This window comes from Rhinopithecus roxellana, chromosome 13, assembly GCF_007565055.1.
Source record: "Rhinopithecus roxellana isolate Shanxi Qingling chromosome 13, ASM756505v1, whole genome shotgun sequence".
NCBI lineage: Eukaryota > Metazoa > Chordata > Mammalia > Primates > Cercopithecidae > Rhinopithecus > Rhinopithecus roxellana.
This window is the reverse complement of record NC_044561.1, coordinates 92,498,306-92,570,394: the sequence shown is the minus strand read 5'-3', so window position 1 is coordinate 92,570,394 and position 72,089 is coordinate 92,498,306.

Sequence of the window (72,089 nt, the reverse complement as noted above, 5' to 3'; positions counted from 1 at the left end):
ATTCCTCAAGGATCTAGAACTAGAAATACCATTTGACCCAGCAATTCCATTACTGGGTATATATCCAAAGGATTATGAATCATTCTACTATAAAGACACATGTACACATATGTTTATTGCAGCACTGTTCACAATAGCAAAGACTTGGAACAAACCCAAATGCCCATCAATGATAGACTAGATAAAGAAAATGTGGCACATATACACCATGGAATACTACACAGCCATAAAAAAGGATGAGTCCGTGTCTTTTGCAGGGACATGGATGACGCTGGAAATCATCTTTCTCAGCAAACTAACACAGGAACAGAAAACCAAGCATGGCATGTTCTCATTCATAAGTGGGAGTTGAACAATAAGAAACATGGACACGGGGAGGGGAACATCACACACCGGGGCCTTCCAAGGGGTGGGGGTCAAGGTGAGGTATAGAATTAGGAGAAATACCTAATGTAGATGATGAATTGATGGGTGCAGCAAACCATCATGGCGCATGTATACCTATTTAGCAAACATCCACATTCTGCCCATGTATCCCAGAACTTAAAGTATACACACACACACACATAAAAAAGAACCAAAACTAAGTAGATGCTCAGCTTGTGGCTTCTCTAAGTGATTTTATTTCTTCTCTCTTTTCACCTGTGTTGTGGAGGCAGAGGCAGGCATGGAGGTTGGGAGCTGGGTTAGTGCTGGCTAATGGGATGCTGGCAGAAGGAGCATCTTCTCCAGGGAGAAAGACAAGGCACACTGCAGCCAGGAATATTGGCAAATGGATGGATTAGGCAGAGACCCTCCTCAGGGGACTCTGAGGCAGGCATTGTTAATAGAGCTTTTATTTCTGCAAATGATTATAATTGTCACATGGGAAATTTACAGTTAAGAGTTTGGACTACCAGTCTCAAGCATCTGACTTTCCACCTGTTACTCCAACTGCCCTCTAGAGCCACCTACTCACTTTCTCTATCCTCTGGGTCTCCTGTCTCAGTGTCTGGTTCTTCTTAGTACTGCAAGCATTTCCTCTGAGTGTTGTAAAACTTTGCTCCTTAATTCAGCTAAAACCCGGCTTCTTGTCACATGACCAGGAAAATTTAGGCATTCAGACACATTGAAGGGTGAGTAGAGCAGGGCTTTATTGGGCGAAAAGGAAAAAAAGAAAAATAAAACTCAGCAAAGTCAGATGGAGTTCCTGCTAACCCACCCCCACCTCCCAAATTGATTCCGGGGTCAACACAGGAGCTGAAGAGCGCAAGCTCCGCTCCTTCGTAAGGTGCAAATTCTCCGTGGCTCCACCCAATTCCCCCGGTGCGCATGTCGGGCTCCAGTCCGCTGTTGGCATGCCCAGGCAAGCCCTGGGCAGATTCTCTCATCTGCACAAAAGCGTCTCATATAAACACTTGTGGAGCTAGCGGGAAATTCTCCGGAGACCCCTATTTAACTGTCTAGGCATTTGGCTGTCTCATGAGTACCGCCTAGGCCTTCAGCCATGTCTAAGTGTATCACAGAAGTCGAGTATACACTCCTAAGGGTATATATTGTATTTTTGAAGTGTTATACACACGTCTGTAACTCTTTTGTAGTGTATGTATGTGTATGTATAAATTTGTCTTTGTGTATTTATTTCTACTCCTGCACGAGAAGTGGGATTATTACAAAGCTCAGTATGGGTACCTCAGGGGAACACTCATCCCAAACCCTCTCTGTCATACATCCTTCAGCAACAGGATCTTGTGGGGTCTGCTGCCTTGAGCCATGCCTAGAAACTAGACCTTAACAGTGGAATTGGTGTATAGTGTCTTAGAACTAAAGGAGACCTTTCAGAAAGAAGTGTCAAGGAATAGCCCTATCTTGGCATGAGGCTACCCAAACTTTGATCCCAAATCTGGAAGATGTACTTGGGAGAGTTCAGTGTGGTAGAGGACCCTGGTATCTAATTCCCTGGCTGCTACCATCCACAGTCAGTGAGTGGCAAGAGAAGGCTATCCTGTGTCTATCAACAGATTCCGAAATTAGTTCCTTTTCACCTCTTGGCTCTCTCTTTGCTACAAAATCCACACATTAAATAAGGCCAGTCTTTGTAAGTGTTGTGATAAACTTTCCTGACATTGACAAACAATGCACATAATTTAGGCCTTGACAATGAAATATTTGATTTGTTAATCTTTAGGATGTAGTGTGTCTTTTTCTTCTCCGAAGATAACTTTTCCTTTTTTCCCTCTTTTGGTCTGGATAAATTTCCACTCCCGGATTCAAGGGTTTTTTTCTGGCCGCCCGAGAAGTCAATTTTCTCTGTAGTCTAAATCTTCAATCTCTTCATTAACCACAATTTCCTTCTTTTGTGACTTTGCCCAGATCTCCTCTCTTCCAGCTTTTTTTCCACTTCTCCTCAGTCAGCATGGGCCAGGATTCTTTCTCAGTACTCAATAAGACTATCCATTCCTTTTGGAGATAGTATCAGTTTATGCCAAAATCTAGTCAAATCCATGAGTGCCTTTGCATACAATGGTGATTGGTTTACCCCAAAAGAACCAGGTAGCTAATCTCTAGAATTCCAAATTCTAGTTCTCTGGATTTAGAAATAAACTCAATATTATGAAATCAAATATATTGGAAGGTGAACAGAGAGGAGAAGGAAAACCAGATACATAATTTTATGTAACTGAAGAAATACCTAAATGTCTTCCACCATTGCAGTGCACCTCCTTGGAGGTAACATAAGTGAAATCTTCCATAACATCTGTTTGGAACTTTGCATCTTTTGCATGTTGCTCTACCTTTCTTGATTCTAGCGAGGATGGTAAGTGGAAGTACGAAAAACCGTGAGAGAGGCTGTGCTTGTGATATTGCCAGCCTGACTGGAAACAGGAAATACCAGAAATCTTATAATAAATGTGGAGACTTCCAGCCTAATTTCACAGTCTCAGAAGTTTGAATAGAGGTTAGACTAGGCTGCAAATCTTGGGCGTACATTTCAACAAAGCTTCCGGTCACATGGTGACCCACTCTGTGTCAGAGGAGTTGCCTGTGAAATTCAGTCTTGGTTAACTAAATTCTGAGATAGCAAAATCCCAATGCTCTTCAACTTTTTGAGGAGACCACAAATAGATGGTGAGATTTGGCAAAGTTGGACAATAAGATGGAGACAGTATCACCTTGATAATTCTTCAAAGCCAATTAGAAAACCTTTTGCTGTGGCTTAGATAAAGCTCTATTAGAAAAGGGGGAAGAATTTGGACAATTACTACTCACAGTAGCAGTATTGGCATTATCTGAGAGTTTCATGGAAATGCAGGGTCTTAGGTCCCATGTCACACCTGCTGAATCAGAGTCTGTGTTTTCATAAAATATTCTAGTGATTTGTATGCACAGTGAAGTATAAAAAATGCTAACCTGGAAGACTCCTCATGGTTATTTGAAAGTTCAGTAATTTCTACTTGGCATGTGAATGAATAGTTTCTGTAGGTAATTAAACAGCTATGCAATACTAGCTATCTAGTGTAGATAGTATAGTTTCTACCCTGCCTTCTATACCTTCCATAATCTGAAGAATACCATAACCCTTTCCTTCAATTAATTCTCCCGAATTATCTTACAGTGTAAGGGTTTGAATGTGTGTTTATGTGTGTATATATATATTTCTCCTGCTACTGTGTAGCAAATTATAATAAATCTAGCAGCTTAAAACAAAATACATTTATTATCTCACAGTTTCCGGACTAGAAGTCTGGATATGAGTTAGCTAGGGCCACTGGTCAGGGTCTCATCAGGCTGAAATGAAGATGTCAGCGGGGGCTTCTCTCTCGTGTGAAACCTAAGGTCCTTTTCCAAGCTCATTGGTTGCTGGCAAAATTTATTTCCTTGTGGCTGAATGACTGAAGTCTGCTTTCTTGCTAGCTGTTGACTGTAGCTTACTCTCAGCTCCTAGATGCTGCACTTAGGTGTGTGCTACATGGCCCCTTCCTCTCACACCATGGCTCTTCACTTCTGCGAGGCCCTGCAAAAGCATCTGGTGCTTGTCTCTTCTGTGAGTTCACCTGATTAGGCTCAGCCCATCCAAGCTAATCTCCCTTTTGATTGACTCAAAGTCGACTGATAGAAACCTTAATTCTATCTTCAAAGTCCCTTTTGTTATATAATGTAACATAATTATGGGAGAGATGTCCCATGATATCCCCAGGTTTTTGGCGACACTGAAGGGGAAGGAATTATACAGGGCATGTGCAGCAGGAAGTATTAGAGGCAATGATAGAATGCTGTCTGCCATTATAAATACACATACACACATGCTCAGACTCACACATGTATAGATTACATATAATGTATGTATATGTAAATGACAGAATTATAGATTAAAAACTCTTTGAAATAAACTAGTGTTCCCCAAACTATAGTGCTTCACTTAACATCTTCATTATTTTTACAAAACCTTGAAAAAAGACATATCATTGTTCACATATATTTTCTTTAAGTTGATTACTTTTTAAACTTCAAAATATGCTAAGAAGAAAACTTTAGTGGCATTAACATAAATTGACAACCATTATCATTCATTATGAAACAGGTGGTAACACAAAATATAAATTCAAGAGAAATGAAGCATTATCAAATTAAATCTATCCACCATCGCCTGAACTTGAAGTCTGTGCCCAATGATTGCTTTTCTTTGTCAAAATGGGAATGTAGCAAGTGTTTAAAGAGGGATTAAGATGTCCTAAGTCTAAATCAAGTCTTTCTTCTGAAATTCATTGTTGAGATAAGTGAAAACAGAATCACTTTCTCACTTTGTGATTCAATGTTCTTGATGCTGGGTAATTGCCACCTAACTAAGGTGAATCCTACACCTTGGTATTTCCTTGGTTTCTTGAAGATCTTTATTAAGAATAATATCTTTTGCCCCTAGTGGAATAGTGTGTAAAACTTGTGTATTATTTTATCTATTAGGCCTTTGTTGCCTCCTATATAAAATATTCTTGCTAGTATGTCAAATATTCTGACAGTACCAGAAACAACTTCTGAGAGTTCTTCTAGCTCCAGAATCTATAATCATATCCAATTAGTGATATTAGATTAATGCATGGGATTATTTATTAGATTGGCTGGCTAGCTACCTAGAAAGGAGTAGATTTCACCAAAGGATGAGGATGTAGAAAGATGAAAAGTGGAACTGTAAACTGTGTCCATCTGAAATACGGGCTGTGGCTCAAGGAAGACAAGCCTGTGTAGGGCCATGTGGGGTCTGTGGCCAGTCATGGAAGCAATAAGTGGATTGGCCATGGACTAAAAAGAGATAACCATCGAAAAGTTTAGGAGGCATCAGAGAAGAACCATTTACTTCACTTCCACATTAGGCAGAACCTGACATTTCAGAGCACACTGGGTATCTTCTACCTGCCCCTTTGGGCCCATTGCTACTATTATCTGCCTTGCTCTGATCTGGTAAATCTCCTCTGACTTCCGGTTGGTCAAGGGGAGGTGGGATGAGGAGATGGAGGTACTGGAGGAAATGGTGGGGCACTTATTCTCTCGCTTCCTCTCTGCCCCTAATCATGGATTGGCTGATCCTGCTGTGGAATGCCATAGCTCTTTTTGGCCAGCCCTCCCCTATAGCTACCATTCAGCATTCCAGTAACTGCCCCCAACTCTTCCCCTTCATGGTTCAGGGTTTAAAAACAGGCTCCCTCTCTTGCCATTTTCTGCTGGTTTTCGGAACCCTTCCCAACCAGTATAAATAGTCCCTTCCCTAAACTCAGTTTGTGTGTGCCATCATTTCCCTGCAGGATCCACTATGCAGTCCTCAGCAGATTTAAATCATGGATGCTTTAGAATACTGCAAGTCTGTAAGTAAAGGAGATGCTCTTCTGCAATGGCTCACTTTTCTACCTTTGATTGCGAAGTGAGATGTGCAACACACTCTAGGAGCACCCCTCATCCAGCAACTTAATCTGAGTCCTTGCTTCATTCTGCAGATCTGAACTGTATATGAGAAGGTAATTGGAAGTAATCATTTATTATTGGTTTTTAACTTAAAAACTGTCTTCTAAAAGTGTAAGAAAGATTTACTCTGCTAAAATATAGTTAAGGCTAATTTATAGTTTTAATCTCAAAATGGCAGAAATGCTTTCGAACTCGGAATAGAGTGCAATGACTCCTTCCCTTTGTATTATACAGACTTGACTTTAAAGGAGACACTTAGGTCCATTGTAACTTCTCAGTTTTGTCGATCAAAAGGATCAAAGTCATGGGGATAAGCCTGAGACAGGACACTGAGTGTTTCATAAAAGAAAGAGAAATGAGGCTGGATGCCAATTATCCTAGAATTCAATGGTTTCAATTTCAAACAGGGTAGGAATCAAAAGTTCTTTCAAAAAATTGAACAATTATTATATTCTGACAAAAGATTAGGTAGGATGAACCTGAATTTGAAGATAAAAAGACATAGGTATTTCTTTAAGGGGAATAACACTAAGCTTGTCCTGTATTATTCTGGCAAGTCTTTGCAATGAAGGAAGAGCTCACGCTGTTTTTTGGTGACTCAACTTTCTTCAACTAGATTAGGCTTAGAGACTGTCAAGAGTGATATTTCAACCAGAAAATCCAATGACAGTTATTCTTTATGTATGTGACTGGGTGAAATAGTGTTACCAAATGATCATAAGCTCTTTTGTATATAAATATGAAACAGTTTAGGCTTGTAACTATAGCTTCTCTTTGAAGGATTTGTCTTCTTAATAAGAACAATAACCATTTTTCATTATTGAGGATAAAAGTTGAATAAATATGGCTAAGAACCCCTGCTGTGGGAAATGGCTGCAGGTGATTCATAGACAACTCAATAAATAACATATTGTGCAATAGTTTCCCCTTTCAATGATCTCTCGGGCCTTAAGATTATATTAAGGAGTCAGTTTTAGTTTGTTGATACCACATTTCCTTGATTCTAGGATGCATATAATTTTACATGATACCGTCACTGGAATTGGAGTGAGTCTTACAATTTGACATATCCCAAAATGTTGCCAGTCATATGTCAGTAAGATGCGATTGGATTGTCATTGTGTGCCTGAACTTCATTTTGGTTACTCTTCATAGTGTTGTTACTTTTATGTCTAAATAGGTCTAGAAGAGTCCTTTTAATAAGCACTACCTATAGTTTCTACGTGAGAACACAGAATTATGTCATAGTTTAATGGACAGCAGTTTCTTTTCTTCTTTGTGTAACATCATATAATAGTGCGTCTTACCTTCCGTGGCATCGTAGAGTCTATGAAATGCGCACTTTGAGGCCTGGTGACCGACGGAATGGTCTTGCCAAGCTGAGGAGCAGGCTGAACTGAAGTCATTCATTGGCAATCAGGGTAGAGCCAAGGAGACTTCTTCAGGACAGGGAGAGCAACTGCATCAAACCATAAGTTAGAGGACCATGTGACTTTGGTCAAACCGATCAACTTCTCTAAGCCTCAGTGACACTTTACTAAATGGAAATAACAATGATATCTACCTTGGTAAGTTGTAAAAATTAGATAAAAATATGTTTATAAACATGTTTTTAAGCAATTATGCCTAGAAACACTTTATAAAATGATTGTTCATAAGAATATATGAGAATTTGTCCTACGGAAGGAGGACGGTTAGATTATTACATATCCACAAAATGGATGTTAACACAGTGCATAAACACAAAATTTGAAAGGACATTTATGATACAGGGAGATGTACAAGAAGAAATATTAATCTTCGAAAGGAGGTCACGAAAACAAATATATTAAAAAACAAGACAATTTATTTTTTTAAATTTTTTGCTCATCACTATATGAGGAAAAACAAGTAATTTTAATGTGTTTTGTAAGTTGTATGTGTAAAATATCACTACTAAAATACAAACAATAATAAGTTCATTTTCTATTACAATATATAAAGCAAGTTCCCCTTCATTTTCCCATTTCATTTCCTCACTGAAACTCTTAAGTGCCAGGTGTGCTACCAGGAAATGACATCAAACTTAGAGAGTGGCTGAATGCTCACAATAGCTGCTGTCAGCTGTGTCTTCATCCATGGCAATGTGTGAGTTAATGTCCAGGTCTGCGGTGAAGGGAGTGGGGTACCTGCAGGACCAGGTGTCAGAATACTTTGTGTCTCTTTCCGGCCCTGGCCCTGTGGTGCTCTGTCACCTGCCACCTTGGGTTTAGACAAGCCAGTCTGAGTCTGAGGCTAATCTGGCTGGAAAAGGAAGTGAAAACATCATAGGCTTTTTGAAAGTGAATCTGACACTATTCAACTTATGAATCTAGAAACTTTGTCCCCCAGTTAAAAATCTTGACTTGTGGCCGGGCGCGGTGGCTCAAGCCTGTAATCCCAGCACTTTGGGAGGCCGAGACGGGCGGATCACGAGGTCAGGAGATCGAGACTATCCTGGCTAACATGGTGAAACCCCGTCTCTACTAAAAATACAAAAAACTAGCCGGGCGAGGTGGCGGGCGCCTGTAGTCCCAGCTACTCGGGAGGCTGAGGCAGGAGAATGGCGTGAACCCGGGAGGCGGAGCTTGCAGTGAGCTGAGATCTGGCCACCGCACTCCAGCCTGGGTGACAGAGCAAGACTCCGTCTCAAAAAAAAAAAAAAAAAAAAAAAAAAAAAAAAAAAAATCTTGACTTGTTCTTTAACTGCTCCTTCTGCTTCATCTTTCACATTCATCTACTGGGCTCTCATAATGGTGTTTTTTTCCCATTGCTTTTGTCTGTATTTTCTTCTCCACTGCTACGGTCTGTGGACAAATCATCAACTCATTCACAGAAATTGACGATTCATCTTGCTCTCTTCAGACTGCAGAAGAGATTCACCACTTTTGAACTCCATTCTCACCAATTTGTTTGCTTCTCCCATGTGATTTTTTTTTCTATTACTCTAACTAGCATTTTTGAGGCTTCCATCATATTGATCCATTGCCTGACTCATCCCAATCACATGAGAACCCCACCACCACCATTGCCTCCTTGGCAGTCCCAGTTGTTACCCTATGCATTTCCTTCCTCTGGCCCCTCTCATTTAGGATGTCTTCTCTATCTCCCACAAATTCTTCAAATTCATATCGTACTCATTCTTTAAGATGTACAACAAACATTAAAATCTCCAACCTCTCCCAGTGCCTGTAACACTGAACGAACAGTTGGCTCTCCGTTAGCTCCTGCCTTTTAATCGATAATATTATTTCCGCTAATTTAGTTTTACCAGAAACAAGTCATTTTTCTCCTCTGGACCCAATATCCCTTATTTGTTATAAATGGATGATAACACTTCATGTTTCAGCTTTCACACAGTGGTGTGTTGAGAATCAAATGCTAAAATGCGAGAGAAATCCCTTAGCACAGTTAAAGCACCCAATGTCATCTCACTTGGTGTTGGCTCAGAGAAGCACAACATCATATGTAGAAGACTTTGCCAGGGTCTCGAGCAGATCCCCTTGTGTCATTATTAATGGTTCTGTGTGCTCATTCCCAGGTTCTTTGTGCTTTGATTTTTGCATCTTGTTCTTTTTAGAGTCTTGCTCCCACAGATGACTAGAAGTTTATGTCTCCTCATTGCAGGCCTTATCTGATAACTGATGGGTAAAGGAGTATGAAAGCTCAGCTCCTGTTCCCAAAGAAGGACACACTCTGAGGTGTGATTTATGTCCCTGAACTCACCAAGGATTTGGGTGAGGCTGGGATAGCACCTGACATAATATCCTTGCTTGGTGTGTCTTATCCCCTGCCTGTTTCTCCCACTTGCTTGTCAGTTTTTTTTTTTTGGACTTTCTTCTTTTTTAAATTTTTATTTCTCAATTTATTCATTTGTTTATTTTTTAATATAATTTCAACTTTTGTTTTAGACCTAGGGTGCATAGGTACAGGTTTGTTACATGGGCATATTGCATGATCCTGAGATTTGGGGTATGAATGTTTCCGACACCCAGGCAGTGAGCATAGTACTCAACAGGTACTTATTCAGCCCTTACCTTCCTTCCACCCTCCCCCTTCAATCTATTGTCCTTAGTGTTATTGTTCCCATTGTTAGGTCCATGTGTACCAAATGCTTGGGGAACTTTCTTAATAGATCACTTATGCCTTCTCTTCAAATCTTTCCTGGAGAACTCAACCTGAGACATTAGTCTTCAAAGCTTGTTCAGAGATATGATTTCCACAGAACAAGACTTTCATTGACTCATTTCTCCCATATAAGTATATCTATATACTCTCAATGAGGATGGTATAAGGTGTAAGACACATCCTTCAAAATTTAAGCCATTGAGCCCCAAGCCAGATACCACATACTCTCACTGAGAAAACACGGATAGACTTACATGAGAGTGCTGTCCTAAGCACTGAGATGCAAAGGGATGGTGTAAGTTCCCCACTTTGTGCACATAAAAACACATGATTAAAAAGTAACAGAACCAGGATTTGAATTGAGTATCTTGTTCTAAATCCATTGTTCTTTTCTCTGCTTTCTGTCTGTGGATGTAAAATGCTCTTATATGCCTTCCTGCAGAGTTTTGAAGGTATATGTCATTTGTTGATTACAAGAATCTTCCAGTTATATCAAAGTAAAATAATATGAGCTTTCATATCTCATAAGCAAAGCTACATAAAAAAAGTCTTGTATACATTTAGTTTGTTTTTCAGCCCATTTGGTTTCCTGGGAAAAACATGGTACATGGTGAGTTTGATCAGTCAATATTGCACGTGATTCCTGAGTTGATTTTGCAATTAGACAAAAGTTTAAGAAGAGCCAGGTTTAGTCTCATAGCAGCCAGAGGTCCCATTCTTCTGATAACTGAGGTCTTAGATAATGGCAAAAAGCCATCTATGGGCTTTTTGATAAACCCTTCACATCAAAGCTGATACCTCAGAAAGGGTCAGGCCAAAGGTATAAGACATATCCTTCAAAATTTAAACCACTGATGCCCAAGCCAGAAATTACATCTGCTGATATTTTGAAGTCCAAGGGAAGGGTGGAGCTGCAGATAGAGAATTAAGAAATTTATTACTTCTTCAAGATGGCAGGCAGATAGATTGGCAACTTGTGGGGGACTCTGAGTGCCTTGTCGACAACAGAATCCAGGTTTTTAGTTTCTTGATACCATAGTCAGAAAGTGGTTTAATGTCTGGGAAGTATAGGAAGAGCATGGAGGAAGCATTAAGACCTCCACATTGATCTTAAAACACTCATGCTCAATGTAATTTATATTTGTACTGACCAGTTTAGCACTCTTCTGGGATGGATCACTTAATTAGAAAGAATAAAAAAAAGCTGTTGTTTGATGTATGTGTCTTAATTATTTCCAAGTGGCAGAATTGATTCCCCCCGTTATGAATTTGCCTCCATTTGTGAGACTAATGAAGCCCCATTAAAGGGAATGGAAGGTCAGAGGTCGCCCTTTCTTTACATTTAATGTCCTCAAGCTGGTAGATTATTTATGAGGGTTATTATGCTTTGGATAATGTTCCCAGTTTTTCAGAAGAGTTACGTTGCTATGTAACCATGAGATACCACAGAACTCCTCAATGCACTTGCACTCCAGATGTCAAGTAGAAAGTAGACTGGGAATATGATTAATCGCCATGGGTATTGGCAGTGATCAATATGACTTCCATAATCTCAGATATAGGGAATTGGCCACTGTGGGCCAGCTTGTTCTTACCCAAAGTTGTAGATAGTGCTTTGTATTCTAAAGAGAAAGACAATGCTTTTTCATCAAGAGAGTTCATAGACTGCATTCTAAGATGATTTTTCTTTTGGATTTCAATCAAAATTTCAAGCAAAAAATATATATTCCCCTGGAAAATGAGAATATAGGGCATAACTGTGAGAAGGGTGATAAGTTTGTGTTCCTAAAATAGACTTCTTGGATTCAAATACCAACTTATTTACTTATAATTTGGGTAGGACAGTCACTTAACATCTCCATGTTTCAGTTTCCTCCTCTGTAAACTGAGCATAAGAAAAAATGTTGAGAAATAAATGAGCAATTTCATGCAGAACTGCTTTGAATAATTTCTGGCATACATTAAGCACTTAATAAGTGTTATTATCATGAAGATTTATAATTTCTCATGGGTTAGTTTCTTCATTTCCAACCCATTTCTGCCCCAGAGCTTAACTTTTCGGCTCATCCAGTGGGTTGGCTCTTTAGTGGATTTTCTGTTTATTTGACTCTGGTTTGTCCCAGATTTCCTTCAAGTCCACACTCTGCTGGCTTCTCTCTCTGTGCCCATTGCCTCTTCTGGGGTTGATTTCTCACAAGCCAGTTCTCATCAGGACAGGAAATGGAAAGTCAATGTGCATGTTTTTGTGTAAGGGCCCATGGTAGGGTAGTGGTCAGATCACAGATTCTGGAGCCAGATGAATCAGGTACAGGTTTTAAAATGTATAATGGGGGCTTCCTAGATATATAACAAGTGTCAAATTATTTCCCCAGTCTGAGCCTCAAATCCTCACATATAAAATGGATATAATTCATAAAGTGGTTGTGAGAATTAAATGTAACAAAGTGCTTGGCATACTTCCTGGCTAAGGGATGTCTTTAATACATGTTAGCTCTTCTATTTACATGTACACACACACAAAACACACGGTCACCAGCCAATATCAAGGTCCCCACAATATGAAGAGATTGTTACTTTTTAGGAACTTACTGATAGATCATTTAAAATTTAGAAATCTGCCATCTAGTTTCTGATCAACACTGTTTCGAGTTGTCATTATCAGCTTTTAAATGAGGAATCTCAGGAATTTCACTGAATTATGCAAATGCAAAGTGATAAATTTTACCACTGCCAAAGTGCTAGGGGTTCAGACAGCTCTATTCTTCTTTTCAGAAAACCCATGGGTGTACTCTCATTTGTTTAGGTGGTCAGTGAAATGGTATTCCTCATGGCCAGTGAAGGGCCTGACACACTCTTCTGACAGATGGCAAGCGCTGGGCCCTCATGAATTTGTTATTGCCATAATTGAAATCACATTTGAGCCTTGTTCTTCACCACTGGAGAGAAATGGGGGGTTTTACTTGCAAAATGTGGAGCTGGGGAAATCCTTCTGAAGGTGAAGGATGTGTTGAGGACAAGACTAGAACCCCCTGTCATGTGGTTAATGCCCCAGTTCAGGGATGACCCTTGATCAGGCTGGGTTGGATTCCTCACAGCTGCAAGAGATGGGGTGGAAGAGAAACAAGGAAGCCCAGTTGCCCCAGCTTTGATTCTTTACAAAATCTGAACCTGTGTGGAGGGCTACCATTGACCTGTATTCTATATCACAGGACCCAAGGCACGTTTTCCCCATCTCTTGAGTTCCTGGTGGCCCAGGCTTTGAAGGGCACAACAGCACATACTTTGTTAATCACTGGGTAGTTCCTGTGGTGGACTGTGGGGGATTGTGATGGAGTCACTTTGGATGGTCACTGGCTTTTTACCTAAAGTGTCCTGAGATGGGCAGAATGATTTGTGGTGACCATGGTTCAACCCCACATGACAAATTTCCACCCAGATGGCATTATTTTTAAATAATAATAGCTTCAATTTATCATGTGCTTAATCTGTAGCACGGCCAGCATTTTAAATTTATTATCACACTTTATCTTCACAGAAATCTGGAGAGGCAGCTGCTACCATCATTTTAATTTTACAGGTGAGAAATTAAAGCCCAGAGAGAGGATGTTTCACATAATCTGCATAGCTCGAAAAGAGGAGAGCCATCCCTCCAGTGACTTATACCTAGAGTGACCATATAGTTCATTGCCTGAGCTGCGACATTTTTCAGAGTGAAAAGGGACATTATTAATTACGACACCAGGGCCATCCACACAAACTGGGACACAAGCTCTTACCAACCACCAAACATTGTTAACCCTCTAACAGAGCTTTTTCTTTTTCTTCCTTCCTTCCTTCCTTTCTTCTTCTTTTTGAAACAAATCAATCCAGGGAAGTGATTAAAAGTGGGTCTTCCAGGCATCTTTTGATGGGTTGGTAGATGAACATTCTGGGACAGAGAAGTCTTTGAACATTCCTTAAAGGCATGCATATTTGCTGATTCCCTGCCCCACTTTGTCTCAGTCTCCAACCCAGGGTTCAATTAAATGCCCCTTCCCTTCCCTTCCCTTCCCTTCCCTTCCCTTCCCTTCCCTTCCCTTCCCTTCCCTTCCCTTCCCTTCCCTCCCTCCCTCTCTTTCTCTCTTTGCCTCTTTCTTTCTCTCTCTCTTTTTTCCTTTCTTCCTTTCTTCCTTTCTTTCTTCTCTTCCTCTCCTCCTTCTCTTCATTCTCCTCCTTCCTCTGCTTTTAATGTGCCCTGTATTCACCAGTGTTATACTTTTATTTTGACTCTCAAGGAACCTTCTCAAAATCAACATTGTGCTTCAACATACTAGGGAAGATGAGAGGCTTCAACATACTAGGCAAGATGAGAGGCTTCACTTTGTACTGAATGCCAGTTAGATATTTTTGTCACCAATAATGTTGGGATAACATAAGTCAGATAAATCTCTAAAGTCTTCACAAGCAGGACTACTGTGAATTTAATTCTCAGGGAAGGAGACATGGGGAGAATCATCTGAATTTAGAATTACTTAGTAGAAAGTTTTGGGATATGAAGGCAAAGAAAATTGGAACATAAAATATTCTGATCATCTTCTTCACAAGACATATTCCAGAACACAGGAAGATAGGATCAATCCAGTTGTGCCAAATATTGATAAGCTGTGGCTCTTAGTTAAATATTCATGAGAAGGATGTTGGCTTTTGTCCAGGGGCACAATAGGTGCTTTGTTTGGGGTAGGTGATGCCATTCACACTTTCTCAGAATAAACACAGATGACTCCAAATTGGATCATCTGGGACTTGGATATTAATAGTCTTTGCAAATTTTTGCTTGGTTGGGCAGTGCTCTTAAGGGAAAATTTAATTGGCCTTTTTTAAAGGGCTTGTTTCTGCAAGGGGGACCATCAGAGGGACCTTTGGAGTGTGGGGGCAACTGTCTCATAGCTTGCCAGAACATTTGCCTCTGAGCAAAACAAATGAGGGGTTCCTGGCTGACTCTATGTTGGTAGAATGGTCTATCTTGAATAATGTTTTAATTAGTAGGTTGTAACCAGGACTGGCCTTAGGGAAGCCCAAATCTTTTGCTGCCTTCATTTGTAAAGGCCAGAGCTCGTAACCTGATTGCCAAAGTAAGAATGAAGCTCATGATTATGTGTCATGAAGCAAGTAACTGTGGAAAATTGGAGCTTCATCTCTCTGGGTGACCCTGTGAGGCAGGGTAGAACATGTATCTCAGAGTTATTCTGCCCGTGAGGCAAGAACTGTGGTGTTAACTCCTGACGTTCATTGGGGAGGAGGTGTTCCTTTTGGTATTGGACATCCATTTTTTTGTGTATTTCCAGCTTACAATGTAAATGGGCGGAGTGGGCTCCAGCAGCCAGAGACAGAGTCTCCAGGCAAAGAATCTCAGGAGCTGACTGGCTCTATTACCAGTCATGGAAATGGTAAGTGTAGATGGGATCTGAATAGAGCAAGGATAACATCTGTGACACAGTCCTTTGCAATGGGGTCGATGGCAGGTGAAGTGGACAGGAGGAAGAGGGTGGGATGAATGAGGGAGAGTTTGTAAGAACTCAGGTCTAGCCTATACCCAAGACCTCACAAAGTCTCTGAAAGTTATTCCCTTGGAGTTGTGTCCCACAGTCTCTAACCTAGAGTTGTTCAATATAAATTAGGATCAGTAATGTAAAGTAACTTAAAGCCCTAAAGTTGAGTTTCTTGGTAGTCAGTGAAATCTCTGAATGCAATTGTTGGTGTGTGAATTCCTATGTTTATTTTTATAGTCCTTTTTATTCATTGAAGTACAAAGACAAGAAGAGTTAAGAACTACAGTTTTAGAACTTACAGATCAAATTCAAGTGCATTTGTTTTGTTTTAGCTTTTTGAATATTTGAAACTCCTCATTTCAATCATTTTTTGTCATTTTAATGAATTATTTGTGTTCTCCATTTTCTTCCAATTTCTACATAGCGATTTAAACTGAATAAATTTTAAGTATTCTGGATCTGACATACAGAAACAATGCACAGATTTTCAAAATGTTGGGTTTTGTTTGTTTCTCTTTATATCAGTGGGATTTTCTCATCTAAATATCTGGAAATACATTGGCTTCTGTTATCATCTTATACATTTATAATATCTATAACCATATAGTTCTTAAATGGCATATAGTTATTGGGTGTAAATGATCAATTAACGCATGTTGCCTTTTTGGGTTAATTGTTAGGGATATGTGTGTATGAATCCCACTCCCCCAACTTTGTTTTTCTACTGAGTTTTAATGAGGCCAGGTGCAGTGGCTCACTCCTGTAATCCCCGCACTTTGGGAGGCCGAGGCAGGCAGATCACGAGGTCAAGAGATCAAGACCATCTGGCCAACATGGTGAAACCCCATCTCTACTAAAAATACAAGAATTAGCTGGGTGTGATGTCACGAGCTTGTAGCCCGAGCTGCTCGGGAGGCTGAGGCAGGAGAATCGCTTGAACCCCGGAGGCGGAGGTTGCAGTGAGCAGAGATCACGCCACTGCACTCCCGCCTGGGTGACAGAGCGAGACTCCATCTCAAAAGATAAATCAATGATATCAATATAATTTTTATTTCCGTATATTTACATAATCTCTCCCTCGTCTCCCACACATACACACACACACACATGCTTTGAACACGAGTTTTTCATAGAAATTAAGAACATACAATCAGCTTTTTGCTCATCATATTTCACATTTGGCATTTTAGAGAGTAAAGTGCATCTTCAGATCTCTGGATCTGAGTTGCTAATAGGAGGGTTGTGATGGGGAAGGTAAAGGGGACTTTGGTAGCATCTCACATAGTAACAATGGCAGCTAGTCTTAAAATAGCCGAAGAAGTTAGAAGGTAGAAGATTCTGCATCCAAAAGTTCCAGAGAGTAGTAGGGCTTTACCCCAAACCCAAACCTCTTTTAAGACAGATGTGAGATTTTTGTTCCATTGGACAGAGTAGCCAAGTTGGCATTGGTTTCATTGATAAGGTAAGTCAAGTTTATCTTTTCAAGAAGAGACAAATTCTCATGCACGGAAGAGTTAAATACTAAAATTTTTCTCACAAATTCATGCTGCATCATTTTATTTCTTTGTGAAGTATTCACTGAGCACCTAATATGCTCCAAGTACCTAACATTCTAGGTGCCAGCTCTCAATAGCTATTCCTACCCTCTTAATTTACCTAAAGGCAAAGGCCTTGAAGCTCTGTTTCCTGCACTTCTCTGTTCTTTGCCTACAGGTGGGCAGGCATGTATACACTTGTTAATCATTTGCCTGGGCCTTGAACTCTTGGGAGAAGCATTCTAAGCATGGAAAGAATTCTACCAAGAATTGCCTATTGATCAACTACCCTTTAGAATTTTTGAAAGGCCAGCTTTATTTGCCCATGTAATCCTCCAAGGAACACAGATATTCTAATCTAAAGCATGAAAAACAGTAATTCATTGTTGTACTGAAGCAAGGTATAAACCATGGGAAATGATGGTGTCAAAGAATTAGGACTCCTAGGGATTTGGAGTCAAGCCCTGCCTCAATCATTTCCTAGCTACGGAGCAAGTTCCATAATCAGAGTTGGACCACTGGGGTCTCTGCACTGTACCCTGTGCTCTAATAGGCCATGCCTGTTAGATCTGTATTTCTCCCTATTCATCTTGCTCCTCATGGGGCAAGAAGTCCACAAAGCTAGGGAACATACCCACCTAAAACCCACATTCTCCTTTTTAGAATATGTTTGGAGTAGCCTTGACCAGGATCCACTGCTAAAACTGCCCTTAGTCCTTCTTAGGGCCCGCAGGGGACTCTTCTCTCAGTTTGTCCTCCTGAGGGTGAATTGCACTACTGGCATATGCACTTTTTAGCCTGAGGAGTGGCGAAGGGGCAGCTGTTTACTGGGTGGTAATGTGTAGAGGAATCTTGGGTAGGTATCCTGCATTAGACAATAGATACAAAGCAATTTGACAGTTCGTGTTCAGCAAACATTTGCTGTAAGTTTGATCACTGGTAAAATATAAGTCAACATCCATAATGTCTAAATTGTTTATTTCTACATCTGATAAAAAGAGAGGAAAAGGTTAGCATGAGATTGAGCCATGGAGGCTGGGGACATTTATTGTGTTCTAAGAGACAGACCTCCTGCATAGACATAGAAGGGACATGGTTACTCAGGTTTTCCAATTTAGTTTATTTAAAATTTTTCCATCCCCAGTGTGTAGAAGAGAGGCATACCTTTAGACAAAGACAGAACATAAATTGTGTGAAGGAGAAGAAAAAAATATCAAATGCACTCTGAAAGCATACAGGGAAAGATGATAAGAAAATATTTGATATAGTATGCCCTTCAGAGATAGCTTATCAAAGTCTGGGTCAGCTTCATTGGTTTCACAGAATAGTCTTGTTATGGGGACATTTTCCAGGGGCAACCAGTCCTGTGACAGTTGTTTGTGGAGTTTCAAGTTCAAGAGAGATTACTGTCTCCAAAGCATCATTTTAAAAGACGTTTTTAAATGGCAGGGGGTAGGTAATTTAATCTCTACATTGTTGTAAAAATGGGCACATGGGCTTCAGGTTGCTATAGCAATCAGGCAGCTCAAGCAACAGGAACCAGGTGAAGTTTTGCTGCATACGTGATGTGAGTGACAGAGGATGAGGTGGAGAAGGAAGAGGAAATCTCATCAAGTGTATAGTCAGTAGCAAATGCTTTCAAAGTGAAAATGCTCAGTGGTAGGTGACTTCAAAAGCTACAAGGTGGAGTCTGGACCAATAAAAGCATCCACTTTAAGGCATTGGCTGCTGAAAATTTTTAAAATCAGTAATGAAGTGTTGTCTTATGTTGGGTTCCCTAGATGCAGAGTTTGAGACAACAATTTAGTGCACATGATTTATTGAAGTCCTCCAAGGAGAAAGAGAGTGAGGGAAGTAGGATGGGTCAGGAAAGATGTTGAGCAGATGCATAGGCTTAGCTGGAATTGAGTTTCAGCTTCATCTTATGGGGAGCTCTACAGTTGATCTTACCTTGAGGTCAGAAAACGGTTTGTATTTATTTATTAAGTTCACTGTCAGTTAATTATTGGATATCTCTTCATAGTCCCCATCAGGAGCAGGAAAGTGTAACCTTTCAGGCAAAGTGGCCCTGGTTTGGCCAAAGGCAATTATCCAAATAAGGGGGCAACTGTAAAATACCCACAACAGCTGGGGAATGGGCAGAGTAGCCTGTTAAACAAAACTGGAGTGGGGAGCCCAGAACGCCCATTACAAGCATTGTGATATGTGATTATATGTGTGTGCAGGTATGTGTATATGCATATATTTAACTTCTAGCCTTAGGATTATGCTTACATAATCATGTTTCTGTGAATCACAAATATGGGTTTCAAATATGATTACATCTATTACATGTGGATATATTTAGTCTACTTGTGAGTATTAATAAGACTTATGGCATAGCTGAAGTCTTTCCAGAGTGCTGAATGCCTACTCTGTATAAAACTATGTACTCTGGGACAACATTCAACCCCAATTGTGTAAACCCTAGTACCTAATCCATGGGATTTGGCTTTACCTTCATGCTAGGGAGTGAGTTGAGAACGAGGATTGTCTTTAGGGTAGAGAAGTGGGAGGTTTGCATCGAACATTCGAAGATCCACTGCAGAAGAGTCCTCCACTGACTTTATTAGATTTATAAGGAAAAAGAGGGAAAATTCTTCCTCTGGCTTTTCTTTTGGTGAAATGGGCTAAGGATGCAGGCAGCTTGAATCCACTTCCCCTCCCCTTGATGTGAGTTTCAGGAGTTTAGCTCCCAAGGGTATATAATGTTGAGACAAAGTCAACATGGGAGCTATCCCATATTTCTGGTTTGCCATGATTTCAGTTTCCATTGCTCAAGTAATGAGGTTGTTCCCTGATTTCAGCAAACTATCTATATTCTTGCAGCTTGTCAACTACTGCTACATTTTATATCAGCCCAAAGCAAATTAGCCACAGCATTTCCAATTAACATGACCAGCATTGTGCTGCATATAAACAAAACCAGTAAAATATACACCTTGCGTCTTAGAGTAGAAATGAGGATAGCTTGCCTCCCCAGCTGTGTCGTATGCACACCTAACACAAGGAGTGAATTGTGGAGATTTTTAAAGGAGATAATGACAGTTGTATCCAGCAGGTTGCATTCTACTTAAGATCCAATAGTAAATACAGGAAAAAAAAAATAGGCACCAGTTTTCTATTCCTTAGAATTTTCAGAGAACTTTTTTATTGGTCACCTGGGCAAAAAAATAAGGTAAAATAAACATGTGAGCAATATTGTAGAAAACTATTATAAGCTATTTCAGTGGTATTAAACAGTTCTCTATCACATGTATGCCTAAAAAACAGGTCAACAGGAGACATGGAGGCCACAGAACTAGAAAAAGCAGTGTAACTTTTACAATGCAGTTACATTAACGTCCTAACTGACTTCCTTCATTGTGGGGTTCATAACTGACTGAAGTTTTTAAAACCTTTTTACTACTTAAAAAAGAGCTTAAGCTTTTGATTTTTCTATGTGTTCTATTATTTCTATTCTTGTTCAGAGTATGGGTTTGGAGGGGTGTTTTTGAAAATTGGTTCAATTTCTAAGGATCAAAGATCTAAGTAAGGTATGACTTTCTGTCCCTGCCTCCATCCCAGAATGGCCGCTTTACCATCATGCAATCGGAAGTTGTAACTGCTTTGCTGACAGCACTGCAGAACCCATACCACTCAAGTATCCTAGAACAGAGAAGTAGGGAAGATGTCTGGGCAGGGTTAATAGTCTTTCAGAACTGTCTCTGACTTGAATAAGCTGAGTGACTTTCTCTGGCTAAAGAACAATAGAAAGTATGATTCAAGCAGAGACTTGAAATGTGTTTCAGCATTGGGGCTGGGTCTTTCTTACTGCTCTTTGCACCTTGAGACCACCAAGTGAAGGAGCCTGAGCTTGTCTGCTAGAGGATGAGACACTTGGCCCAATCGCCAAACATGTGAGTGAAGTTATCTCAAATAAACCAATCACCAGTTGACCACAGGCACAGGCACCTGAGAGCCCAGCACATCATTCAGGCTTTCCCAGACCTGATCTGCCCAGACGACCCACAGAATAATAAGCAAAATAAATGGTTGTTGTTTCAAGCCAGTAAGATTTGGGTTGGTCTAAAGAAAACTGATGTAGCTTTGAAAACACAGTGGCCCATATTATTTTTAAAGTCATCTTACATTCACAAAATTTTAATTATCCTTGCGTTACTGTGAAAGGTAGATTAATTTTAGTCCAACTTTTTAGTCCAACAAGTGGGTGGCTTTAGAATTCCTCATTTGCAGGTAGTTTATTCTTAGGACTAAGCAGGCCTAGCACCCCATTAGAGGCGAAAACTCTTAAGAAGTACTGGGATATCCTCTATTTACCCTTTTGTGCTCAACCAAATTTCTACTCCTCCATTCCCTCTACCCCAAGGGCATCTTAGCAGAGAAAGAAACTTCCTGACCAGTACTTTTCATACTCCACCTGTAGAATAGGGGCCACATGAAGGATTTGTGTCAGACTCTGTTTGCTCATCAATGCCTGTCATAGAACTTACACTGGGCTGGGCTCAGCTGCTTAGTGATGTGACCTTACCAATAATGAGGGTCATTGCAAAGCAAGGACCTGACAAGTGGAGCTGGGCTGTAGCCTGAGATTTGGTCCTGGTACAAAGGAAACAAATTACTTAATGAATGACTGCAAGTCCTTGATCCACCAAATGTGGGCCTTTACCTGCCTAACACGAGTGTCGACTTGTTAGCTAACACATTCCACCTGGAATAGTCAGCAGGGAAACCCCAAGCTGGCCTGGCTCTGACTACAAGCATTCCTGGCACATCAACTGCCGAATAATGGAGTGAAACTTGCAAACAGAGGGGATATTTTGATTCTTAAGCCACTAGTTCCGGATGTTTACTTCTGAGATTTCTTTGCAGATGCAAAGGAGTTGCAGAGTATAAAGAATATGAAGAAGAGAGTCAAGAAACCTGACTTCTTGCCAGAGCTCTGCCAACCATTTAATGTGTGAATGTGGCCAAGGCACCATCCTTTTGGGAGCCTCCATTTTGTCACTTGTAAAATGAGGAAGGTGAATATATCTTCTCTTGGGCCCTTTGAGGTCTATGTGTATGTCTTATTCAAGTGCATAAATACTCTAAGAGAGAAAGGATCTTTGCATCTTAGAGAAGCATATAAACTCTAATATGCATGAAGAATCAACTGGGAATCTTACAATGAACATTCTATTCAGGAAGTCTGGATGGGGTCTGAGAATCTGAATTCTGTTAAGCTCCCTGATGATGCTGATGCTGCCAGCCTATGGACCTCACTTTGAGTAGCAAGACCCTACCGGATGCTCTTCTTATGTTAACCTCTCTCAGTTCTGTGTAGAGCAGGAATGTTTATTGTCAGGCGAACAGGAGCAGAAGACTTGAAAAGCACAAATCATTTGAATTTGTTGTTTTTGAGTGCTCATAGCATGAGGAACCAAGAGATAATTTCTCTTGTGGTTTTGTAAATGTTTAAGGCTAAATTTGTTTCTGGAGTCCCTTCTGGTCTTGTTGAGTGCTTCCTGTGGAGACTTTCCATTTCTGCTGCTGTGATTTGGAGTGAACTTCTAGAGATGAAGGCTTTAAAAATGTCTTTGATGTGTCTTATATAGAACCACATATTTCACAGATGAAATTTATTGCAGGATGACCAAAATAATGATCAAATGGAGAACAGCTAGAAACTTGTGTAGCAGTTGTGAAACATCCCGGATAATTAGAAAACTTTAAAATAAATCATCAGTGTTTGGTGATAAAAAGATAAATATTTTAAAAAAGACTATCGTTGTTATGAAAGTATACCTCAAACTTTAATTATGATGGCCTAGGTTGGGATTTTAGATAGTAAGCCAGTCTGTTGTCTTTTTTTTTTTCTTCTTCTAGTTGGGGAAGGCAGGTGGTGGTGGTAAAATGATCTGGGAAGCTACTCAAGCATTCTGCTTTAAAATCATCCCTGGACAGTTTTTGATCTCTGGTATAACACCAGGGGTTAGAGGGATAAAGGAAGACAATTCTTTTACATCTTTCTTGACGAAAAAGCAAATGTAGGAAGGTGTAATTTGGTTTTATTTACCAAGGGAAATGCCAACAATTTTTACTGTTTTCTAAACACCTAGGAGTGGTAATTTCCCCCACCCTCCTTGGCAGTGTCTACATAGGAGCTGCAAATTTAACTGTTTTCAGGGGCTAGGCCAGTAAAATAACTGAGTGAAAAGGCTGGAACAAGACTAACAAATGGTGGAGACTATTCTCAGATGGAAAATTTGTATTCCACCCTAACAGCATAGCCTTTATGCATTTCCCATTTCTTTCTAATGATGTAGAAAATCTCTTATTTTTTTTTTAAATGTTTAAACTTAGTTTATGAAGAACAATGCACAGGCCCAACGAAACACGCCTGTAGATTAGATTTGTTTCAGAGAAGGATGACCATGATTAGAAGATTCCTGGTTTTAGTTACAGATCTAGTTTTTGGTCTAGAGATTCAGTACCTTGACCCACAATATGAAAATCCTGACATTGTTGACTCAGATCATGATGAAATGTTTTGCAATTTGAAGAACTGTGATCACTATATTTATGTTCATCACATCTCATATGACAAGAGATCTTCCAGAGTCTGAAAGAGATGCTCTGTTTAAAATATATTGATGAAAATTAAATATTGAAAAAATGGTACTCAAACATTTCAGGAAAAATTATGTGTCCTCAGAAATAATTTTTTAAATCATAAATATATTTTCTGACCTTCTTATCTATGAACACTTAAATAGTTCCAAAAAGTTCAAAGAAAAAAAGGTAACTGAATATGAGATGTACATAAGTTGAACCAAATTGCTTTTTGTGTAGCACTATATAAGACACTTAAACATATTTTGTTATTAGCTATTTTCTCCTTAGCATCTTCAAGGTTGTGAGTATAGTTTTCCTATTCTAGAGATGAATTAAGTTTGATCGGCTTCTCTTTGAAATATTGAACTTTTTCTGGCTTCTATGCCTGGCGCCTGTGGCCTTTTAGGCTGCTTCTCTTTCCTAAACAAGAACATCCCCTAAGAAAGTTCCTAAAATTTGTTCCTTTGTATACACTTCCTTCTTCACAAAACTCATTCTTTTTCCCATAGTTTTGACTAGAACCATAGGAGTCCAATTCTCAGAATGTGTGCTTTATCCTTAATCTTACAGCAATGCCTTGCCCTTTTCCCCATTCCCACAGCCTTATCCCTAGTGGAGAACGCCTATCACCTTGCCTTTTGGTTGTTTTCCACTGTGGCATATCTCACTGAACACCACGAACTCTTCATAGTTTCAATTATCAGGCATTACTCTTAGCCATCAGCCAATGTCAATGAATATGTCAAATGATTTCTTTGTTGTTTATCCCTCCTTCTGTTAAAGTCTTTAATTATTTCCCAAGGACAAATAGTATTTATTTTAATGGTTTAAAATACATCTGGATGTTTTGGCAGTTCCAGGAGGTGAGCTCCAAATGAATGTGTGTTTATAACTTCAGGTCAGTCTTTTCCACGACTTGAAAAATAATTAAGAATATTGTGAAAATAAAGGTAATTAAACACTTAATTTTGTATGTTGATGACAGGATGTAAATAGCTCTGCTGGTCACACATTTCCGTAGGTTATTAGGTACCTTACATATGCTAATTCCATGTACTTTTCCATGTCCAGGAATCTATTGTCTCCATCACTGCCTTATAATAGTGGAAATATGCCTATAGTTTGTTTTACCTTCAGACTCTTCCCCACTTGAATCCAATCTTCAACAGGTGTATTAGCTATAGTGTAATTGGCGCATTGCATATCAACTCAAAAATACTTTCATTGATTCCTTATTTCCTATGGTTAAAGAAATCTAGAAGCTGAGGTTCTTCATAAATTCATCTGAATGACTTTGGAAATGTTATCTTCCATAAGATAAGACAAATGTTATCTCCAACTTCTCTAAACACATGGTGAATCTAGTTAACCTGATCCATTTTTTGTCTAGAGAGCTTACATGGGCATTCTCATTACTTCTCCTCTCCCAGGGTGTTGTTCTCACCCAGGAGCTTCATGCTCTACTTCTTTCCCTTATATATAAATGTGTGTGATTGTGGATGGTTAAGATATCTGATCTGTTTGCAAATTGCAGACATGATGTCTCATTCCTAAATATTTCACTGAATAAAAGGACTTTCTCTTACATAACCATAGTATTATGCAATAATGAAAATAATAATCTTAAGACTGATGAACTTTAAAAGTTACACTGCAGATTTTATTGCAATTTCCCCAATTGTCCCACTCATTTCCCTTATAACAAAAGAGTAAGAAATCTTGTCCAGGATCCAACCCAGGTCACTTGATGCATTTAGTTGCCATATTGCTTATGTCTTGTTTAATCTGGAAAGATTCCTCAGTTTTTCTTGCCTTGCACATCTTGACATTTTTAGAGAGTACATGCCAGGCATTTTGTAGAATGTCATTCAATTTGGATTAGTCTGTGCTACTTCGTGATTATATTCAAGTTATACATCTTTTTTTTTGGCAAGCATATCACAGAAGTGATGTTAAATTCATCTCAGGGTGTCATATCAGGAGACATTTTATTTCCATTTGACCCATTAGTGGTGATATTATCTTTGGTCATTTGCTTAAGTAGTGATTTCTGGGCTTCTCCATTGTAAAGGTACTATTTTCCTCTTTGTAGTTAAATATCTCATAGGAGATATGTTGAGAGTAGATAAATATCTCCCCTCACTTGTTTTTGAAATAATTTTAGACTTAACAGAAAAGTTGCGAAAGTCATACCAAGTTTCAATATACCTTGTATCTAGCTTCCCCTACGTTAGCAGTTCATAAAAACAAAGTGCGATGATCAAAATGAGAAAATTAACATTGGTATAATACTTTTAACAAAACTACAAACCTTACTGCAATTTCATCACTTTTCTCCCTAATACTTTTTTCTATTCCAGGATCCCACATTGCTTTTTTTATGGTTGTGTCTTCTTAGTCTCCTCCAACCTATGACTGTTCTCCCTGTCATTTCTTGTCTTTCATGATGATGTAACCTTTAATGAGTGCGGGTTATTTGTTGTGTAGACTTTCTCTCAATTAGGGTTTGTATTCTGTGTTCTCTTGATTAGATTGAGGTTATGCATTTGCGGCAGGAATGCCACAGAAGTGGCATTGTGTTCTCAGTGTGTGATACTGGGAAAATATCATGTTCATGTAGCTTATTGCTGGTGATGTTAACCTTGCTCATTTTGCTGAGTAGTGTCTGCTGGGTTTCTCCATTATGAAGTCCCTATTTTCTCCTTTTGGAACTGATCAATATCCTAGGGGAGATACTTTGAGACTATGCAAATATATTATTTCTCCTGAAACTTTCACCATCGATTATAGCTTTTATTGATGAATTTTACCTGCAACAATTATTACTGTGGTATTTGCTTAATGGTGATTTTGCCTGATAATACTGTTTCTCAAAAAATTTTCACTAATTATTTTTAGCATCCATTGATGATTCTTGATTATAACAGTTATTACTATGGTGATGGTCAAATGGTGATTGACTAGATCTCCAATCTTGTCTCTTAATAATGAACATGAATTTCTCAGGAGCGTAAACTAGAGTTGGTAAATTCCTATTGCCAGCTATGAACCCATAGATTCTATTTTATGTAGTCCTAATTCTAGACTCTAATTACTAGATGAAACCAGGGTTGCTTTGGGAGAAACTACGAACTCAGAGGAATTGTTAAGACAATTCTATGGGGCTATACCATATCTTTATAATTTAGGAGGTGGTTTTAACTTTAATTGGCTGCTAGATATAATAGTAGCAATCACTGACATTTGTTTAGCACCCTATAATTTTGCAAAGACTTCCTTAAAACACTTTGAAATATATTAATTGTGTGCACAGGCTAGGTTTGGTTTACTGCCACTTACAAATATCTTTGTATAGACCTCTTTTTTGCTCTGTTTTCTAAATCTTTTTTTTTTTTTTTTTTTTTTTTGGTGGGAGGATTGTTGGAGTAAGTAACACTAGCTGGCTATAACAAACACTACCAATACCCTAGTCTCAGTAGCTTAAAACAATGAAAGTTTTTTTTTTGTTGTTGTTCATGGAAAGTATAATGTAAATGTTCCCTACCAGGGGAGATCTTTGGCATGGTCATTCAAAGACCCAGGCTTATTATATTGTGGCTCCCCTGCTCCTAGGACCTTGCCAGACTCTCCACATTTGGATGGCAGAAGAGTAAAGAAGGAATTTGAAGAACTGCTTGGGAGATTCTTATGGCCAGGCTGGAAATGGCAAATAGTGACTGTGCTTCTGTTCCATTGGCTAGACTCAGTCACATGGCTATACTTACTGCAAGGGAGGCTGGGAAATATGGTTTATCTGTATGCCCAGGAGGTAGAGGAAATGGTTTTGTTGAAATATAGTAGTTTCTGTCAGTTTTGATTTTAAGAGCTTATCATATGGCACATGAAGCCAAATGCTTGGCTCAGAGGAGACTAATTAATGTGCTGTGTTGACTGCATCAGGTGTAGGGGGGACATTTGTGAGGCTGAGCCTCAGCCTAATTTTTAGAAAGAAGGCTTCCTGACTAACTCTAGTTAGCTTTGCAATAACCTTTCTAATTTGCCAATAGCCCTTCTCCCTTTGATCAAACTATCTCTAAGAATTTTCCACTCTAATGAATGACTAAATCAAACTATTCCTTTACCTAAGCAGAGTACCCACATCTTCAAGAAAGAGTCATTAGACACCTTTCAATCCCGAGCTCATATAAAATAATCTGTAATAGCCGAGGAAATTAGCAGCATATCTAAGATGGACTTGCAGAACCAATATAAAGAATATATAGAGGGCTTTTGGAAGCGAAGCCTCTCTCTTGCCCCATTTCTACCAGGACAAAATGCCAAAGTCAAAGCACTTTGTATCCCACCATGTGATGGGTACAAAATGAAGTTTTAAAGCGATAATTTTTAAAGGCTTATTGCAAAGAGGCATGAATTATTCCTCTTTAGCCAGAAGAGGAGTACACTCTGAATGTGTGTCTTCTTCAAGTCTACCCCCACCATCCACATAACGAAGATACACTGATCACCTGTATCACGTATTGAAAGATTCCCAAACCCTTGGCAGTTTGTGCAATGAACATTTTCACTGGTCATTAGAGATCCTCATTAAAGAAACCTATTGAAGAGAGGGTGGAAGCATCCTGCCAGTCTGAAAGGGGTTATTAAAAAAATCCTGGTTACTCTTGATGCTTCATTTTGACGGCGTGAGTTTCTTAACTGGATATTGGATAAGATTGTACCATGATAGCAGCTTAAGAAATTAATAAATCTGGCTCAGGATAGAGAGATTTTTAATCAGACAAGAGTCATTCCAAATTCTGTATTGCTGGTAGAATTAGCTGTCTGTGAATCAGAAGAATGTTAAGGTAATATGACAGGGGAAATACTTTCAGTGAACATGATTCTCTATGATTGATCCTGGCTGCAAAATTTTCTGCCAACAGAAATTGATGTCTGTGTTGGAGCTATTACCCTCACTTTGCTGCACTGCCACTCCCATGCTGTGGCCAGGCAGAGAAATACTTGAACACCATGTTCGTGGACATCAATTTATCTTTCAAGACATCACAACATTATTGTGTTATTGAAAAGAAGAAAGTGGAGTCTACTCCCTTCTTGCCTAATCTACCTCCAGTCCTGTAACTGGTGTGAAACCTGAGTTTTACAGTTGGAGGGAAACTGCCACACGACCTCCCCACTTCCACGGAGTCATGCCATCAAACTGCCCTTTCTCATTATTATTATTTATTGTTCCTTGAATTCAGCAAGCAAAAGTGGCTCATACAATAACTCTGGCAGTGCCAAAACAAACAGACACAGTACTGCCCTAAGTTGCTGGGGTTTACAGACGCAAATGATATTGTACAAAAGAGAAATGTAGAACAAATGCAGAATGGAGGAGGTGTATTTCCCGTGTCCCCTTTCTTTTGCTATTTACTCCACACTCTTTGACTCAATGAAGAAAACATGCATGAAATATGTACCTTCATGTCTGGATAATTTAAAAGCATTGAGAAGATTTAGACGTTTCAGTAATTCTCACAAACATGCTTAAAGAATTCTACAGATTTAGAATTTTAGTTCTTGCCAGAAAACTAATTCAACTTAATTTTGTGGATGGTTCTTGAAAAAAACACTATTAAATACTATTGTTAAATACTATTAATTACTATTTTTAAATACTATTAAGTATGGGAAAGAAATGCAGAAGGAATGAGCAGGGCATTTGAGGAGAACTGAAATCACTTAATATTTCACCGGAACATTCCTTTTTAACATGTTATTAAACGTTTTAACTTGAAATCGTTTATTTTATTATGTGTAAACCTTGGGTTGGAAGCATCCCCTGGAATTAGTTGAAAAGGTAAAGACAATTTATGCATAGAAGGAGTTAGGTCTTGCTAGAGACTCAAATGATTATCACATTAGTAAATAAATGAATAAATTAATTACTACTTGATTTCTTTGCCATTAAATCTCTTTTCCCATCTTTCTTTCTGTGTTCCTCCCTTCAAAAATAGTTGTCAACTACTATAGCTTCTTCTCCCACCTATTTAAAAAATATTTTGTTAACCTTTGCCCATTTGGTGGACTGGACATTTACTGTTGCTTTCTGTCCAGAATCTCTTCTCTCTTCTCTTAAAAATATTGTTTCTTGAAGACTTTTCTTCCTTCACAATCAGGTCATGTGATTTGATTACAGGTGACCTGCTCCCATGTTTCAGGGTGGCTATGTCGTGGCCCAGGCTCACTAGATGAACATGTGACCCACACCTGTCCAATTACAGTGAATTTCAGTACTTTTGCTGGCAGTGTAGGAAGTATGGAAGAAAGTCAAGGATGAAGGTGATAGAAGAGGTCTTATCTGTCCACTGGCATTGCTAAAAGAAGAAATGGGTCTGGGGCTGTGGTGTATCATCTTGTCACCTTGAGTTGTGGTGCTGAGGTCGTTTTTGAAAGGAGTTCACCAAGAAAGTCCATGATTCCGAGATGTTCTGAAGACATCATCTGAGTTTCTGGAGGTACTGGTGTCTGAAACAAGATATTGGCTATTGAGACAATAAAAGTCCCCCCACTGCCTGCCACTTTTTTTTAATGCCTGTTGAATTGGGCCTGCTGTTTATTTGCCAGAAGGGTTTAGACAAATGCATCTCCCTCAAACGCACACCCACATCTGTATTTTAGAGAAGAGCATAAATTAGAAATATAGCAGTGTTTTCTAGTATATCTTTCTTTGTTTTTACTGTCAACTACTAATTTTCTTGGTGTCTTCCTTGGTATTTTCATATAAAGTAAATGCTGCATAAATTACCCAATTAATCATTATTTTTTTCTGCGAATAGAACACGCCTGTTATACTTTAGGTTATTAATTTATAATTGTTAGAGCCAGGGGTTAAATTATGCATCAGTGAAGTCCCTCCCTCATTACCATGCTTTGGCTGAATCCTGTCTCCAGAGAGAGGAAATGTTTCTGTCACTCTCCCTCTTCCTGAGGAAGCATGTCTCCAGCCTTGCAAAGTCATCAAGACTGAAAAAATCACCACCAGGCTGTGATAACAGAACAGATCCCTCCCATGCTGCAAATTATGCTGTCTCCCTGCTGAAGCCACTCACCTCTATACTGTCCTCATCACTGAGTGATTGGCTTTTCCTGAAACAAACACACACAGCATGTGCTATACATGTAGACAATCAGGAAAACCTCAGAAAAAAAGGAAAGAGAAAAGGGAGGTGTGTTTTATGTTCTACTAGTAATAACATGATAGCTTTTATTACTTCTAACATTATTTCTTCTTGGTTTGACTCACTTTTGGGAGGTGATGTAGTGTGCAGGCCCTGTGTTTTTATCTTGAATCCTGGCCCTTCTGTTTACCAAGGATACTATCTTGGGTAAATAATTAACTTTTTATGCTGTATTTCCCTATTTGCTGAAAAAGTATTAATACATACCTCATGGTGATGTCAGAATTAAATGAGATAATATACCTACAGCACTTAAGGCAGTGTCTTGAACACGGCAAGTACTCGATTAAAGTCAGCTGATGTTTAGTGACTGGACAGTTTCTCTCTTTCCTCCTCCCACCAACCACTCTTCCTTCTCCCAACCCAGGCTAGATTTATTCCTTTCTTTGCTAACTCTAACAGGTAGCTCCCTCCAAAGTATAATTTGAGATGCCTCAGAAAGATGTCTCTTGTACTAAAATATTTATCCTTTTGTCCTTGTTGAAATTTTCTTTTTAACTACATTCTGGAATTAATGGCGAAGACCCCTAGTAAAATGCAAAAGTATCAGTCATTATGTACTTTGAATTTAGCAATTGATTCCTAGACATCGGATTCTGGGGATATGAGGCACAGGAAGAATCTGTCAAAGAAGACAGGCTGAAACTAAGTGGTGTGTTTTGTCTTTGATTTCAGAGTTTTAGGAGAGATGAGAATGAGATGCTAAGAGAAGGAGGTAACCTACCTGGCCAACCACATTGCCAGATGCAACTGTTGAATAGTAGGTGATGAATGTTAGAATGAGAGCTCCATCACATCTTTGTGGAATGCTGTGGTGGGCAGTCCAAGGTTGACGCCCAAGTTGGCTGAAATAAAGCTCCTCTAGGTATCAGTTAGGAGTCATTCAGGAGAACAGAAACTGATCTAATCTGAAACCAGAAATATTTAAAACAGAGAGTTGAACACATAGTTGCTGGAACATCTGCAACGCCAAATAGAAGCTGCAAAAGAAACGCGAAGATTTGCAAAAGCAGGATGCCATTATCTTTCCTGAGGTTAGATGCACAAAGAAGGAGGTAGTGTCTCTGAAGCTGGGAGCTAAGCCCATCTAGCAAAAGCAGGAGCCTTACCAGCCTCTCTGACAGGAACCAGAGCCATGGAGAAGGCACAGTTGCTACCTGAGACATTGCCTATGACAGAGAAGGATGGGGGATATGCCCTGGACTCTCTTTTCTTTCTGCTTTTTAACCTCCTGCCAGCATCTCTCACTGGGTGAACCTGGGTGGAAGTCAGCTGGTACAGGAGCCTGGAAAATAGAGGCTGCAGACCCCACCTCCATGGTGTGCAGAGCAGATTAGGAGATGGGGCCAAGAAGGTCATGAGAACAATGAAGTGATGGTCACAGTGCGGAGAGGAAGAAGGAAAACTATTACGGTCAACTAAGTAGGTGACACTGAAGAATCTGAGCTATCAAAGGTCCTCTTTATGTTTGGCATGCGTGTTGAGGATTTTAGCCTGGTTTTTAGTCTGGACCTAGATGTAGACTATTATTACACCTCAGTTCCTCGGTTTTTCGCAAGGGTAGTCATGGAGTCCTGCATTAGAAACAGTTGTGCTGGTAGTTCAGCATGCTAATTCCTGGGCATCACATCAGGTCTCCTGAATGCATTTTCCTTATTATGGGGTCCAGTGGTTTGCTTATTTCTATGTTACCGAGATTTGTGTTTATAATTTTTTTTTCTATTTAAAACTGGGACAATCACTCTCTGAGCAAGCTTTGCTTCTTTTCTCTCTTTAAATGATGGAAGATCCTGTTCTTATGAAGTTCTAGTCTATTGGCCTGTTTAATATCCGCCCAAAGGTTCTGCCCAGGACTTAGACTACTGATGAGAAATGTCTCTTTTCCAAAGATTGATGGTTTAACTCAGGAGAAGGGCAACACATTCTCAAGCATTTTAACAGATCTCCCATCCCAGGAACAGAGTTGCACAATTCAAAAAGTTAGAAATAGAAACCAGAGGAATTCCTTGGTGCAAGAGGTCAGTGAGATAGACTTCCCAGCTGGACTGCATAGCATGCTGCTCATGGCCTTGGGAAGCCATTTCGGGCATTTGAAGCCAATTGCTTTGCATTTCCTTCAATGCTGTTGTAAACGATTTTATTTTTGTAGCTATAACTGGTGGTGTAATGAGCATAGGCCTGAGTCATAGATGCTTGGATTTAGTATTCCTTTGGCGCATAAGGTAAGGTCTATATCCTCTCTGACGCTGTTTCTCATCTTTCAAATGAGCAGAGTTGCTTTGCTTCCCTTGTAGAGTAGTTGGAGAAATCACCTATATTAATTGAATAAGAATTTATTTATTGAGTTCACCTATGTACTAGGTCTCATATTAGAAATATAAAGATGGCATTCTTGTCTTTGACATGATTGCAACTTCTTAAAGAGAATCTATATGTGAAAGCGGCCTACACTTTGCCATGCTCTGTTGAGTTGAAAATTATTACTTAAAATACTATAATAAAGTCAGATGGGCTTTTCCTAATGGCTACACTTGCAGTTGAGGTGGGTAACTATTAGTTTTCTACTTAGGGGATCTGAGGGATGATGCAGAATTTCAACATGTTTAACCCGAGGACCTCCAGAAGGCAGTAAACTACGCTAAGCTTGCTATTGGCAGGCAAAAGTCCTCACTAAGGAGAGGAAAAAGAAAGAGCAAGTAAGAGGAAGAGGATTAAAAGATGCGAAAATGAAAAAGACTGGAATGAAATGTAATGAGAAGTAGTGTATAGCTACCAATGTCCGCTGAAGTTACTGTTGAAGGCACCTCCTGCCAAATAATCTCATCCCTGTAAAGGCCTTTATGAAGTGTTTACAACCAGAAATTATAAAAATGTGAGCAAGAATCTGTTTTTAAAACACCTCCCAAACTTGCCTTTATTTTTCTGGAATTTGTTTCTTCTTACTTATAAATTATTGCTTACATGTATTATTTTTGTTTTGTTGTGTTTTTCTTCTGATGGAATGGTAAGCTCTCTTTTATTTTTTCGACTTGGGATGACGTGTTGTACTATTCGTTAAACACTTCTAATATTTTACCTGATGCTTTATTTATTTTGTCATAGTTATTTTCAAGTTTTAACAGCATCAGAATTACCTGGGCAGCTTGTTAAAACACATATGACTGAGCCCCACCTCCAGAGCTTCCGATTCTGTTTCTAGTCTGTGGGACGTGGTCCAATAACCTCCTATTTGAACAAATGCTGATACTGCTGGTTCAGGAGGAACCACTTCTTTAACATTTCAATAATATTGTTGAATATTTCCTCCCTTGGGCCTCTATTTTCCTGTGTTGGGTTGTCTCTCTTCTTACAGAGTGTAGTTATTACAGAACATTTTAATAGAATCTAATATGGTAAATCCGTGGAATTTTGTGCATTTCTTATGCAGGAAGTTTATATTCCAAAATATTTGTGGGACCCTTTCAATGAATGGTTCTGTTCTCATGTAGGCCATGGCCTAGGTAAACAGAGAGGAAATGCTTCCATGTTCCCAACCTCCGAGTTCTAAAATAGAAACATGAGAGTGTGGCTTGGACAGGTACACTAAATTTATCACATCAGTATTGTAAAGAATCTCTGGTGCTCAAGAGTAATCCCAACAGTGTGAATATGATTTCTGTTTTGGCTTATATGAGAAGCCCTGGCAAGAGAAGGAGAAGTGGATCATTGGTTGCTGGTTTTGCACTGAGTTATGCCACTCTTCAGCTGTGTGACTTTTTGGCAAAACCTAGGATTTTGTTACCTCAATTGTGAAATGGGAAAAATGACCATTTCTGAGACACATGGAGTTGTTGGGAGGTTCAAGGCTGCTAAATATGTAAATTATGATGGATTCATTGGTTGCTTCTCATTAGGTCCAGGTTTGTCTTCTTTTCCTGCTGTGTTGCTCTGGACTGAGATGTTGCTGTCTCCACTTTGGAGGTAGTGACAGATGCTGTGCAACGTAGAATGGAAAATCTCCTTCCCTGGGGATCTTTACAAGGTAAGGTATTATCATATCATAGGGACATCTCCCTTTATCCTTTGAAGCTGTATTAAGGCTGTTGGTTTCATGAGTTTGGTTGACATGCATGACGGGTGAACTGTCAAAATCTCCATCAAGGGCAGAAGTCTCTTGATTTTGGTACAGAAGCAGATATAGGTAAAAGAAGTATAATTACATTTTTTCTATTTCTTTGTAGGATCTTTGTCAGTAGCTTACTAGATGAACTTGAAGTTACCAAAGGAGAATTATAGCAGATTATACTGAATCAGATACATTCTGGTAGTAGTACACAATTTTAAAAATATAAAATTTGTATTAAAATGTAACTCAGAGAAAAGACACACACAGCCTAAGTATATAGCTTGATGAATTTTCAAAACTCAACGCACTCATGCAACCAACACTCAGACCAAGAAACAATATCATCACCGGGACCCCACCCCCCAGTATGCTGTCCTTCAGTCACTACTACCCCTTTCCCCCGCAGGTAACCACTGTTCTGACTTCTGGTACCATAAACTAATTTTGCCTATGCTTTTAATCTGACATAAATTAAATGGCATAGAATGTTATCTTCGGTGTCTGGCTTCAGGCATTTAGCATGTTTGTAAAGTACATTCATGTCATTTTGTGTGGGTTGCAATCCATTCATTGTAATAGCTTGATAGTAATTCATTGTATCAATAAACCACATTTATTTACCCATTAGAGTGTCATGGCCATTTTTGTTATACTTAGTTTTGGTTATTAGAAATAGTGCTGCTGTGAGCATTTCTGCACAAGTCTGTGGTGAATATATCCATACATTTTGTTGGAGTGTAACTGCTGAATTTTAAGTTGTACGTACATTTTTATCTTTACTGGATGCTGCCAAATGGCTTTCCAAAGTGGTTGTACCACTTACGTGCCAAGCAGCTGTAAATCAGAGTTTCACTTTCCTCCACATTCTTGTCCAAACTTAATATCGACTGGGGTTTTATTGTAGCCATTTTGGTGGGTAAGGCAAACCAAAAATACCATTAAAATCAGCACAGAAGTCCCCTTGCCCCAGTACTGATGTTCCATTTTATATTAAGGAAACTGTTCTCTTATGGGAGTAATCACCACAGGATGGATAGTTTAGTCCATATCTATAAAGGACTTAAAACAATTTAAAATGACTCACAGGGCAGCTGCATCAGGGTAAAGATTAAACATTTGACTACAGGAAGCAGTCTAGGTTTGTCATTGCTCCACATCATAAAGTTCTTTTTCAGGGCAGACTCAACCTGGAAATTCTTCTTCATTCACTAAGTTCAGAGAGTATCACTCTCTTCCACTGCCATAATGAAGAATGTGCGTATGCATTTGAGAGAGAGAAAGAACCAGAGACTACAGAGGTCACAGAACAGAGTCTATAACCTTGTAGTATCTGACATTTCCTGATACTTAGTGCTAGTAGATCAAAATTTACTGTGAGTACTGAAAAAGCAAAATCCCCAAATTACGGCACTGATTGTTTACAAGGAGCAATAGCAAGAACCCTGGATGCTCAATCAGTGGTGTGTGTGTTTGTGTGAGTATATGTATATATGTAAAGAATTTACCTTAAGAGTTAAAAGTAGCTGTTTCTCTGTAATTAGTATTAAGAACTGGATACAAGAAATTGATCACTCTAGTGGGACAGGTGTGGGAGAAACAGAACGAACAAATTAAAAAATAATGAAGAAAATGGTACTCAGGTTGTCCCAGGACAAGGATATTTGTCTTAGGTATGACTGACTAAAGCTTTCAAGAATTCTCCACGGACATAAGTTACAATTAATGCTATTTTTATCATGTTATATTACAATCAGTTTCCAATTTCCAGAATCCTCATGTGTCTTTTGGGTACTAAAGGAAAAACAACTGAATTTCACTGTCACTGTATCAGCTGTCTATTGCTACAATTATGCTGTGTAACATTCACAAAACCTCAGTCACACACAGAAATGAGCATTTACAGTTAGGTTACGAGTTTGTGGGGCTCGGCTGATCTCTGCTGGACTTGGCAGATTTTGGCTGGGCTTATGTGTCTGTGGTCATATTTGGCTTAGGTAAGTCACTCTGATGCTCTTGGCTGGATTGCTCATATATCTGGAGGTTGGCTCATCTAGGATGGCCATAGCTGACATAATTGGGAGCAACTTGGCACCACCCTAAAACTCAGTGGCATACAACAATAAGCATTTATTTACTTCATAAAGCTGTGGGTCAGTTGGGTGGTTCTTCTGATCTTGACTGGTGTATTAATCATCTATTGCTGCATAGCAAATTACACAAACTTAGTGCCTTAAAACAATACACATTTATATCTCACACTTTCTGTGGGTTAGAAATCTGGGTAACAGTTAGCTGGGTTTTGTGCTTCTCTGTCTTAGCAGGCTCCAATCAGTACTGACTAGGCTGTGCTTTTATCTGGAGTTTCAACTGGGGAAAGGTCTGCTTCAAGCTCACTCTGGTTGTTGGCAGAATTCAGTTTCCTACAGCTGTAGACCTGAGGCTCTAAGTTCCTAAAATCTTCCACATTGTTTTTCCTTCTGCCACATGGGCCTCTCCACATTTCACACGTGGCTTCTTCTTTCTTTGAGGCTAGCTGGAGCATAAGAACCACTCTAGTGAGATGGTCTTGTATAAATAATCTAACCACTTGAGTGACATCCTATCACCTTTGCCATATTCTGGTGATTAGAAACAAGTCACAGGTCTCACCCACATTCAAGAGGAGGAAATTGCACAAACTGATGAACACCAGGAAGTAGGAATCACTGGGAGTCACCTTTGGGTCTATCTGCTTCAGCTGGGCTTGCTTGATATCAGTTAACTGACTGCACATGTCGGAAAGCATGTTCACATACAAACATAGAGATGGAAAGAATGAGAGGAGAAAGGAAGAAGTGATTTTTCAGCTCTCTGCTTGCATCCCATCTGATAACATCCCATTTGCCAAACTACCTCACATGGTTCAGAGACAGAGTGGGCAAACACTGCAAGGTTACACAGTAAAGGTTGTGGATACAGGAAAGGTGAGGAATTCAGGCCGTGAACATTTCAACTGCTTAATCCAAAAATTCAGCCTACCTAAATCTCATCCCCCTCTTCCTCTGGCAAGCATTTCTGGAAGAACCAAGGGTTCCATTTGGTGTCTCACACGTGCTCACAATCCTGGGTGTTTCCGCTGCTGTGGCATCCCTTCCAGGCTCTCTGCTGCCTTCAAACTCCCATATAGATAGGAACTTTCCTGAGCTCCCTCTGCTACCTTTCATGAAAACGTTAATGTCCGGCAGATGTGCTTTTGCCAGGACTTTAGAAGCTAAATACCCTTTCTGTTTCCTACTGGAAGAGTGGAGAATATTGATCTTACCCACTATATCCTACTTCTCATCTCATAGAATAATGTATGAAATCATTATCTGCTCATCAACTCTTCTTTTTTCATGGGTGAGGCCAAACTCATAGTATCCTCCCCACTCACCCACCGTGTATTCCAATACCTGTAGAACTAACCAACCTGTGTTCTCTCCTGATTTAAAGAATGCTCCAGCACTTACTACAGGTCAGTGCCTCTCAGTGCTAAATGCACATTAGAGTCACCCAGGGAGCTTTAAAAAATTCCTATGCCTGAGATGAATCCAAGAACAATCTCTGGGAATCAATTCCAGACATTGACATTTTAAAAACTTCTCCCAGACAGTTCTGATGCACAGCCAAGATTGAGAACTCCTGTGATACACAGACATGTAGACTAGGGTGTCTTAAGTAACAACTGCACTTAGGATTTTGGAACTTCAAGTGGGTAAAAAAATTCATTTGTATTTGACTATAGTAAAAGCATTGTCCTCTTCAAGATATTTTTCAGTGAGAAGCCTTTAGATATAGATGAGGCACATTTGCTTTGAGATATCTTCTTATCCAACACCATGGCACCACACAGAGAGAACTCAAATCCTATAGGGACTTATTCACTTGCCCAAGATCATACAACTAATTAAGGCACAGCTAGGACTGGGTTCCAAATCTGTCATCTTTTTCCATCTTTAACATCAATCTATTTTCAAAACATGGATTCAAAATAAAAATTTTGGTCATAAAAAGTTAAGTTCTATAATTTTCCCAATATACATGAAGCAGCAGTTCTTGTTGTTGACCAAGCTTAGAAGCAGGTCCTTCAGAAATTAATGGAAAATTCCAGAAAAACAAATGGAATGAAGTTTTCTGAGGTCAAACTCCAAAAAGGCTATCTAGTGCCCTTGGCCCCCAAGCTTTCTGATCATTCTGATGACTAAGCATTAAGTTTTTAAAAATAATTTTTTAAAATAGACTTTTATAAAAAGTTTTAGAATTACAGGAAAATTTAAAATACAGTACAAAGAGTTCCTGTGTACCTCTTCACCCAGTTTCCTCCTCTATTGCAATATTACATTAGTGTGGTATATTTGTTACAATCAGTGAACCATATTGATACATTCTTATTAATTGAAATGCATAGCTTCTTCATATTGCCTTAGGTTTTACCTAATGTTATTTTCCTCTTTTTGAAAAAACTAATTTCAACTCTTATTTTGAATTCAGGAGTACATGTACAGGTTTGTTACCTGGATATATTGTGTGATGCTGAGGTTTGGGATATGACTGATTGTTACCCAGGCACTCAGCGTGATACTCCGGAGTTAGTTTTTCAACCCTTTCTTCCAGCCTGCCTCCCTTCTTTAGTAGTCCTTAGTGTCTACTGTTGCCATCTTTATGTCCACAAGTACCCCATATTTAACTCCCCCTTATAAGTGAGAATATATGGTATTTGGTTTTCTGTTTCTGTGTTTATTTGCTTAGGGTAATAGCCTCCAGCTGCATACATATTGCTGCAAAGGACATGATTTTCTTTTTTATGGCTGTGTGGTATTCCATGGTGTACATGTACCACATTTTCTTTAACCAGTGCACTCTTGATGGGTCCCTGGATTGATTCCATGTCTTTGCTATTGTGAATAGTGCTAAGCATCAGGTTTTGAAGGGTATACTGGAATGCCTCTGTGTACTATTTATTATTGAAAAAGTTGGTTGCTTTAATTCTAATTTAGATACACAGCAGTTTGGAGGACATAAAGAAATACATAGTATTATTTGAAGTCTTCATGTGTATTTAATGTTTTTAAAGAAAGCTTCTTTAAAGTTGTTAATTCTTGAGGAAAGGAAAAATTCAGGTATGTACAAAATACATATAGCTCCTTGTGCTATGTTACATGTGGGAAAGTAAATTTTAAAACTGTGGATCACAAGCTGTAGTTAGCAATCTAGAGTGATGTACTAGCCGCATCTTTTATTTTTGGGGTTCTGATGCTTTGACATTTGGGGCCTTGCTGATCCTGGGGTCACTACCCAAGGGTTTGTCAGTTCCAAGGGACAGTGAACAACTCACCTGCTGCACGTCTTTCAAATGCAAACCAATCAATTCAGAGCCCCCATCCCACCTACCTCCTTTGTCTGGTTCTCACACTCCAGGCCACTATCCCAGGGTCAGGGACCAAACAATTAGGGATAACTCTTCTACCCCAAATTCTGCGGGAATTATTCAATCCTAAGCCTGTGTACCCTTCCTGGCAGTTCCTTCCCATGGGAACCACAGTGAAGGCTCTCATCCACATTTCTCCCATTTCCCTCTGCCTTCTGAGTCACCCAGATCTTTCCCATGTGGCCCTGCCCATGGTGTGGGGTGGCCCCTTCTCTTGGAAACTGTGCAGAATACACTGTCTTTTCAGTGGCAGTGGTCTCCTGATCTGTTGGCCCCACCTTACCAAAGCAACAATAAAACCTGTATTAAAACAAGTGAGATATAAGAGTGTGCATTTCTAACGTGTTCCTAAGTGATGCTGATGCTGCTCATCTTGGGGACACACTTTGAGTACCACTTTCCTACAACACTTGAAAACAGCCGTGTTCATGTCTGTTAGTGGGGAAGGAGGAGAAGGGACAGAATCTGATGGAGGTGTCCTCTGGGAACCTACAGAAAATAGAGATTTTTGTCAAAGCTGTTTCATCCACTTAATCATTACACTGTTGTGCTTATAAAATGATTTTACCACCTGTTTGCGTCCTCCTCTGAAAGCCTTGTTATTCTTCCATCCTAATACTAGGGTCTTTGTTGAATTACTTGTGAGAGAATTCAACAATACAGAAAGGTGGTTAAGAATATTGGTTTTAAGTTTGGCTGTGGTTCTGTCAATGAGTTGCATGACCTTGGGAAATTGTCAATGAGTTACATGACCTTGGGAAATTCATCTCATAGCTCTAGGCCTCAGTTTCCCCTTTTGTAACTTGGCAATAACAGGAATACCTATCTTAATCTATTTATGCTGCTCTAACCAAAATATCTTAAATGGGGTGGTTTACAAACACAAATTTATTTCTCACAGTTTTGGAGGCTGGGAAGTCCAAGATCAAGGTGCCAGCAGATTCTGTGTGTGGCAAGGGTTCACTTTCTCATAGCCAGCACCTGCTTGCTGTGTCTTCACATGGTGGAAGGGATGAGTTAGCTCTCTCAGGTTTCTTTCATAAGGCCACTGATCTCATTCATGAGGACTCAGCCCTCATGACCTCATCACCTCCCAAAGGTTCTACCTTGGGAGCTGGAATTTCAGCATATGAATTTTGAGGAGGATGCAAAACATTCAGTCCATTGCACTACCTCATAGGGTTAATGTTAGGATTAATTGAGCTAAATGCCAAGAAAATACTTAGGAAGGCCCATGGCACATAATTCGATTTTGAAATGTTAGCTATTGTTATTGAAGTTATTTTGGGTATAAAATGCAGGATTACAATCAATTTCATTGTCTTGCCATTTATATGATATAATTTTATGCCTGGAGTTTTGAATTGAGAACAATGGTATACAATTAAAGGAATCTAAAAATAAGATCCGACTACATTTGTTATTCTACAAAACAGAAAACCAAAATCCATGGATGAAAGTCTCTGACATTGTTCTCCAAGTGATGAAACTGCAAGACCCTGGGATAGGATCTTATTTCAGGATTTTATGTCAGAAGAAAGTTGTTGTTTTCCAGGATACGCCTCAGTTTCAGTCCTGCTGTTGGCAAGCCCAATGATGCAATGTTGCACGGTGTTATTTCTCCCAGGGTGGCTACATGATCAGAGTATGGCTGCACAAAAACGGCTCATCCAGTCCAATGTGTCTTTTGTGTACCTCACTTTTGAGGCATACCGATTTCCGTGTTGGACAAGTTTTACTTGTAAGCACTTGGAGGTAGTCCATCAGGAGGAAGGAAAAATCACCATTTCTTCTTTTGTGCCCATCACTGACATTACTGACAGATATGCTTGGTTATGGTATCCTATTTATTTGTGAGGACGAAAGCGGTAGGAAAAAGATATTTAAATTTCCAGATACCCAGCTGTGTCAAGATTAAATTTAGTCAGTTTTGCATTTATGTTGCATTTTTCACAATAAAATATAAGGGACATCTGATTTTCGCATGAGCTAAAAGAATTGACACTATTTAGCTCAGGGGAGAAAGATAATACATTTCAGTGGTGAAGAAAGGAAGCTGAAGAGTGTCTGAATAAAGGGGATTGAGTGTGCTGAACAAGCCATGATAGGATAACTGAGAATGGTGTGGAGGAGATTTTTACACTGAATGGGGTTTAGGGATGTGGGTATAACCAATGTCTCTCAAAGTTAAAGGCAGTGTTTTAAAAACTGTGGCTGATAACACTAATATGGGTAACAACTAGTGGTTTTTAGAAAAACAAATAGGATAGAACAAGAAATATCAGAGTACATTACAATTTGTAAAGGTAAGTGTGTGTGTGTGTGTGTGTGTGTGTGTGTAATCTGTAAAATACAATCCATTTTTTTCAGTGGGTCATGGCTAAAAAAGAGTTTGAAAAATATAGCCTTAGTTATTTCTTGAAATGATTTATTTGGGATGCTGACCCAGAGCAGAGCTAAATAACATTGAATCCCAATTGTGAGATGCCTTTTTGATCCCTTTTCCATCTCTTTCCTTTCTTCTGATTAGACAGACAATCTCCATTTGCTGCTAATGCGTCTCCATTGCCTCTCTAACTCTTACGAGTCTCCCTTTTAAAAGGAGAGAGCAGGTCTCAGCCTTGGAGTCTAGGGCAGGAAGGGTTTCTGATTATTTTCTGTTATGTTCTATTGGAGCTTCTCATATACTTCAGTTTCCAAATTTCTATTTCCACTTTGACCTACGAAGATTTACTGTTTTCTTTTTCATTGACTTGATTTAAGCAAAAAGAAATTGATGTGAAGGAATATTAAAGAGTACAGCTATGGCAAACAATCCTGGAGGTGGTCTGGAACTGGCAGGGGAGGGGAGCTGTTGGGGCAGGAGTGGGCTCAAGTGTCTTTGGGTGCATCACCTTCCTATAATTCTGGGCAGTCTGATGGCCTTGCCCTTGACAAGTACAACTGGAGGCCCCTTCTTGGAGTAGATCGGACTGATTGCCAAGGACCTTTTCAGACTTCCTAGGTGTCGCAGGTGACAACTGCATTTTCTTTACAAAAATTAAGAAGACACAGGTGAATATATCCCAGGAAGTCCCCAGTGCTGGCCTCTTAATGCTGATATCCAGCTAATGCACTGACATTTTTTTACCAGAGAAAATGATTGGGCCTTGGAACTATTCATTTTTTTCTTAGATTGGCCACACCATGCTGATTATATATATATATGTTTTCTTATAGTTAAGTATTACTTCAGCAGGAATAGACCACCAACTAGATGGGAAAATCAAATGGGGTAATAATACAGATCCTGCTGGGGACAGATAACTAGCTCACATGCCCAGGTTCAGTGGCCACCCTGAGATCTGGCTACACGGCCTTGCCAGGTCTCTACAGAAAGTTATTTAGGGCCTTTGTGTGCAGGGGAACCTGAGAAAACTGAGTGTGGTCTGAAGCCTGAAGTGTGACAGGCCCTGCTTTCCTTTGTCTGATGGAAGAGCCTAAAAATAATACAGAGGCAACAAGTGTTAACTCAGGCATTAGTTGTCTTTCCTGGAACAGATAACGTCCCTTTTAACGCCAAGAGTAAGTAGCCCAGAAGAGTAAATTGAGCGTTGCCTTTCTCCTGTCTGAGACTTTTCTGTGTCAACCCAGGGCTAATTTTCTCTTTCCTCCAATTGACTTGGCACAATCATTGCTGTGATTCCCTCCCTTGACCTCCAGAGTGAAACCAGGAGAGGTGCCAACATGCCCATCTGTGTGCTTAATGAACTTGCTACTTCATCACTAGAGCCACAGTGGCTACTCGGTCCCTTCCCCTGTGGTCATGGGTAGAGTAGGAGCCGTGTTGGTCTCTTGTGTTTGAAGACTTAGCTTCCACCCCAAGCTGTGGTGTTTTCTTCCCCAACATCTCTCCTTGAGCAACATAATTTGGGACGCAATGCTTTGATCCTGATGGAAGACAACTTTGTGAAAGCAGGTTGCAGATTTTGAGGGAAAGGCTCAAATTGCCCTGCATGGCTTTGTATGCACTTGCTTGCCAATTTGAGTAGGGAGGAAGTGCAGCCAGAATGAATTGCCTGGGCGATTTATGCCTTTGGCAAGTTGTTCAAGGGCTTGAGAGAAAGAGGAGAGGGGACCAAAGGCTCCCATTACAACTTAAAAATAGCCAGCCTTGGGCTCCTCCTCTTCCTGCTCCAGCCTCCTCTGCTCACAGGGAGAGCTTTGAAAGGGATTCCCCTCCCCCTGTCCCGTCTCCCCTCTCCCCTCCCTCCCTCCTTCCACTCCATCCATGACGCCAGTTCATTTGAATGGCAAGATTTTTCTGAGCTGGGATAAGCGAGATACAGGAAATCACTATTGAAAGACTCTTTTATTCTTGGTGTCATCATCACCTTAGTATGAGGGACAACCAGAGGGCCCAGTGATGAAAGAGGAGGCCTGGACCAGCGAGGATGTCCAAGGACCCAGAGGTAATAGAGATGAAACTGATTATCCACAGAGGTCAGCAGTCGTAGCTGAGGTGGTGAACCTCACTTTCCAGGGTCACATCAATGGGACTTCACATCAACCCGGAAACTTCAGAGAGTTTTAGATACTTTGTCATGTTGTTAATGACAGTCATGATGAGTGGGTGTGTGGGGAGTGTGAAAACTACAGCACTCTTCCCCATTCTCCCCATAAATTCTTGATGCTTTGTTCACCTATGCAAGCCAGAATTATGTGGTGACCAAATAAGATTTTTTAGACTGAATATTAAGCAAGATCTCCCCTAATTTTGAGTTGATTGCACTCTGCGATTGCTGAGCTCAAACCTGAAGTGATTCTCTTTATACCAAGGCTTGTTCAAGATTTGACTTCCAAAATGGGTAGGGAAGGCTCCTTTCCTACCTATTGGGCTGCTCCAAATGTTTATGTTGCTGTGGATGGAGTAATTGTCCTTTTAGATGAGTGGTTCTTAAGGTGTGCTATCCAGACCAGCAACATCTGTATCAGTGTTCACCTGGAAACCTATTTGAAATATAATGTCTAAGGTTCCAACCCACAACTTTTATTTATTCATTTATTTTTTGAGATGGAGTCACTCTGTCACCCAGACTAGAGTGCAGAGGCTCTATCTCAGCTTACTGCAACCTCCACCTCCTGGGTTCAAGTGATTCTCATGCCTCAGCCTCCCGAATAGCTGGGATTACAGAAGTGCGCCACCACACGTGGCTAATTTTTGTATTTTTAGTAGAGATGTGGTTTCGTCATGTTGACCAGGCTGGTCTCTAACTCCTGACCTCAGGTGATCTGCCCACCTTAGCCTCCCAAAGCACTGGGATTACAGGCGTGAGCCACCACACCTGGCTCAACCCACAACTTTTGAATCAGAAACTCTGGAGGTGGGCACCAGGAATCTGTATTTTTATTTTTAAATTTTTTAATGGAATCTGTATTTTAACAAATCCTCCAGGTGATTCTGATGCAGGCTGAAGACTGAGAACTTCTGACTTAGATAACTCAGAAAACAGACTGTGTTTCCTTATCGTAGACTTGACGGTAAAACTATAGAAACTCAAGAAATAGCTTCTATCAGGCAGCAGAAAATACTTATTCTGGAGCTTGAAACTTTTATGAAATGTCGCTAATACAGAACTGAGATGGACTTGAATACAATTATGACCAACCACATGGAACTGTGCTCATTGTCACAGGATTACTTTAGAATGAATGTATGTGTGTATACTGCATCTTACTCCCTTCAGTAACATTCATTTACAAATTGGAGAAACATTTCTGACTAGGTAAAAGAACTGGTCTCAGGAGATTAGAAAGTAGCAATTTAGAATTTAGCAATTAAGAAAAATTTCTTAAGAACCTTCTAAGAAGAAAAGTGATCATTTTATGGGACCAGAAAACAGGATAATTTTCTGAGACCAGAAAACACTTGCTGTAAGTCACATTTTAGATGGCATCATTTTGTGCTTTTATGTTCTGCAATAAATGACAGTTAAGGTACTAGAGCACATTGGGATGAGAAAAATTTTCTTTCTACCTTGCAAGGTTTCTCATAACCTTGAAATAACAAGCGTTTTTCCCTCTTGCTCGGGCACCATTCCCCAGTGTTGCATGGCTGCTCTTAGAAAGAAATAGGGTGGATCTGAATGAAAAAAGAGGGGCCAGATTCTAAGTGAAGAGGTAAATTTAAGAGACATGTATTTTTGGAAACATGAGATCTAGGGCACTTATGAATTTTTTGAAATAAATCTTTTGGTAACATAATCAATGTTTTGTGTGTTTTCTTAAAAAATTTGCATAATGGACTCTCCCCAGGGGACAGTCCCAGTGTCTCTGAACAGCGATGGTAGTCCTGCATGCTTGGTCATGTGTGGCTTATTAACCTCAAATTTCAAACCCAGAGCCAGAAGTGGCAAGCTATGGAAGGCACCACGTGGCAGAAAGCAAGACCCCAGAATAAAATGGGCCATAGCTTTGTACACCAAATGCTGCTCCCACGTGGGGCATCTTTGTGAAAGTAGTCGTGTATTTCCAGAGCCAGCACCTGCTAACCTTTTCAGACACTAATAGAAAATGATTTGGTTGGTCTTGGAAATCTCATTCTTCCCTCCCATCTCTCCTATCTCAAACAGTTTAATTTCACTAGAAGTACATGTTTTCATGTGGTTTTCAATCACTGTGAAGGAAATAAAAATTATTTTTGAACTTTTTTGAAACATAAATAATGATCATTTATATCCATTATTCTCAGTGTTAGAAAGGCATAAAATATTTTAGTTGGCAATATATATTTTTTCCTTAATAGAATTATGCTGAGGCTAGGAGCTCTTTTGAAACCTGTTTATTTTCCATATTATTTATTTTGCCAGCTAAACTTTCTTAAGAGCAAAGGTTGTTACACTTGGGTTTCCTGTGTTGAGAATTCAATAGGGCTGAATAAATTTTCTGTCTCCTGATTTGCCAGTTCATATCTAGAGCTTGACCTTTTTTTATCTTCCATGTTACTAAAGCAGATTTACTAATATAATCTGGAATTTATACTTTCAGGCCTGAAAGAAACCTTAGCTCTAACATTGTAGAACCTTGTGATTTTACAGCTGTGGAAACTAAAGTGTAGAGATGTTCACAGAAGTCAGACAGGGACTCATGGGAAAAATTACAGAAGCAGACATGGGACCCCAAATCTCTATCTTGCTCTATTCCCATTACAGCCAATGCTATAATCAGCATTTGACAATCTAGTAGCAAATAAAGTAATGTGCCATTTCCACTTTTTGGTTCATTTATTGAAGTTTTTCTACCTACGACTATCAATGCATAAATTATTGAAGGGAGTCCTTAAGACTCCAAAACCCAAGAACACAAGTTCATCATTTTTTGAATTTGTGGATAATTTATTTGACAGTGGCTGGCCTTGAGAAAAATCCTTAGCTGAAAAGGCATTTTTACATTCCTGAGAAAATAACTTTTCCTTTGGTCTAGCATTATTTATCTTTCCTTTTTTATAATAAATTTTATTATGTTTATTTTGAAACCTACTTTTACAAGGAGAGAGAATATTCTTTTAATCCCCCACAATCCACTTCAGATTCAACAATTACTGAGGGCTTGCAATGCTTGCTTAATCTATTCCTTTTCCTATTTTTTTCTGAATTATTTAAAAGCAAATTCCAAGTATATTTTTTATTTCACCCCTACATTCCACATTACACATCTCTAAAGAGTTATGGATGTTTTGCTGCATAAACCTAATGCTATTATCAAACCTAAAAATTACAATTACAAGGTCATCCAACATCCACTCGGTCTTACGGTGTCTCCTCATTGCTTCAACAAACATTTTTAGAGTTGCCTTTTCTCCATTGTTAATATGCATGGCTATAGGTTCAGGGTTGTGTCAAACAGTACAAGCTTAAAAAGGAAAGAAAGAAAGAAGATGAAGAAGTACACTTATTTAGCGAGAAGGGTTTTCCCAAATTCTCACAGCTCTAATCTGGATACCATTCAGTGTGACAGGCTTCTCACTGGGTTCCCACAGCTGGTTAGTGTTTTGAATTCCAGCCCCATGAACTCATCTCAGGCTACACGGGCTAATGCTCAGCGGCCAACCTAGAGCTCATATCTCTGATGACAGAGGACTGGAGCCAGCATGGGCACTGTCTGCTGCTTTCTAAACGCACTGTCATCTGTGTTATTCTTCCATCTTTGCTAAGAGTGAGTGACTCTAATGCCTCTTGGATGCATTTAAGCCATTACAGAAGCAAAATTAACACCATTCAAGCATATTTTGTTGAAAGACCAATAAAATAACCTGCCGTATTGTGGTTGGGCCCCATAATCCTCAGTCACACCTCTTCGAATTCACATTTCTGTCTCGAAGTTGAGCTTTAAGAAACACATATGAAGATCAAATGGAGAGAGAAAGTACAAATACATGTTCCATAATGAGATATGCAGTTAGTATAGGTTCTGAATTTTGATTATTATGACTTGCCTACCTAGCTCTTAACAGACAACAGTTTCTTAGAGCAAAGGCAATCTTCTGCTTGTGGTAATGGAAACATTTGTTCTATAAGAACAAATTTGCTCTATGACTAAATCAGAGCTCCTCTATTGGAAAACATTGTAGGCCCCTTGTGAGATGCCTGAGGGATAGTATTTTAGGGGCCCCACTTGACCTTGCCAAACATTTATAAGGCTAGATAGCACTTATTGAAAGATGCCTGAAATTAGAATTTAAAAAATTCCTAATGTAAATATTTTCTCTTCTCTACATTTGCATTTATTTATAACAATGTGAGTGAGAACAGGTTCTGAGAAGGGATGGGAGAAGAAAGTATGTATGCTGAACTTTTTTTTTTTTTTTGAGACAGGGTCTTAATCTGGTTGTCCAAGCTGGAGTGCAGAGGTATAATCTTGCCTCACTACAGCCTTGACCTCCCAGTCTCAGGTGGTCCTACCACCTCAGCCTCCTGAGTAGCAGGGATTACAGGCACGTGCCACCATGCCCCGCTAACTTTTTGTATTTTTAGTAGAGATGGGGTTTTCTATTTTGCCCAGGCTGGTCTTGAACTCCTGGACTCAAGCAATCCACCCGCCTCGGCCTCTCAGAGTGCTGGGATTACAGGTGTGAGCCACCGTGCCCGGCCTACACTGAACGTTTTGGACACGGGAGGTGCATATATTGGAAGAGTAGGTATAAAACACTTGGTGCCTATTTTACTAGAGCTTTATATGAGGAGTATGGGCCCTAAATGTACAAACAAACTCATGAGAAATATTATCGCTCATCTTGGAAAGCTGCTGCAAGAACAATCCTAGACAGTATCTATTGGCAGATACTTAAAGGTGTCCGTGGTAGAAGCTACTTTACAAATGGTTTGACATCTGACCAAAAAACTGAATGAGCCAGAGAGCAAAGCATGAGTAGGTTCCAGGAAAAGTCCTCAAGGAGGGCATAAACTGGGCCTAGCAGAGTTAGGTGAAGGTGACATTTGTGACTGGAGCTTGTATGTCGCAGCCAGGTCATGAGGGCCTTGTAGATCATAGCACAGAGCTTGATCTCAGGCCTGGATAGCATGTGTACAGCAGGTATATAAACATTTCAACATAGTAGGAATTCTCAGACTTTAGTGGGTACTGGAATCACTTGGAGAACTTGTTACAGCTCAGATTGCTGGCCCTACCCCAAAGGTTTCTAACTGAGCAAGCCAGGGTGGGGCCTCAGATTGTACATTTCTAACATGTTCCTGGGAGGATGCCCGTGCTGCTAGCCCAGGGAACTATACTTTGAGAACTATTGCTCTAAGGAGCAGCTCGAGGTGGGTGTGGCCTTTGTCCATCCTTTACCATTACCCCAGAGAAGAGAATTCCAGGTAGAGCAGTTTCAATGGCAGGTGTTCCAATGTGATTGCCACTTACCTGTCTTTCCTCAGATGTCTTGCTTTCCTTTTTCCTTTCTTTAAAATGAACCTGAACCTCTGTTTGACATATACTCCCCAAAAAGTAGAAAGAGAAATTCTAAAGGCTATCAAATCACCTCACCATGTCACTCCCTTCAGGTTCACAGATGCCTATCCTTTGGGGGGCCGTAGGCAATGGCAGCTGCAGCACAGGCTGCAAACAAGAGCTGCTCTCAACATTTTTAGCTGGAAGAGGGCCTGTCTTTCCCTGCACCCCCATCCTCTTCTTAATCTGGGACTTTCTGAAAATGCACTTTATCTTCCCAGACATTTATACAAGAGTAAAATGAGTTAACAGAGGCAAGTAGCATCGCTGAGCTCCAACCAGGAAGCATTCAGACGTTAGGAAACACGGGTGAGCAAATGTTTACTGACCATGTAATTAATATGATACCTTGCCCTGTCTATTGGTCCTTAGTACCACATTTCCTGTTCAAGGCAGTGGAAAGTGAAAATATTAGTTGGTGTTTGACCAAAGGAACAAGTGTCTTCCAAACGAGCACATGATCTATTAGCAGTCCTGCCGGTTCTTCCCATGGGAACAGGCATTTTACTTTGTTTTACAGCTAATTTCTTTCTTACAGCAGGTTCCCAGACACATCAAATGCCTTGCATTTGAGGCTAAAGTCAAGATTTATAGTCCAGGCCCATGTAATTCAACGTCAAACAATTCTGATAACATAAGGGCTGGAAGTCAACCATTTTCTCATGAGTCCTTATTAAAAAAAGTCATTTTAGCCAAATTGAGTTTGAAGGGTGGGTATGTCTCTGTGAGCTAGTGGATGCTACCTACCCATGTACTCCTGCAAAGAAGCTGGCTACTTTCTTTTGCTACTATAGAAATGAAATATGAAAATGGACTAAGTGATTCCTGATTGATATTATTTTTGGCTAACCCAGTGGTGGATTTTGTTGCTTTTTTCTCTGTGGACTTCAGAGGGAGAAAAGAAGCCCAAACACTTTCTCCTTTGATGGCGCATTGTATCTTCCCTTTCCATCCTCTATTCCTTTTCCCTGACCTTTTATTGGCTCATCATCTCTCTGTGACTCACACATCACGAGGCTTCATTTTCCTACGGAAAAACCACCTCTTGTGCCAAGAGTAGGTTGGAAAGGAGGGCGTTTCCTTTGGTTTTTGTCTGTAGGTTCATGGGTTTGCAGACTCTTGGAGATGAAAGATCTTGGGGATCACTTAAAACAATACTCTACTTTACAGCTGAAGAGCAATATGGTTGAAGTGGTCCCCCTTAGAATGACACAGCCAGCTAAAAGAAAGAATGAGGCTCTGGTGATCTCTCGCTCCACATATGATATCCTGTGTTTTTAACCAGTTGTGGTATAGGGAGACAGAGGCAAAGTCTTGCTTCCTAACCTAGATACTTTCTAGGTTGTGATATAATTAGCTACTTCTTGACATAGGAAGCTTATTCTTCACATCCTTCTACAGAGATGATTTTCTACCAAGAATTACTCAAAACTCTTGGGGAGAGAGTTGATGGAGCTCATAATCTGTAGGGGAAAAGAGAACCTGCCTTGGGGAATTTTGAAAATGAGTAGAAAGCGAAGGAGGAGCTCAGAATTGCTTTAGGACACCATGGAAGTGGTGGAGGTGGGGTCCTTCACCTTCCACATAGGTGTTTGTTCTCTTCTCAAAATGCCCAGATGTGGGGATTAAACAGGAAGCAAACTTGACAAACTATAAGAAATCCTAAGACATGGATTTAATTCTTACAGATTTAGATTTTTTCCCCTTTGGAATAAAACAAGCCAAAATGCAATAAATATGTACATGCTGTGAAGAAATTTGGATCCTAGAGGTCTTGCAGTTTAGAGTAGAACAAAGGGAAAGCAGAACTCAGGCCCTGGGGAAGCCATGTGGCCGATCATCCCATTGTGACAGACACAATGGCGGCCTTGATACTAATGATGATGAAAACAGAGCTTGGAGTAGGGGAGGGGAGGTCAGTTGCCTCTCAGTCATGTGGACCTAGCCTGAAGTAGTAGCCATAGATGTCAGTGGCAAGACAGAAGATTCAGTCTCTAAAAAAATCTGTGTGAGCATCTTTTCCACATTGTTTGTGTTGGCATAAAGCAGTACTGCTCCAAGTATGGTCCAAGGACCAGTGGCATCAGGATTGCTTGGAGACTTGTTAGGAATGTAGATTCTCAGGGCTAACTTCAGACCTACTGAATCAGAATCTCTTGGGGCTGGAGCCCAGAAATCTGTCTAAAGAAGCTCTCATTATTTCTTGCTTATCCTAAAGTTTGAGAATCATTGGCAAAAAGATCTTGTATTATAGATGCGTGAACGCAAGCTCGTAAAGTGGGTGTGCATTTGTTGAAACTATGTAGGAGGTCTTGTTGCTTGAGTGTTAAATTCTGTTATGTTTTTCCTTAGATACTTGGCTATGAAGATAGCTGAAATAATGGAGGGGGAATTTACTTTTCTCCTTTGTTGAGTTGGGAATTGATTGTAGGAATTGTCAGTTAATTCTAGGTAATTGGATTAAATCCAGAAGTCACATGTATGTTTCTTAGCATAAAAGACTGACTGTTGAGGTTTTACACCATCTCTGGACTCAGAAAGTACAATGAGAGAGAGGAAGTTTAAATGTTTCCCCATTTTGTAGATGACTTATGGCCTCCTATAGAGAAAAGAGCACCTGCTTTTTCTGCTCCTGAATCAGCTCCTGATTTCAAAACTTGTCTCTGACACATAAAAATTGCATTTTCCTGGATAAGCCATGTATCCTTTTTCAGATTCCATGTCTTCATGTCTTCATCTATAAAAGTGGAAGGATAATGGCAAATGCTGTGTGAGGATTAATAACATCAGGTGAGATGGTGTAAACAAAATATCTAAAACCAAGCTCAGCCTGCGGTAATTCTCACATAATGAGATATTATGATTATGGTGATGATTGCTATGATGAAAATGATATTGATTCTGTTACACAATCCTGATTAAGGTCAGAAGGTACCAGTCTTTCCCTTGATCATGTCTTTTAGAGGTATTAAGGTAAATGGGATTGAAGTATAACAAATTCAGCAAAGGATACAGATCCTAAGTGTGCAGTACCATGACTTTCACAAAGTGAGAGCAAACTTGTGGTTAAGAAACAGAATGTGGCCAGCTCCAAAGTTCGCAGGCTCAGATTACCGGAGCCGGTATTCTGACTCCTAGCACCTAAGACTAGTTACAAATCATAATGCATGTGCTCTTTTGTGTCTGGCTTCTTTTGCTGTGTGTGTGTGTATGCATGCACATGCATGCGTGCACATATGTAATTCATCCATTTTGTAGCATTTTAATGTAGATTAGTCATTCTCATTGCTGGATGGTCCATTTTATTATAGGAATACACCACAGATTGTCTGTTCCATTCCACAGTGTTTTATCCATTGTAGGTGTTTGGGTTGTTTCCAGGTCTGGCTATTATGATTAATGCTCCATGGACATTTTTGAATATGTCTTTGGTGAGCAAGTGTGCATATATCTGCTAGTTATGTATCTAAGAGTAAAATGGTTGGGTCACAGGATAGGCACGTGCTCAGTTTTAATCAATACTGCCAGTTTTCCAGAGTGGTTGCACAGATTTACAGTCTCAACAGCAGAGGATGAAGCCTCTATTTGTTTTTATTTCTAACCAATACTTGGCATAGTCTGCTTGTTCTGGTGGCATACGTGGGATTTCATTGGAGTTTGAATTTGCATTTTCATGATGAACAGTAAAGTTGAGCACCTTTTGACTTTGCCATTTAATTTATCTTCTTTTGAGAAGTGCACATTCCTATTTTTTGTCCATTTTTTAAGAACTGTGTTATCTTTTTCTTATTGATTTGTAAGCATTTTTTATGTATGCTGAAAATCCATCTTTTGCCAAATATATTAATTTTAAATTCCTTCTCCGACTCCATGACTTTTTTTCATCTTGGTAAAATTATCATGGCTTTTCTTAGAGTCGCCAGAAAAGTACAGGACTATCCATTACATTTGAATTTTAGCTAAACAAAAAATGGTTTTTAGTATGATTATACCTCAAATATTGTATGAGACATCTTTTGGTAAAAATAATTTATTTTATGTGAAGTTCAAATGTAACTGGGAGTTCTGTATTTTTATTTGCCAAATCTGGTAAACCTATCCATAAGGTTTTTTTCCCCCCTCTTTGAGGACACAAACCTTTTCAAGAGTGGCAATACCAAGCCCTGAGGGAGAATGGGGACACTTACTTAACCAATTAGAACCTCTAACTTTTGAAGCCCCATCTAACATACCCTAAAGGATTTTGAATCTTGCTCTAATAATGTCTTAAACTATATCTTCTAGTTAAACTATTTCCAAAGAGTTATTACTGGACAAATAGTCTTACAGGTGTGACTGTCTTCAATTTTGCCTTTTTTTTTTCTGAACCATGAGTTTCAGTGTTCAGTGGACAGTGTAGGTTGAAATGGAAAGTGATTTAGTGCCTCAGCTGTCACCTCTGTTTCCCTCAGACTTCTAAACTGTTTCCTCAAAGTCAAGTTTTTAATTTCTTCTTCTTTCAACTCACTAATTCGTGTCCACTGAGGGAGTGAGTATCTTGAAAGTACAGTAAAAACAGCTGTTGCTGTGGCTGCTGTCCATGATGTAGATGTAGATGACATAGATGTAGAAGACAAGGATGATGTAGATGTAGAAAATGTAGATGATGTAGGTGATGTAGATGTGGAAGATATAGGTGATGTAGATATAGATAATGTAAATGTAGGCAATGTAGATGATGTAGATATAGATAATATAGGTGATGTTGATATAGATAATGTAGATGTAGATAATGTAGATGTAGATAATTAGATGTAGATGATGTAGGTATAGATGCTATAGATGATGTAGATATAGATAATGTAGATGATGTAGATATAGATTATATAGATGATGCAGATATAGATAATGTAGATAATGTAGCAGTAGATAATATAGATGTAGATGATGTAGATATAGATGATATAGATGATGTAGATATAGATAATGTAGATGATGTAGGTATAGATTATATAGATGATACAGATATAGATGATGTAGATGTAGATAATGTAGAAAATGTAGATGTTGTAGATGTAGATGTGATGATGCAGAGGATTTAGATGATCAGTAGTGATGATTCTGAGGAAGATGAATAGCTGTCTGAAGTGTGAAGGTCTAAGGAGACTAAAATAGGGGAATTAAGAGGAAAGAAATAGAAGATGGTTCCATTCAATAAACATTATTTGAGCAAAATATTTCAATTCTCTGCCAAGATTAAAAATAATCAGAGAATAAAATACAATTTAAGTTTAAAGTGAGGAAATGAAACAGAATTGTCAGAAACTGAAAAGTATTTCACAGGTCAAATGGCAAAGGTGAAAATATCAAAGTCATGTAACAGGAGGAAAAAAGATACAAATCCAGCTGAAAGCAGTATCAGTCATCAGAAAATACTTTGGAAAAAAAAAAAAAAAAAAACTGAACTGAACCTGGGGTTCTGTCTCAATTTTTGTATAACTGTTAAGACACTGGATCTTTAGTTAGCACCCATACCTATTTATTTTTCCCAGGTCTCATTTTCCCAAATGTGAAAGGAAGGTATTGGTCCTCACAATTCAAAATGTGGTTCCTGGAAAAGTAGCATTGGCAGTATCAAGGAGTTTGTTAGAAGTGCAGAATCCAGGGCCTATTTCCAGATCTGTGGAATCAGAATCTCTAGGGACAGGGCCTAGAAGTCTGTATTTTAACAAGCCCTCCAGGTGATTATGCAGCGTTCAGATGTTGGGGAAGAATTGGCCTACTCTAGTGCTTTTCAAATTTTAACGTGCATCCGAATCAGTGGGACGTTTTTACACTGAGGTGCAAAAGACAAAACTATTTTTGTATCTGTTCCATTTGAGTTTGTGTTTATGATTTTAAGACAAGGCTATTCTAGAACAAATCTATATAGAAATTGGCTTTCTGATTATTGTCTCCCCTATGGCAGAATGAGTGTAGTATTTTTTTCCCCAAATCATGAAGTTTGTGTTAGTACATGTGCCAGATACAACCATTCTGAAGGATTTGTTAACAGATACACACACACATGCACACACACACAGAGACATACACAGACACACACACACAGAGTTTCTGAGTGAAAGCAAGGAAGAACAGATTTCTGAGCCAGTAGAGGCCACAAATGTCTTGGCCCAAGTGTAGCTCCCAGGCCTGAGGAATCCCAGACGATACCACAGTTAAATAAGGCAAACCCCAGGCCCTTAGAGTTCAGGCTACAGGAAGTGGCAAGAAGCTCCTGGCAGGCAACCCCCAGGCCTGAAGGTTGACTTGCGAATTTAAGTGCACAAACTGTCCAGAAAATTGTCAGGGTAGGGGAAGGCTGGTCTCTGTTCTGCTTGTGTTTATGTATTAAAATTAGGGGATATATTGTACAGGGCAAAATAAAAGGGTTAGCTTGATGTTGGGTGAGAAAGATCTGTATTCCAGGCCTTGTAATGGAGGGAGAGACATGAATGGAGAAAAGAAAATGGAGCAGTAGTTCATTTTGTCAATATTAATGATGATGATGAGGATGATATGTATATTTCAAGCACTTTAAGTGACAGTCACTTTTTCAAAACATCATGTATATTACTTAGTCCTTATGGTAGTCCTTATAGTAGACTTGAGAGCTGGGCTTTATTATTAAATCAATTTTAGAAGACCACAAGTGAGTTAAGTAATTTACACAAAGTCATACACTGATGAAATGCTGAAAGCATGTAACAAGCCAGAGACTCTAACCCTAAAGCCAGCATACTCTATATTTCTTGATGTCTATTGGATCAAATATGGGTTGGAGTTTTGTAACTTAGTGTGGGGTAGTAGAAAGAGTCTGAAAATTCGAAACAGAAATATTCTCTCCTAACTTTACCACTGATTAGATGGATGTGGTAGGTTGAATGTAAAAATGGCACCAAATCTTACTTTTTTGTAACCCATTCCTTGTAATGTGACCTTGCAGCAACTCTCAGAAACAAGAGTCTATGTCCCTGTCCCCAGAATCTGGCTTGACTTTGCGACTTGCTTTCACCGATCAAATGCAGAATAAGTGAAGTCTGGTCCTCAGGGGGTTTTGTACGCCTCTGCTGACTCTCCTGGGGTGCGAATAACACCATGAATCCTAGTTAAGACTAACTTACATGGCCTAGTCACCTCCATTGTCCAAGCCAATAGGTACCCAGCCATCACACCTAGAGTGAGGCCATTCCAGTCTCCTGCTGATCTGCCATGGATGAGCATGGCCTAGATCAACTGAGCTTGACTCATATGAGCAAGACTGCCTGGATAACCTGCAATCTTGTAAGTAATAATTTTGGTTGTTGTTTTAGGGGAGTAAGTTTGGGGTAGTTTGTTATATAGTAAGGGATAGCTGATACATTGCATGATTCAAGGAAAAACCAGTTAAGCTGTACAGAATTCTGATAGAACAGCACAGGTGAGACAACGCTCCGAACATTTCATAATTCCTCTGTTCTTGTCTTCGTAGGGTGTGATACCCTATTCAACTTTATCAAGAACTTGGAGCCCACTTTCTTATTATTATTATGGATGTTTGTTCAGTGAATACAAGAATTAATTGTCAGGGCCCAGCATAACCTGGGACCCATCATGTGAACATGTTGGCAGCCCGCCATGATGGATCTTGTCCCTGCCACTTACCTTGGCCTCCCATTCATGGTGGGGACTCCTTCCACCTCTCCTGCCTTGTAAAGAGTATCCGGTAACACAGCTGTGTCTGCATGTGGTTTCCCTCTGTGAAGCTTTAATTAGTGGTGTCTTGAATCTTGATTGCTTCAGGAGTGGTCAATGAGTTTGACTTTCCAAAATAGATACCCAGAGGGTGTGAAAGATGCTTACTCATTAGATTCAAGAAAAGCAAAGAAGTCTTTATGTAAAAGCCTGGAAGATAGTGCATTTTTGGAAACTCACTATCACTTTTTTAGGCAGGTAAATGATTGGATGATAATACATAGGGTGCTTTCTACTGAGGATAAACTTTCTCTAGCCATTACTAATGTTAATTTAAATTCTGGGTGTTAACTACGAGGTAGGTTCCTTTAATTGCTACGTGAGAGGCTACGGTTTGCTCTGTCTCCTAGAAAGGGAAGAAAAAGGATCCCGGTTGTGTTGGTAACTGCCTCACTGAAGCTCTTTGAGTGTGCCACATGTGTGTGGTTTAGCTGGCGACCGTGGTGTCTGTATGTATGTGGTCATAGATTTGTTATAACCTCTTGTCTGCCAAGGCAAGACCACCAGTTCCATTTTAATTCTAAGTTAACCTCAGGCTGGAGCCAATCCATGCTGCTTGAACATAAACGCTGACACTCGATCCACTCATCCTCTTGGCCTCACAATTTGTTGTTTTTCTTTTTCTTTCTTTTTTTTTTCCAAGGGAGTTTGAACATTTGTTAGCAATCCAAAACCAACACTTCGTGTACAGGACATAGTGATTACATAATTCTTTATAGGTTCTTATACTTTCACTGTATTGCAAATCTTGCCGCTCTGTTATAAAACATCTCAAATTAAAGAGCAATTTGTAAATGACATACTTGGAGCTAGGACATGAAGTTTTACTGTGGTAGTCATTTTGATTCTTTTGAGAGATACAGAATCAATACTTTAAGTAGAATGCTCTCTTTTCAAAGAACGGTTTGAGCCAGGCTGCCGTTCACTGTGTTTTTGAAATGGGTGAGACAGACCTCCATGTCCACATCCTGGCAGTGCAAATGTAGGTGACAAGATGGTATTAAGTGAGAAAAATTGAATTAACTTTTCTTTAAAAATTTAATTTTTGATGAAAGGAAAAGAGGAAATTAGGCTGTTAAGCTTTCCAAACCTGGTAGCTAATTGGTTTCATGCCCATGGATATGAGAGGACTGTCATCTTTAATTTCTAAATCTGAATTTAAATCTCCTAATTCTTAGGCAGCCCAAGCATTTGTGAACTTAACAAGAATTGGGAAATTTTTACCCTAACAATGGTTTGTGGCAAGCTCACATGGTGGCCTATGTCTATTGGTTCAATTACAAAAGTTACTTGATTTAAATCTATTTCTATATTTGGAGTTGTAGTTGTTCTCCAAGACTGCCTGCCGTCTTTCCAGAAATTGTGTTCAGTGACTTGTTTGCAGAAGTAACCAGTTAGACACTTTGTGAAATTGCCAAGGGTGTCTCTCTTAGTTACTAACCAAGTTTCACAAACACTATATTGTCATGAGTTAAAAATAATTTCTTTTGAGCTGATTGAAGAAGAATGCTAACTGCTGAAAATATTGGGAGTGTTATGGGTGACACTAAGATAAATGCTGATGTTTTCAGCCAGTCACATCCAAATCCTTACTTGTTGAGATCTAAATCTAGTCCCTGCAGGAATCCTCTGAAACGGGAGATAGGTGAGATGTCAAAGGCATAACGGAAGAAATACTAGCGTTGAACTCATCAGATGATCTGGGTAAGAGCTCCAATTCCATCAACATGTTTCCAGCATTCAAGCAGTTGGGAATATTATTTAACTCTGTCTAAGCCTCAGTGTCCTCATCTGTAAAATAGGGATAATAAATATCCATTTGATTAATGGACTGTGGTAAGGATTCTATGGATAATCTATGCCCAGTGTTTCACGTGGCACCCTTGCTTGCCACCCTCCCTCCTGTTTTCACGTCCTCTGTTGCAGAATACAGTCCACACTTCCCAACATGGCATGCTGGGCCTTCCATGGTCTGCCCTTAGCCTACCTTCCAGCTAGGTCTCTCACCAAGCTCTCTACTGCACAGGCTCTAATCCCTGGCAATGATGTACACCACCACGTCTCACATTCCCTTTGCTAGAAATGCCCCATCCATTTCCATTCACAAGGCAATTTCTACTCCTCCTTTAAGAATCATCTCAAGCATCACTTTCTCTTAGAAGCTTTTTCTCTACGGATGCATCTCTCCTCCATCCCCTCCAGCCTTTATACTGCTAGCCAAATGTCCCTGCTTTTGCCTTAACACTCATCTACTGCATAGGAACCTACTACTGCTGCTGCTAGCATTATTCCTCTGACTAATTCACCTCCACATCTTTCTACTTTGCTCACTTCTTGTGATTCCCAGGCTCATTAGGTTCTTTCATTCAATCAGAATAACAAAATGATTATGTTTGTTTACATTCAAGTTGGGCCAAGAAGACATATGCATATAGAAATCTTTGAACTTTGCTGATAAGAGGAAGCCTAGAATTCCAAGCCAACTCCTTCATTGAATAGATGAGGAAAATAAAGCCAAGAGAAAATGACAGGCTTGACAATGTCAAAATAACCAGACCCAGATTGTCTGACTTCCAGCTCAGCGGCCTTCCAGAAGAGCAGGAGACATTGTGAGGAACACACATTGTGTCACAGGACACAATGTCAGAAATCAGCACCCATTTTCCTTCTGTGGTTAACAGTTCTTTGGTTTTCTTTCGGGAAGTCATGCTTGCTCAACAATAAGTCCTCCTGGTCCCCCAGAGGGTTACTTCCCCAGCCTTAAGGGTGGACTCACAACCCAGGCCAGCTGAATTAGCATGTCTGATACCCTCGACTACAGCCAATGGGTTTGTCAAAGGCCTGAAATTCAGCTTGGCTCAGTGAGACTCAATTCCAGAATTTTTGCTTGAATTGTGGTGAAGACTCTGTGTGATCATTAGCCATAAAGATGGTGTGAACTTTGATCTGTTGGGGGTCACCATGTGGAGGTGCTTAGTTGAGAGTGAAGTTAGCACAAGGAGAGGAGAGCCCAAGAGAGAAGGAAATGGAGAGAGAGAGGGAGGAAAAGAATGAGGGCAGGGGAGGATGAGAGAGAGCATGAAATCCAGATTTGAGTCACTGGATCCAGCTGTACTTGAAGCCTGCAGGAAGCCCTGGAATTTTTAGACACATGAGCCAGTAATTCTCTGCTTAAATCAATTTGATTAGGTTTTTTATTACTTGTGACTGAAAGAATTCTGAATTATACTAACTCTCTTCCTTGTTGCACACTTCCAGAGAGATTCTTAATACCTCAATTCTAGAATTTTCAAGCTCAGCTACTCAAATGTCACTACCTCTCTGAGCCCTAGTTTCTTCAGATTTTAATTGAAAACAACTACTTTGTTTTTGGAAATTTAAAATAAGATACACTTGGTTAAGTGCCAGCACAGACTAGGTGGTCAATTAGAGGTATTTATTATGATGATTATGAAGTTGATGTATTACACTTTGAGATTCAGATGCCATCGTGATTCTCTCTGTGTGTGGGAGTTGTTTTTAATTTAACATGTAGGATTAAAATTTTAAAGTCATTTTTCAGGAGTGTTATCAAGATGTATCCATTAGAAGCATTGAACATGAATATATTTATGTAGTGCTGCCTACCTGTCAAGCACTCTTTTAAGCATTTTGTAAATATTAACTTATTTAATCCTTATAATGAATTGAGGAGGTAAGCTCTGGTATTGTTTCCATTTTATAGGGGACGGGGCCCAGCAAGCTATGTGTTAACAGACTTTTTAGATCAGGGTCCCCTCCAACCCCCAGGCCAAGAACCAGTACCAGTCTGTGGCCTGTTAGGAACCAGGCTGCACAGCAAGAGGTGAGGGCAGGTGAGCATTACTGCCTGAGCTCTGCCTCCTGTCAGATTAGTGGTGGCATGGCATTAGATTCTCATGGGAGCAAGAACCATATTGTGAACTGCACACACAAGGGATCTAGGTTGTGTGCTCCTTATGAGCATCTAATGCCTGATGATCTGAGCTGGAACAATTTCATCCTGAAACCATCTCCCACTTCCCCCAACCTCGTCCATGAAAAAATTGTCTTCTGTGATACTGGCCCCTGGTGCCAAAAAGGTTGGGGGTGGCTGTTTCAGATTATTCTTACTCAGGATGAAGTTTGAAAACACCTGCCCTAGCTCCTTAAATTTAAGCTATAATTCATAAATTGGGTTCTTAAGGTGCATTAGAATAATGCAGTGAACAGGTGATTTTTGGATGACTCCTCTGTGCTAGCTACCATTGTGCTTGTAGGTGTTACCATGCAGAACAAAAGGTAAAGTATTCCTTGGGAAATAAACAGCCAAATAAAGACATAAATAAACACAAGATCCCAGCTATCACATTTGAAAATTTCCGGAAAGAAAAGAAGCGTGTTACCAGAGCACATGACAAGAAGTGGGTAAGAGGTGGGGGTGGTGTCATCAAAGTCTTTCATAAGTGAGTGATGACGTATAAGAAAAAGTTGATGGTTCTGGACTTTGGCTGCACATTGCAGTCTCCTGGGGAGGCCTAAAAACCTTTAGGCTACATCCCAGACCAATCAAACCAGAGAGTTGGGGTTGGGGCCTAGGAAACAGTATTTTATTTTTTTATTTTTATTTTTTTGAGATGGAGTCTCACTCTGTCACCAGGCTGGAGTGCAGTGGTACAGTCTCGGCTCACTGTAACCTCTGCCTCCCAGGTTCAAGCGATTATCTTGCCTCAGCCTCCCCAGTAGCTGGGACTACAGGCGCCTGCTACACATGCAGCTAATTTTTGTGTTTTTAGTATAGACAGAGTTTCACCATGTTGGCCAGGATGGTCTGGATCTCCTGACCTCTTGATCCGCCCTCCTTGGGTTCCCAAAGTGCTGGGATTATAGGCATGAGCCGCCATGCCTGGCCAATTGATTTTTAAGTCACCTCAGGTGATATCAGTTTGCAGCCCAGGTTTGAGACACGCTGAACTTAAGGCTATAGAGGAGATATGTAGGCCTGATGGAAGAGTGTCATGCAAGAAGTTAGTGTCAGAACAAAATGTTTGATAGCACAAAAAAGACCAAGAAGACATAAGATTTGGGTATGTATAATGCCCTTGTGTAAAATAATGTATTTACTATATGAACGAACAAAACAGATTAGCTTTTAATACATGCTATTAAAAGATAAGCTACTAATACATGCATTTAGAGAAGAAGATATGTTAGGAAGATACTAGTGGAAAATAGGATATGAAGAGAGGTGAGTTCCTTCCTGTAGAGGAGTTTTCCACTTATGTAAAAAAACTAATCAACATTTATGGAGTGACTACTAAGTGCTCTCTAGCAGATGCTGTGAAGACAATCCTTTTGCTCTCTCAGTAGTCTCAGGTCTGCTGAGGTAATGCTTCTAGGAAAAATGGTTTTGATTTCAATGTAAAATTGTAACTTGGTTATGGTTATATGCCCACCTGGTCCTGCTGATATCTTATTTTTAATACTATTTAAGTAACTATATAACTAGTGGAAAAAATAATATTGTCTGAGACTAAAATGTGAAATATTGATTGCATTTTTGGTCCCTATTGATAACCTTCTCTGTATCTACACTCTTAGTAATTGAGACTTTGTGGCTGCTCATTTGAAGAGATAGAATCCAGTTCCCTAGTCTTGACTCTGGACTGGTCTTCTGATTCTCTTTAACCATAGAATGTGGGAGAAGTGATGATGTGCCTGTTCTAAGTCTAGGCCTCAAGAAGTCTTGCAAGATTCTGTTCCCTCTTGGTTAGCCCACTGGAGGATGAAAGACCCATGGCCCAATCACCTCCATTGCCTCAGCCAATAACTAGTCAACTTCCAGACTCACCATTGCCTAGACTACCACAGGGACCACAGACACATAATACCGCCCAGCCAAGACAAGAAGAAACATCCAGCTGAGTCCAGCCTAAATCGCTGATCTACAGAATTGTAAGCTAGATAAATAGTTGTTTAAAGACACTGCATTTTGGGATGGTTTGGGACACACCGCTAGCTAACAGGTAAAATAAGATTTAAGAAACTTTAAAATAATTTAGAATAAAACTTTAATACATGTTATGGGATGAGTCAGGAGACTCCTTCTGGACAATAAGCCTTGTGAGGACAATGCTAACTAAAAATACAGTTTCTGAACACAAATTATACTTTATTGCAGCAGGTAGCCTCTGCTATTTTATTGTAGTATAATTAGTGTAATATCGAATTAACCTGGTTCAAACCAAGACAGAGAGTTTTCTAAGCACCAATAAGTTGTCTAGGTAGAAATTTAAAGGAACATGTTGAGTTTATTATTGTGTGGCATGCTATTTATCAGCAGGAGTGATTTTTGACAAAGAGGCCCTAACATAGATTTTCATTCTATTAAAATATAATCACAAAGTCCCGCTCCCAATCCAAGGCCACAAATAATTTAATTAAAACCTATAAAACAGGACACACAAGAAAGTCACTCTGTTTCCTTCACTCCACAACCTTGTATGTGTGGCTTACAATGCATTTATTTTATTATTAGTCTCGATAAATGCCAGGGGAGGAAGCCGGGGTAAACCACCTAATCCTTTCCTGAAATGTCTCCAACATGACTTCAAGTGTGTGGGATCTTTTTTCAGGCCCCCATGCCTGAATGCCTTTTGCTGATGGCCCTTCCCCATGAGTGAGGAAGCTGGGTTACTAGTTGAACACTAGGTACAAGAGAGCATGAGAATCATGCTTGCAGCTGCTGCAGTTAGCTGGGGGCTGGTGGAGATCACTGCTCCATGATTCTATGTTCTGAGTTCTGCCATTTTAATGATATCTGTATATGTTTTCTATCTTTGAAGACACTTGGATTTTTACATATCAGAATCCCAAGGCTGAGATATAAAAAATTTTAAAATTAAACTCTGTTTGATTTTTAAAACCAGTTATTTACTAAATTCATGAAATATCCATTTTCAGTCAATGAAGAGGTCTATGCATCTGGGAATTGCATTGGTTTTCTGTCTGGGGGTATAGTGGTTCTCCCCCTGTCCACTTCTGCCAGCATCATTCTCCCCCACAGTGCAGGCTGAGAGGAACACCTGTCCTGCACTCTGGGGTCCAGGAAAATAGTTCATAGACTCATGGGAAAGACCATGTCCTATGGCAGAATGGAGGCTAATTTGGAGGTTAGGAAACCTTGCTCTAATTCTTGCTCTGCCACCCTTTACTGAATGATCTTGGATAGCTCACCAATTAGCCCCTGTTTCACCTATAGAAGGAAAATGTTGGAGTTGACAACTTCTTATGTTTCTTTATAGCTACTTATTATACAATAATTGGGCAGCATTGGAAGACATGGCCACTATATCTACAATTTTCACTTATTTTATTTCAAGAACTAAAATAGGCTAAAGAACCTTAGGATTGCCTCCTGCCCTGGCTTGATTAGCCACCTTTAAGGCTTTGAACTCAAAAAGTCCTTAATGCTTTGGGGTTCATATCCAGGTGGTATTTGCAAATGAATATCAATCCTGAAATAATTTAGAGGTATTTCCATTTAACATGTTTATAGTGAAAATTTTTATGCTTAAAATGGTATGCTTCAGTTATTTGGAGTTTTTTATTATAGAGGCTTGAAATAATTCATGTGATTCGCTAGTCCTGGAACTTCTTATCAAAGGATAGTAGGCCTTTTAGCAACTCCATTAGGCTATCTCTACAGAAACATCCCCATGTGAAGGTTTAGTCAAGGGTTGTATTGTTATCCAGAGCATGCCGCCCTTTAAAGAGAAGAAAGCTTTCCTTTTTGGGAAAAGACGTCTCTGATCAATTTTGGCTAAGGCTTAAGCAATGATTTACGGGCTTCAGTTGACCCACTCGTTATTTATCTAGGCAAAATGAGTTTTCTATTGATTGGATGTCTCCCCTGATTACATTTAATCTTTGGAGTGGGATCTCAGGATGGAAGAAAGAAACATTCGTGATAAATGTAGCTTTTTTTTTTTTTTCCCCAGGAAAGCTTGGGAGGAAGACATACTCTACCACACAGTCCTTTCCTCTTTTCGTGGATGGCAAAATGATACATCACTTCCCGAAGCTTGTGTTAGAAGATGCCCCTTCGCTGGTGTGAGACGCTTAAAAGGACAATGATTTGTGCAGGGAACTAACCCTTTGTGCTACGTATCCTTTTGCTCTATTTTACTGATATGACAATTGGAGCAGGATAGTTTATGTGGCAAATTTTCCCAGCATTTATTTGCACTGCTTACTACATTCACATTTTAGTTTACAAATCTTGATAAAGACAACCGAATAGGAGTTTTATATGAATGTGCTTATTTTGTATTGAAGTATGACACATATGCAGAGAAGTGACATTGTCATAAGCAAATAGCTTGATGGCTTTTACAAACTGAATGTATATGTAACCAACATGCAGATCTAGAAACAGCTCTTTTTCAGTCCCTCCTTCCTGAAACTCTTCCTCTTCTTCTGCCTTGACCAAGTATAATCTCTCTCCTGACTTCTAGCAGAATAGGTTAGTTTCGCTTATTTTTGTTTTTATATGAGGTGAATCTCTAGTGTCTGGCTTCTTTTTCTGAAAGCTGTGTTTATGGGATTCATCAATATCATTGTATGTGGTTATAGATTCCCATTGCTGTGTAGTAGTTCAATGGCATGAATATACACTAATCATTTATCCATTCCACTGTTGATGTGCAATTGGACAATTTCCAATTTGGAGCTGTTATGAATAATGCTGGTAGAGCCATTCTAATGCATATCTTCCAGTGAACACATATACACAGTTCTCTTGGCAATATGCCTAAGTGTGGAATTGCTGGGTCATAGATGTACATTTTTAAAAATCACAGTGTTAGAGTCGAGTATGCAGACTTGACTGAATTCTAAAACCAAAAGCTAATTTTTTGAAGTGTGAAGTTCTCTTTGGGGAAAGTGAATAATGTGAAGAAACATAACATTTTTATTTATGGAAATAAATTTCATGTCCTCTGAGCTAACATCGCCCGTTCTTACGTCTGAATGGCAGGATGTTGAGTGTGCTGATGCGGTCATATTCTGCGGGGCTGCTCCCAGCTTAGCATTCTTGCCACATAAACTCTTCTAGCCCAAACTTTGAAATGCTGCAGGAAGTGGCATCAGCCCTTTTGTGTTCTTTTCCGGCACCAGGTTGCTCATCTCTCCCTGTGCCCATTTGAGGTAATATACTGACAGTTGTCAAGATGAGTCATGGCTCTTTCTCAGACACACAAGTTTGTGACTAATCGACAAATCCTCTGGACACAGGCTGAGCCACCAAGAGCCACCCTAGTCCCGGCAAGTTCAGGCCTGGGCTGCAACCTCTGACAGCCAGAGGGGAAAGCAAACATTGGCAGAACAGTTCTGTTTATTTGCTTCTCTGATTTTGAAGACATGTAGCTTTCTCTCACTCCTCTCCATTTCCTCTAAAAAATTTTATTAATCTTAGCTTATTTATGGCCTTTAGCATTTGTCTGCCTGTTCATGCATGTGCTCAGGATCTGAGGAGTATGTGTGCGAATAGAGGCCTCAGGGGAGATGTGGGCCCAAGCCGAGTCCAAGTGGCCTTTGAGTGCGGCCGTCTTCCTGGCCACCTTTCACTCCCTATGACTCCTCTGACTCCTTTGCACAGATGTCATTGCATTAATATAAAGGAGGACTTGAAAACACTAAAGAGAAATAAGACATGAACAAGAAGGATGAGTCTTTAAGTGGTAGGTACTGATTATCTGCATAGATGTTTCAGGTCTCTTGAGATTTTTTTGGAAACCATTTTCCCAATTGTCCCAAGTTAGTTTTCAGGCATTACTCTAGAGTTGTGTGTGTATGTGTGTTAGTACAATGTCAGCACTAGGTTTTGCAATCACATATGTGCTGCTAGTTCTGTAGCATCTCCATGGAACTAACCGTTGCAATTACAAAAACGTCTGATATTGGTTGGCTACAAATAGGTATTGCCTTGTGTATGAGTGGGGTGACATTTTGAATCCCTGGAATTGTCCTCTTCACTTTGCAACATCCGCTCACTCAGAAAAAGCCTTGCATCACTTGCCTGAAGGGTGGAAGAGGTGGGAGTCTAAATTAGTTTCAAGGGACTGGACAATTTCATTCTCACCTACTGAAAGCACCATGTTTGTTGAAGAGAAACTTTCAGAGTAGGCTCAATTAAGCCCAGACAGTTTGATTTAACTTGTTTTTAATTGTAATGGGTTATTTTTTCTGGCATGGAGCCACCCAGAATTTCATCTGTGAGTTCCCCAGATAATCTCCATCTACTTTCACAATTTTCTTAGCAATATTCAGAATTCCACGGCAGTGGGACCTTCTCCCCTCCCCTGTTTTGGTATTCTTTACATCATTCAAGAGTGCGGAGATTAGAAGACATCCTCTTGGTGGATTGTGGTTGGGAGGAGGGTGGTTTCTGCAGGAATACTCTTCACAAATCTACAGTCTGTCTTCAGAAGCTAAACTTGTTTCTTGTAGAACTAGAAGTCTCCAACAATGGCAGGCCCCCTTCCTATATTCAGCAATTCCTTTTGTGTCTCCAAATCAGGGAGTTATTGCCTAATCTTTATTACAAAGAAGGGCCTATTACCATCTTTGATGGCAAAAGAGGAGGAATGGAGGAGTTAGTGTTAGGGAAATCAGTGCCCATTAACATACCACAGTGGTTTGCAAAGTGTGGTCCCTGGACCAACAACATAAGCATCACTTGAGGACCTCTTAGAGAAGCACACCTACTGAACCACAAATTCTGGGGCTGGGCTTTTAACAAGCCTTCCAGGTAATTCTCAAACAGGCTACAGTTTAGGATCAACTTCTCTCATCAAAGATTGCTTTTGCCAGTCTCAAATAGTAAGACTGTAAATTTTGGAAGAAGTATCTCTGGGTCCTTCTCCTTCTCTTTCTCCTTCTTCTTTTCTTCTTCATCATTTTCTTCTCTTTTTCAGTGGTGGTAACTTGTACTGCAAGTAAGACAACAGGTATAAAATAAACCCAAGTAAAATATTAGCTGCAACTTCCTTAAGCCTGAGCTCTCTTTTTCCCAGCGGAAGACTGATAAAAGAGCTACTGTTAAATATATTGAATGTTTATCCCCTCACCTTGTATATATTTGAGAAATGATTAAGTCTCTAATCTTAAGTTTCTAAACTGAATGCCTTCTAGACCAGGCTATCTCTCTCTCTCTTGATTCCTCTGAATAAAGTTACTAGCTGCCTTTTTTGATGTATTCTTTTGCATGGTGGCTTCAAAATAGTGTTTTGCTTTTCTTTCCTTTCCTTCTGTTTTTTTCTGGAAATTTCTCCCAAGGCATTCTTCATTATGGACCTCTGTTGAGTACATATGATAACACAAAACTCTGGTTATGACTGGAAAGCATAAAATTCAGAAGAAGGCTCTCTTATCACTGCTACACCAACAAGTCGAGATAGGTGTTCCACAGTTTGTCCATTGCAGGGTAAATAGAGAATGGAAGGGCTCACTTCCTGAAACCTCAGTTGATGTCTAACTTAGTGCGTGCGGGAAGGAGAAGTCATGGAGCAACAAATCACCCATTGTTCATTTCCATGCTAAATTTCTGGAAAGCTTTGATGACTACACATTTAATTATGAAATTTAAAAGTCACCTTATTAAAGTACAATTTATATACAATAAAATATTAGATATTAAATACAGAGTTTGAGGAGTTTGATGGATGTATACAACTGTCTCACCAATTAAAATATATAACATTAATTATTATTATTATTATTTAGATACAGGTTATCACTCTGTCACCCAGACTGGAGTACAGTGGCCTGACCACAGCTCCTTGTAATCTCAGACTCCTGGACTCAATCCCACCTCAGCCTCCCAAAGTACTGAGATTACAGGTGTGAGCCACCATGCCCTATATCATAATATATGATATTTTTATCATGCAGAAACTTCCCGGATGTCCCTTTGTAGCCAGCCCCCTATCCCTGCCCTATGCAGCCAGTGATTTGATCTCTATCACTGTAGATTAACCCTTCTTGTCCTGGAACTTCATATAAGTGGAATCATACAGTATATACTTTTATGTTTATGTTGACTTCCTTCACTCAACATAATGGAAATATCCAAACTTATGCCCCAGGCTAACATTTTCTTTTCTTTTTAAATTAACTTTGAAGTTCCAAGGTACATGTGTGGGTTTATTATGTAGGTAAACTTGTGTCATGGGGATTTGTCGTACAAATTATTTTGTCACCCCAGGGACTAAGCCTCGTACCCACTGGAAACCATAGGACTTTTGAAATTCCTTCAGGACAAAGAGGCAATTCACCTGCTGTGTTGCATATATCAATATTTTGCTCTTTTACATTACTCTGTAGTATTCTATTATATGAATATATCCAATTTTCTTTCACAGATATTTGGGTTGTTTTCAGTTTTTTGGCTTTTATAAATTAGGCTTCTATGAACATTTATGTATAAATCTCTTTATGGACATATGTTTTAATTTCTTTTGAGCAAAAGCCTGAGGGCGAAATTGCTTAGCTATGTGTAACTTTGTAGGCAACTGCCAGTTATTTTCCAGAGTTGTTGTTCACTGAAAATCTATGAGGGTTTTAGTTGTTCCACCTGTTTGCCAACACACACAGACTGTAAGTCTTTAATTTTAGCCACTTAAGTAAGTTTAGGTATCATCTCATTGAGAGATCATTAATTTAAAAAAAACCTCCTATCCTCTTGTGGGTTTCCTTGCTGGTAATTCTAACAAGGGGGCCAATCAGCTTAGAATGTAATGTAGAGATGTATAAAATCTTCCGGTATGAAATTGACAGAGATCACTAGGTCGTGTGCACAGCTCATTAACTATTGGCCTGTGATCACACTGGGAACTTGAGGACATTGCTTCTGCTTTCTCTCTTTTTTGGAAATTTAATCTGCCTGAACATTTTCTCTTTCAATATTCAAATTTCTTTAAAGAAGGTAACCATTAAAGGAAGGCATTGTGTTAGTTTCCTATGGCTGATGTAACAAATTACCACACACACGTGACTTAAAACAACAGAAATTCCATTTTTTAATTTAATTTTCTTTTTAAAAATTGTTTATTTTTTTTTTAAACTTTTAGGTTTGGGAGTGCATATGTGGGTTTGTTACATAGGTAAACTTGTGTCATGGGTGTTTGTTGTATATATTAGCTTGTGACTCAGGTACTAAACCTGATACCCATTAGTTATTTTTCCTGATCCTCTCCCTCCTCTCACCCTCCATCCTCAAGCAGGCCTCAGTATCTATTGTTCCCCGCTTTGCATTTATGTGTTCTCATCATTTCACTCCCACTTATAAGTGAGAACATGCTTATTTGGTTCTCTTTTCCTGCATTAGTTTGCTAAGGATGATGGCTTCTAACTCCATTCATGTTCCTGCAAAGGACATGATTTTATTCTTTTTTATGACTGCATTGTATTCCGTGGTAAAACAACAGAAACGAATTCTGCCACAATTCTGGAGGCCAAAAGTCTAAAATCAGCTTCTCGGGGTTAAAGTCAAGGTGTGTACAGGGCTGTGTTCACTCCGGAGACTCTAGGAGAGAAGCCATTCCCTGCCTCTTCCAACTTCTGGTGGCTGCTGGCATTTCTTGGATTGTGGCCGCATCCCACCAAGATGTGCCTCTGTCTTCACATTGTTCCCTCTTCTCTGTATAGTATAAATTCACCTCTGCCTTTCTCTTATAAGAGCACTTGTACTCGTATTTAGGTCCTACCTGGAAAATCCAGGATAACCTCTCTGTGCCCAAA